Source organism: Triticum urartu, chromosome 3 (genome assembly GCF_003073215.2).
Source record: "Triticum urartu cultivar G1812 chromosome 3, Tu2.1, whole genome shotgun sequence".
Lineage (NCBI taxonomy): Eukaryota > Viridiplantae > Streptophyta > Magnoliopsida > Poales > Poaceae > Triticum > Triticum urartu.
The window spans coordinates 707,647,753-707,719,841 of NC_053024.1; the positions used below are offsets into that span (position 1 = coordinate 707,647,753).

The 72,089-nt window shown below is 46.0% G+C and overlaps 2 protein-coding genes and 1 long non-coding RNA gene across 10 annotated transcripts; 1 reads left to right on the plus strand and 2 right to left on the minus strand.

Annotated features, from left to right (window-relative positions):
* Positions 1-14,731: 14,731 nt before the first annotated feature.
* Positions 14,732-18,105, minus strand: LOC125546092 (adenine nucleotide transporter BT1, chloroplastic/mitochondrial-like). Of its 4 annotated transcripts, none has more exons than XM_048710234.1 (4): positions 17,862-18,105; positions 16,825-17,522; positions 15,578-15,739; positions 14,732-15,499 (listed from the first exon to the last, which is right to left on the minus strand). In XM_048710234.1, exons 1-4 carry the CDS (start codon positions 18,088-18,090, stop codon positions 15,032-15,034), a joined length of 1,557 nt encoding a protein of 518 aa, XP_048566191.1. In that variant the 5' UTR covers positions 18,091-18,105; the 3' UTR covers positions 14,732-15,031. The 4 variants fall into 4 exon arrangements, with proteins under 4 accessions (XP_048566191.1, XP_048566193.1, XP_048566192.1 ...); XM_048710236.1 differs by having other exon boundaries at positions 16,825-17,517; positions 17,858-18,076; XM_048710235.1 differs by having other exon boundaries at positions 17,858-18,062.
* Positions 18,106-18,206: 101 nt separating this feature from the next.
* LOC125546093 lies at positions 18,207-41,142 on the plus strand. Of its 4 annotated transcripts, XR_007300436.1 has the most exons (5): positions 18,207-18,457; positions 19,736-20,007; positions 20,082-20,187; positions 21,064-21,166; positions 38,344-41,142. It is a non-coding gene; the product is annotated as an uncharacterized LOC125546093 (long non-coding RNA). The 4 variants fall into 4 exon arrangements; XR_007300435.1 differs by lacking the exon at positions 38,344-41,142 and having other exon boundaries at positions 21,064-25,393; XR_007300434.1 differs by lacking the exons at positions 21,064-21,166; positions 38,344-41,142 and having other exon boundaries at positions 18,207-18,463; positions 20,082-20,322.
* Positions 26,620-38,284, minus strand: LOC125546091. Of its 2 annotated transcripts, none has more exons than XM_048710232.1 (9): positions 34,794-38,284; positions 30,876-32,851; positions 29,905-30,109; positions 29,460-29,750; positions 28,501-29,372; positions 28,152-28,430; positions 27,995-28,073; positions 27,813-27,908; positions 26,620-27,727 (listed from the first exon to the last, which is right to left on the minus strand). In XM_048710232.1, the coding sequence occupies exons 1-9, from the start codon at positions 35,916-35,918 to the stop codon at positions 27,611-27,613; spliced, it is 5,040 nt and encodes a 1,679-aa protein (XP_048566189.1). In that variant the 5' UTR covers positions 35,919-38,284; the 3' UTR covers positions 26,620-27,610. The 2 variants fall into 2 exon arrangements, with proteins under 2 accessions (XP_048566189.1, XP_048566188.1); XM_048710231.1 differs by having other exon boundaries at positions 29,821-30,109.
* Positions 41,143-72,089: the final 30,947 nt, after the last annotated feature.

Genomic DNA, 72,089 nt, shown 5'->3' on the forward strand with positions numbered 1-72,089 from the left:
TGACCGTTAGTGATTTCGGTGGGACCGACTGGAACAACTCGGTGGGACCGATGTGCTAGGGTTAGGGAAAATCCAAAACTCGGTTTGACCGATTACTCAAACTCGGTGGGACCGATTTGGGTAATAAGTGAAACAGAGAGTTGGCCAAGCAAACTCGGTGGGACCGATTGCATATCTCGGTGGGACCGAAGATATTGCAACAGGTAACAGAGAGTTTGCAAGCCCATCTCAGTGGGACCGAGATCCTTATCGGTAGGACCGAATTGCTAGGGTTTGGCAGTGGCAAATGAAAAATGAAACTCGGTGGCGCCGGATAGAAAGAATCGGTAGGACCGAGTTTGGTTTAGGGTTTAGGTCATATGTGGAAGTGGGAAAGTAGCTGAGGATTTTGGAGCATATCATTAAGCACTTGAGCAAGAGGCTCATTAAACAACACCTCATCCCTCCTTGATAGTATTGGCTTTTCCTATGGACTCAATGTGATCTTGGATCACTAAAATGTAAAATGAAGAGTCTTGAGCTTTGAGCTTTAGCCAATCCTTTGTCCTTAGCATCTTAGAGAGCTTCCCACAACCTTTAGTCCATGCCACTCCATTGTTGAACTCATCTGAAATATACTAGATAAAAGTATTAGTCCAACAAGAGATATGTTGACATTAATTACCAAAACCACCTGGAGAGCACTTGTGCTTTCAATCTCCCCATTTTTGGTAATTGATGACAACATACATCAAAGCTTTAGATAAGGATATAAAGAACAACAAATAAAGCTTTGGAAGGACATGTAACAAGCATAGGCTCCCCCTACATGTATGCACTCATGTGAATATGAAGTATAGAGGCATGTGAGAGCATAACCATGACAGAGTGGGCAATGTGTTACATGTATCTTGGTCATATGCAACAAAGCAAAAGATTTGTTAAGAAAAATACCTTCATGCTCATGAGTTCTTCTTGCAAACAGTATGTACAAAAGCAAGAATTCCTCATACCCATGATTTTGATGCATATACTTACCTTGTAGTCTTTGGTTGGCTTAGGATGGAATGAACCTGCACAAACAAGGTTAGATAACACAAGTATACCTACCGACCAGAGCAAACAAAGGAACCACAAGAAAACCAAGACTGGGATGACATGTAGAGAGTAAGTACTAGGTACTACCTTGAATTCAACATGTCCCCAAGAGTAAAAGATATGCAAAGAATTTGACTGATTTCTTTCCCATAGGTGTCTTGCTCCCCCTGAATCTTATATGGGATATTGGGAGAAGATAGGGAACAGAAAATCAGAGCTGAAAGAAACAAAAGAACATGTCTTTCCCCCTAAAAAGACATGTGACATCTCTCCTCTTGATCATCAAGCATCTGGGATCCTTGAGTATTGTCTCTCCCCCTAGAGATCTCTTTCTCCTCCTTAATACTTTAACTGGGATATCTAGGATCCTTGAGACTTTCTCTCCCCCTTTAGTGTGTTTTCTCTCTCACAAGCTTTGAAGTGATCTCTCTCTCCCCGATGATAAGCTTTGATGTGATCTCTCTCTCCCCCTTTGACATCAATTTCCAAGAAGGTTCTTCTAGAATCCGTCCAAAAGGTTTGGTCCTTGAGACTCAGCATAAAGCAAACAATAAAAATTGGGATGCTTGTAGAGGACAAGATTCATTGAGTGGAGCTAGATCAGAAGAAATATAGATTATGTGACAAACTGTTTTTCCTGTTGCTGAATCGGTGGCACCGAGTGGTATGTTTCGGTGGTGCCGAAGGAGTTCGGTTGGACCGAAAATTACACCTCGGTGGAACCGAGTTCATTATAGAGAAAACACTTGTCAGCTCAGCTCACTAATAAAGTAAAATCTCGCAAAGATTTGCAATGAATTAAATGCAGAAAATGCAGAACAAAGAAGAAAAAACTGAAGGATCTAGATGAAGTAGAAGGAAACAAATAAACAAGCATGAGACAAATGCAATAACACAGAAAAAAGAAGACAAGAGAACTTCATCTAGAGTTGGGCGGTGACATAGTCACCTATGTTAGAGATATTGACTTGGGAGTCAAGTGAGAACACTTGATCATAGGTCATACTCATCGTTTAAGCTCAAAATGGGGTTGCCATTTTTCGTTTAAGCATCTTGATGTATTCACATCTTGTTGAGGTGCTTTGACTCATGTCTTGGAGTAAAGCTTCTCTAAGATGGAATAACATACCTTGGGTGGTGGTGTGGTTCTTGCTCATGTAGTTGAACTTGTGTGGGTGCTCAAGGTTGATGTAGCTCATCAAAAGTTGGGAGCACCACTTGGAGTTTGAGTTCATCTACCTACATGGGTTAGTTCTTGCAAGTAAGAGCACTTGTGTATCCAAAAATGACAAGCATGAAGCTCAACATAGAATTTGTCAAAGGATATGTTTGAATGGTTTTGTGCTTCCTTGTCTTCAACCACCATTGTGTAGAGACTTGGTGATGTAAAGATTGCTCAAGATGTGAGTGAGTCGCAATCCCATGGAATTAGTTTCAACCAAGCACCTACATGGGTTAGACAACATGCAAGGTACAAATATATCCAAGACATAAGATAGTCATCATAAGAGATATATCATGGATTAGTCATAAGCTCATGTCTTGCATGTATCCAATGGAGTTCCTACTCCACGTTTGAAGCATCAATGATGTTCAATTCTCCTCTCAACCTGCAAAACACTTTCTCATCAAGTGGTTTAGTGAATATATCCGCCAATTGCTTATCAGTGCGAACATGCTTAAGATTAATGTCACCCTTAGCAACATGATCTCGAATGAAATGATGCCGAACTTCAATATGCTTAGTTCGAGAATGTTGTACAGGATTATGACCAATTTTGATAGCACTTTCATTGTCACAAAGTAGTGGAACATGTTTCACATAGATTCCATAATCTTTAAGAGTTTGGGTCATCCAAAGTAATTGAGCACAACATGAACCAGCGGCAATGTATTCCGCTTCGGCGGTGGATAAGGATACCGAGTTTTGTTTCTTGGAGGACCAAGACACAAGAGATCTACCAAGAAATTGACAAGTACCCGAAGTGGACTTCCTATCAACCTTGTCTCCGGCATAATCTGAGTCGGAATAGCTAACAAGATCGAAAGAAGACCTCTTAGGATACCAAATGCCAAAGTTTGGTGTATGAATTAAGTATCTCACTATCCTTTTCACAGCCTTAAGATGACATTCTTTAGGAGCAGCTTGATATCGTGCACACATGCACACACTTAGCATAATATCGGGACGTGAAGCACATAGGTATAGTAATGAACCAATCATAGAACGATAAACCTTTTGGTCAACCGGTTCACCACCTTTGGTCAAATCATTATGTCAACTAGTGGGCATGGGTGTAGACATACCTTTGCACTCTTGCATATTGAACTTCTTGAATAAGTCCTTGGTGTACTTCATTTGAGAGACAAATGTACCTTCCTTAGTTTGCTTGATTTGCAAACCAAGGAAGAATTTGAGTTCACTCATCATAGACATCTCAAACTTCTCTGACATTAGCTTTCCAAACTTTTCACTGAAGAGAGGGTTAGTTGAACCAAATATGATATCATCAACATAAATTTGGCATACAAAAAGTTCTCCATTAACCCTTTTAGTAAAAGAGTAGAATCAATTTTACCGATTTCAAAACCACTTGCAATAAGGAACTTGGTCAAACATTTATACCATGCTCTAGGAGCTTGTTTAAGACCATAAAGAGCTTTGTGAAGTTTGTAAACATGGTTAGGTTTCTTAGGATTGACAAAGCCGGGAGGTTGTTTGACATAAACTTCCTCCTCTATTTCACCATTTAGAAAAGCACTTTTAATGTCCATTTGGTACAAGGTGATATTATGGTGATTAGCATAGGCAAGTAAGATGCGAATGGACTCAAGTCTAGCAACGGGAGCATATGTCTCACCATAGTCCATACCTTCGACTTGTGTGTACCCTTGGGCGACGAGACGTGCTTTGTTGCGGACCACTTGTCCATCTTCATCTTGCTTGTTGCGAAACACCCATTTGGTACCAATGATGTTGTGGTTGTTGTCGGGCTTCTCAACCAATGTCAAAACTTGGTTTCTTTCAAAGTTGTGTAGCTCTTCATGCATAGCGTTTATCCAATCCGGATCTTCCAATGCTTCTTCAACCTTCATAGGTTCAATGCTAGAGATAAATGAATAGTTTTCACAAAAGTTAGCTAAACGAGTTTTTGAGCGAGTGATTCTCCCGGTTTGTATATCATTTAGGATTTGCTCGACGGGATGATCTTTGGAAATTCTTGCTCGAACTCGTGAAAGCTTTTGCTTGGGTCTTCGTTGAACGTCTTCTTCATCTTGTTCTTCTTCTTGGCCTTCTTCATTGTTGACGTTGTCATTTTCTTGTCGTGGTGGAGAAGGAGGTTGTTGATGTTCGTCTTGATGTACTTCCTCGTCTTCTTCATCTTGGCGTGTCCCACTTGTGGATGCTTCCATGTCAATTCTTGGTTCACCTTGTTGTGAAGTAGAAGCTTCCACTTGGACGGATGACGTACTCTCCTTCACCTCCGTTGGACGAACTTTGCCAATGGACAAGTCTTGGATTGCTTCTGAAGGGTCTTTGTCTCCTACATCAATTGGCAATTGCTCTACTTGCGAGCCATTAGATTCATCAAACTTCACATCTACCGTCTCTTCAACCTTCCGGGTGAAGTTGTTGTAGACACGGTAAGTGTGAGAGTTTGAGCCATAACCGAGTAGGAAACCTTCATGAGACTTAGGAGCAAACTTTGAACGATGATGCTTATCAAGAATGTAGCACTTTGAGCCGAATACTCGAAAGTATCCAACTTGGGGTTTGTTACCGGTGAGGAGCTCGTATGCCGTCTTGCCGAGTAGCTTGTGAAGATACAAGCGATTTGTTGCGTGACAAGCTGTCTCAACCGCTTCTGCCCAAAAGTGCTTTGGCGTCTTGTATTCATCAAGCATCGTTCTTTCCATTTCGATGAGTGTCCGGTTCTTCCTCTCAACAACTCTGTTTTGTTGAGGTGTGTATGTAGCCGAGAACTCATGTGAAATCCCTTCCTCGTCAAGAAAGGTGTCCACATTTGCGTTCTTGAACTCTGTTCCGTTGTCACTCCGAACCTTCTTGATCTTCATGTCAAACTGATTTTGGGCTTTCCTAGCGAAGTTTTTGAAGATCTTCTGGACCTGCTACTTGTCATTGAGAAAGAACACCCACGTAAATCTTGAAAACTCATCAACTATAACTAGACCAAAAGAATTTCCACCGAGACTCTTGTAGGTGTTGGGACCAAAAAGATCCATATGGAGTAGCTCGAGTGGCCTCCTTGTGGTCATGATGTTCTTCACGGGATGCCTTCCTCCAACCTGTTTACCTGCTTGACAAGCACTGCAAAGTCTATCCTTATCAAATATGACGTCGTTAACTCCAAGGATATGATCTCCTTTAATAAGCTTGTCAAGGTTTCTCATGCCAACGTGACCTAGTCGTCTATGCCACAACCAACCTTTTGAGGATTTAGCAATAAAGCAAGTTTTAGGTTGTGCCTTTTTAGAGAAATCGACAATGTAAAGATCACCTCTACGCATACCGGTAAAGACCATTTTATGATTATCTCGACGAAATACTTGGCAATCTACTTCAGTAAATAGGACATTCAAACCGAAATCAGCAAGTCTAGATACTGAAAGTAAGTTGTAACCGAGAGATTCAACGAGCATGACATTTTGAATGGAACTATCATGTGAGATGGCCACCTTACCAAGGCCAACCACTTTACCCTTTGAATTATCACCAAAGGTGACATATTTTCGAGGGCCGTCATTTTCAGCAAGCTCACGGAACATCTCTTCATCTCCGGTCATATGATCAGTACATCCACTATCAAGAACCCATTCCTTTCCACCTGACGCATATCCCCGAAGATTTGCCGTAAGACCAAAATGTCTCATTGCATCATCAAGATCGAAGTCACTATCATAGTATCCATGTTCATCATGATCTTGTGACTCATCATTTCCTAGAGAGGGTAATTCATTAGATAAGTGATCATCAAAGTGGTCACTTTTATGAATTCTTATAGCTTCGGATATAATATCACTAATGATTCCATCATCTCCTTTAGCTCGCTTGAGATTGGCAAGCTCAAATAGACAATCACCAAAACTAGGATCACTAGAGTTCATCTTACTCAAGGCAATAGATTTATGGAGAATTTCATCCAAATTTTTCAAGGAATGATCGGGAAATCGTTCCTCAAGAAATTTACATATAGTATAGGCACAATTAAGAGTAGGAAAACTAGCAATCAAATTTTTGGGCAATCCTCTAATGATGAGCTCAACAGTTCTAAGATTGTGAATCATGTCAATATCTTCATCTAGGGTAGGATGAACAGGATCAATATGAGGTGCACAACGGCTAGCAATATACTTGTTCAAATGATATTGATTGAAGATTACAAGCATCTCATTTTTCCACTCATGAAAATATTCTCCATCAAGAATAGGCACTCTATGTCTAAGACTCCCTAAAGTAGACACATCCATCTTCCTCCAATGGTGATTAAACCAAGGCAAATGGAGACCAAAGCTCTGATACCACTTGTAGGATCTAGAAGAAGGAGTGTCTAGAGGGGGGTGATTAGACACTTAATGCTAAAGTTGCACTTTTTAAGGCCTTTTCGGTTTAAGTGGAGTTTGGGCACAAATTAACATACACAATACATATCAAGCAAGCATGCAAAGAGTAGATAGGCAGCGGAAAGTAAAGCATGCGACTTGCAAGAATGTAAAGGGAAGGGTTTGGAGGTTTCAAACGCAATTGGAGACACGGATGTTTTTCCCGTGGTTCGGATAGGTGGTGCTATCCTACATCCACGTTGATGGAGACTTCAACCCACGAAGGGTAACGGTTGCGCGAGTCCACGGAGGGCTCCACCCACGAAGGGTCCACGAAGAAGCAACCTTGTCTATCCCACCATGGCCATCGCCCACGAATGACTTGCCTCACTAGCGGTAGATCTTCACTAAGTAGCCGATCTCCTTGCCCTTACAAACTCCTTGGTTCAACTCCACAATCTTGTCGGAGGCTCCCAAGTGACACCTAGCCAATCTAGGAGACACCACTCTCCAAGAAGTAACAAATGGTGTGTTGATGATGAACTCCTTGCTCTTGTGCTTCAAATGATAGTCTCCCCAACACTCAACTCTCTCTCATAGGATTTGGATCTGGTGGAAAGAAGATTTGAGTGGAAAGCAACTTGGGGAAGGCTAGAGATCAAGATTCATATGGTAGTAATGGAATGTCTTGGTCTCAACACATGAGTAGGTGGTTCTTTCTCAGAACATATGAGTTGGAATGATGTATGTGTTCTGATGGCTCTCTCCACGAATGAAGAGGAGGTGGAGGGGTATATATAGCCTCCACACAAAATCCAACCGTTACACAGTTTTCCAATCTCGGTGGCACTGAATCAACAAACTCGGTCGGACCGACATTGTAAACCTAGTGACCGTTAGTGATTTCGGTGGGACCGACTGGAACAACTCGGTGGGACCGATGTGCTAGGGTTAGGGAAAATCCAAAACTCGGTTTGACCGATTACTCAAACTCGGTGGGACCGATTTGGGTAATAAGTGAAACAGAGAGTTGGCCAAGCAAACTCGGTGGGACCGATTGCATATCTCGGTGGGACCGAAGATATTGCAACAGGTAACAGAGAGTTTGCAAGCCCATCTCAGTGGGACCGAGATCCTTATCGGTAGGACCGAATTGCTAGGGTTTGGCAGTGGCAAATGACAAATGAAACTCGGTGGCGCCGGATAGAAAGAATCGGTAGGACCGAGTTTGGTTTAGGGTTTAGGTCATATGTGGAAGTGGGAAAGTAGCTGAGGATTTTGGAGCATATCATTAAGCACTTGAGCAAGAGGCTCATTAAACAACACCTCATCCCTCCTTGATAGTATTGGCTTTTCCTATGGACTCAATGTGATCTTGGATCACTAAAATGTAAAATGAAGAGTCTTGAGCTTTGAGCTTTAGCCAATCCTTTGTCCTTAGAATCTTGGAGAGCTTCCCACAACCTTTAGTCCATGCCACTCCATTGTTGAACTCATCTGAAATATACTAGATAAAAGTATTAGTCCAACAAGAGATATGTTGACATTAATTACCAAAACCACCTGGAGAGCACTTGTGCTTTCAAAGGTCGTCCCCTATGCTTTTGTCATAGGCTCTATACGGTATGCCATGCTGAGTACCGCACCTGATGTGTGCCTTGCCACATATCTGGCAAGAGGGTACAAAGGTAATCTAGGAGTAGATCACCAGATAGCGGTCTAAATTATCCTTAGAGGAATAAGGATATGTTTCTCGGTTATGGAGGTGATAAAGAGTTCGACATAAAGAGTTACGTCGATGCAAGCTTAACACCCATCCGGATAGCTCTGAGTAGAGATACCGGATACGTATAATGGAGCAACAATTTAGAATAGCTCCAAGTAGAACAGTTATTGGAATGGCTTCAAATGTAGCGTAGTAGTTGCATCTACAAGATGACATAGAAATTTGCGAAGTACATACGGATCTAAATGCTGCAGACCCGTTGACTGAAACCTCTCTCACAAGCATAACATGATCAAACCCAGAACTCTTGGGTGTTAGTCACATGGGGATGTGACCTTGAGTGTTAATCACATATCGATGTGAACTGGATTATTGACTCTAGTGCAAGTGGGAGTCTGTTGGAAATATGCCCTAGAGGCAATAATAAATTGGTTATTATTATATTTCCTTGTTCATGATAATCGTTTATTATCCATGCTAGAATTGTATCGATAGGAAACTCAGATACATGTGTGGATACATAGACAACACCATGTCCCTAGTAAGCCTCTAGTTGACTAGCTCGTTGATCAATAGATGGTTACGGTTTCCTGACCATGGACATTGGATGTCGTTGATAACGGGATCACATCATTAGGAGAATGATGTGATGGACAAGACCCAATCCTAAGCCTAGCACAAGATCATGTAGTTCGTATGCTAAAGCTTTTCTAATGTCAAGTATCATTTCCTTAGACCATGAGATTGTGCAACTCCCGGATACCGTAGGAGTGCTTTGGGTGTGCCAAACGTCACAACGTAACTGGATGGCTATAAAGGTACACTACAGGTATCTCCGAAAGTGTCTGTTGGGTTGGCACGAATCGAGACTGGGATTTGTCACTCCGTGTAAACGGAGAGGTATCTCTGGGGCCACTCGGTAGGACATCATCATAATGTGCACAATGTGACCAAGGAGTTGATCATGGGATGATGTGTTACGGAACGAGTAAAGAGACTTGCCGGTAACGAGATTGAACAAGGTATCGGGATACCGACGATCGAATCTCGGGAAAGTACAATACCGCTGGACAAAGGGAATTGTATACGGGATTGATTGAATCCTCGGCATCGTGGTTCATCCGATGAGATCATCGTGGAACATGTGGGAGCCAAGATGGGTATCCAGATCCCGCTGTTGGTTATTGGCCGGAGAGTTGTCTCGGTCATGTCTGCATGGTTCCCGAACCCGTAGGGTCTACACACTTAAGGTTCGGTGATGCTAGAGTTGTTATGGGAAATAGTATGTGGTTACCGAAGGTAGTTCGGAGTCCCGGATGAGATTCCGGATGTCACGAGGAGTTCCGGAATGGTCCGGCGGTGAAGATCAATATATTGGACTAAGGGTATTGGAGTCCGGAAGTGTTTCGGGGGTACCAGGCTATGGCCAGCATGACCGAAAGGTGTTTCGGGAGCCCCGGCAAGTGTTGGAGGGCCTCATGGGCCAAAGGGGAAGGGGCAAACCAGCCCACTAAGGGGTGGTGCGCCCCCACACCCTTTCCCATGTTACTTGGGGAGGTGGGGCGCCTCCACCTGGCTTGGGAGGCAAGCCTCTACCTGCTTGGCTTGGGGGGCAAGTCTCCCTAGGATTTTCCCTACGGAGATCCAATCTGCCTGGCCGCCGACCCTAGGGGAAACCCTAGGGCGCCTCCCCCTCTCCCCTTGACCCTATATATAGTGGAGGGGTGGGAGGGCAGCCGCACCTCTTCCCTGGCGCAGCCCTCCCTCCTCCTACACCTCCTCCTCCTCCATAGTGCTTGGCGAAGCCCTGCTGGAGAACCACGAGCTCTATCACCACCATGCCGTCATGCTGTCGGAGTTTTCCCGTCAACTTCTCCTCTTCCCTTGCTGGATCAAGAAGGAGGAGACGTCCCCGGGCTGTACGTGTGTTGAACGCGGAGGTGCCGTCCGTTCGGCACTAGGATCATCGGTGATTTGGATCACGACGAGTACGACTCCATCAACCCCGTTCACTTGAACGCTTCCTCTTAGCGATCTACAAGGGTATGTAGATGCACTCTCCTTCCCCTCGTTGCTAGATTACTCCATAGATTGATCTTGGTGATGCATAGAAAATTTTGAATTTCTGCTACGTTCCCCATCACGAGCCTCCTGCACGACGGCGGAGGAGGTGGTTCCCTCCCGCGCGGCTACAGCGCTGTGCTGCTCCCATCGTCCAACGCCTCCTTCTCGTTCTCTTGGCCTCGCGGTGGCGATCTCAGTGAGGCGGCGTGGGTGGTGTTGCGACCGCGGTGGCGCATGCTGGTGGACGGCGAGCTGGTTGGTTGGCTTCGATCCGGTTGGGCGGTGGGGTTTGGAGTTGGGAGAAATCCTTGCCGGATCTTCTGGCTCCGGTGCGGTGACGCCTGCGGGTGCCACCATTCCTTCCTGGAGGGTGCCGGTGGTCTTCATTCCCCTCTACCCTCCGTGTGCCGGGGGAAACCCTAGGATACGTCCGGGCAGCACCGTCGTCGGTGTCGTTTCCTTCCTAGAGGTGCTGCTTGGTACACGGAGGATCGGAGCCTAGGATCGTGGTGGGTAGATTTCGGAGGGCGCAGCGGTTGTAGGTCATTCGCGTCTGTCGAGCTGCCGGTGTTGGCATTGTTTCTTTTTCTTTGGCTTGTTGTGCTGCTCGCCCCAGCGTTTGCTCTGTAATCGGTGTGGGTGCTTTGGAATACAAAGCGGGGGGAAACCCTTTTTCGGTAATTGGTTTGACGTTGTGCTTCAAGATCCAAATTACGTCCTCAAGACAATATGAATCTAATTACATGACATGATTAGAGGATTTAATTCAGTATCATAGGGGAGCTGTCGATAAGCTGATTATAGTTTGATTTTCCTAGGAAAATAGGCCCATAGAATTTGACACTAGGCCCCGAATTTTGCCGGTCCGGCCCTGATGTACCCGTAAACTACCTTTATGATCACACAGTTGTGGGTGACATTTGGCAACCCCAAAACAATCATCTGGTACGAAGGTTCATGATACTCTCATGGTTTAAGGATGCGAGTAAATGTTAACACATAATGTGATAATATCGACAACATTGTGATGACGGGATCTCACAGTATATCAAAGTTGGGTCTATCTAACACCACCATCGTTATGTGTTCTCATTATTGTCGGTATCCTTAGTACTTTAACAATGCCCTATGACAGAAAAAACACGATCATCTGCAAAAGATGAGCTAGTCTTAGAGGTGTGACTAGCTAGGGATTTATCTATCATTTATGTTTTCATACATGCAACTGAGTTTTTCTCGGAATCTCATATTTAATAATCATTATAATTACAAACACATAGATATAATTTTTAATTACAAACATGAAGAAATAATGCTTTATTATTGCCTCTGGGCATATTTCAACACCTCCCCACCTTATGTTAGGGACAGGGAGCTCTAGCCCCCTCTCCCTTCACGACTAAAGTAAAATCATGTTACTTCAACTATGAAGTAAAATTATGTTACTTCAACTACATCCATCTCGATAGGTACATAGAACGTGGTCTGTACTTTGTAGTACAGCCTCACACATAGATCTGACACAAGTCTAGACTGGTCTTTGCTGTGATTATTTATACTAATATGTGTTCCACCGTGGCTTCTGATGACAGAGAAGACCAGAATAAGGAGTAGACTATTTTGTGCTATTATATTTGGTGGCAATTTATTCATCGTTTGTTGTTGCAAAGACCGTGTGGGCTAAGCAAAGTAATTTCAAGAAATGGTCATTATACTTATGGCTTTATCTACTTTCTTGTACCCGTCCATGTGTTTTCTTGGTAAGGATTGCATACAATGTTGGTCACATCAAGCGGTAATATGTTCTTAACTTCTTCTGCACTTTGTCGACATACCTTATTTTATTGTTGTATACATTGAGTTGCAAGGTGAAAACCAGCCAACGGTTCAACATTACCTCATAAAGAAATAGTCATGTGAGAGAACAGACGAGAGATAGAGGAAAGTTACTATGGTGTCTGCATAAAATGGATTCCAATCAATATGGCACCACCAACAATAGTTTGGTGACTTTTGATAAAAGTCTGGCAGAAGAATGACATCTCAAAGGCGTTCGCATTGTTCAAGCAGTTAAGATGCTTATTTGCCGGTTATGATGCAAACATAGGCTTTGTCGTTGTACGCAATTTCTTTTGGCATGAATTTATCCATGATAGCGATTCTGAAAGGGTATTCATATTGGCCAATTCAAATTTGGTACGTATTGTCGTTCGGCTTGGGGGTGGGGGCTGGGGGGCAAAAGACCCCTACCCTGCACATAGCTCTACTATTGCATACATTGTTGCTTCGGTGGTTCTATGGTGATTGTGGTTCAGCTCGGTCCAATAACGATAAGTTGTCCAATATAAATGTGGTATCTATTGAGCATACTAGAGTAATTACCATTGGAAATTTTCTATGCGATATGGCGCTAGTGATTTATCTTATAATACTACTTGAATCAACTCATATAAGAGGCATTGTTTGGAGAGTGAACGTCCTGCATGCAGCGGCATATGAACGCAGTTATCCGGCCACGTGTTTTTTTACAGGGATGCGTGCATTAACTTCGTGCAGCAATAGGGGTGAATATAGCTGACGAAGGGACCTTTCTCTCCTGCCCCTGACATGCCAGGTTGTTCAGGAGGAAAGTGAAGACTTTTGGATGCGCATGTGTTTTACTGCATGCACCGCTTTTTGGTTTCAACTTGACGACGTCCTTTTTTGGTCAGCCTTATAAATTTGCTGCCAGACAAAAGAATAATATGCCCATAATGGATCTTGTTCCGGCGAGCGCCATATAAAAGCTCTTTGGTAAAAAAAAAGGAAATAAGGCTCCAACAAAAATATTTAAGTCATATTAATTACCCTGTCATGAGATTAAAAAATGGCATTCTCACAATCTTTCCCGGCATGCATGTCAATCTAAGCCTCTTAATGTCACGTCACTATGGATTACTACTTGTAATTGTGACTGCCTGCCTGACTGTTACTCTGAGACACTAGGGATGATAGCAAAAAACACATTACTCCCTTCGTTCATTTTTGTAAGTCATTTCAGACAATTTAAAATGGGTTGTTTTATACATTGTCTGAAATGTCTTCAAGGTCTTATAAAAGCGAACAGAGGGAATATCTTATTTCTTACCACGTTGAGCCGGCCGGTACGGATGTGTGTGTGTATGATTGGATGACATGGGGTCTCTTGAATATAGCCGGTAAAAAATAGAAGTTGCAAAACACAGTACCGGTTTCCGTGTGAAACGGTCGACTGTGTTCTACCAGAAACTCTTTGTCACGTCTATTCGGTGCAGGTTGGGCCCATGCAGCTATACACTCAATTAACTCAGAGTAAAGTCCAGAAAATATCTATACTCTAAACAGTCTTTCTAATGATTCGAATCATCAATTCAGAGCGACACTTCCCGCATTGTTTGCCATGACATCTCCGGCTGCTCAAAAAATGCATCGGTGCTTTGGTACTCCACCCAACAAGAATTGTTGTCGTTGGCGTTTTTTCATTTTCTGGGTCCAAAAGAAATGATACCATTGTCTGTGAAACTTGTCATTCTAGAAGTCCCAAGGGACATCAATGTGACAGCAAGCAATGGTGCAACCTTTTCACTCCAAAGCCTACCAAGTTTTAGCATCTTTGTACTTGCAACGACATATGTATACCTGAGGTAATACTAGAATGACACATCCCCACAATCATTTTAAAGTTGGGACCCTCGCAAACTAACTCTCTCATTTCTGATCACAAGAATGTAACTGTTGGTTGAATCTATTGAAAAGAAAAATCCAGACTTGTATAGATGCATATAGATATACGAGTAAAATACATCGGAGCTCCTAAAAGTATTCCAAGTGTGTCACATAGGTCGTAAAAGTTTAAAATCGTTCACCGCTGGTCCTAAACGTTTGAAATCTACTGTTGTATTCCTGTAGTATTAAGGAGTAGTATTACAGGCGGTAGTATTTCAGTAGTATTAAGGAGTAGTATTTTGCGGGTGTAATCGACCCAAATCAGGCGAAAAGGAAAACTGAAATTGGTGATTTAAGCCAGGCTTAAAGGGAATTCAGCTAGAAAACGGCCATCGAGCCAGGCCTAAAACTAGAAGGCTGGAAATCGTTCTGAGTCAAAGATTGTGTTTCTGAATCCTGAAAAGAAATCAATCAGTTATACTCCCTCCGTCCCATATTGTCGCTCAAAAAACAATATAATCCCATATATTCAACCAGCCGCAGTGACATGAAATCCAGGATATCGAACTGCCTGTCGTAGTACTGCTATTTTCAGCAAAGATCGTGAACCGTTCTCTGTAAAGATTAACCAAGATCTGGTGATAAAAGGGAGAAACAGGGCTAGTAGCACAGAAGCAAAGTAGCATGACAAAACTGCTTCCGCCAGTCAGAATATTGTTTATGGATTTCAACTCGAACACAGAACTAATTTAGAGGCCAAAACTTCTTCATCTAACAGACGTGTCTCAAATACCTTTGACCTAAGCTTCTGATGAGTAGTTGATCATCCAATTTTCTTTTCTTGATAGAAAGAAAGACGAGGCTTAATCCTCCTGCCGCCTCTTCTTTAAGGACCCGACCCTGGCGGCGCACTTCGCTCTACTCCTCGGCTTCGACCAGAATCTTCTTGCAGGCCTCGTAGCACATGAACGAGATCCCCGCCGCGGGCATGAGCTTGATGCAGCTGGGCCCGAGCCCCTTGTACAGGCCGCCCATCCCTTCCTTCTCCATTATGCAGTAGAGGGCATGGAACACGTTCTTGTAGACCTGCCTTCCACCCACCGCCCCAGCCTGCATTTGCTTCCGAGCTACTTCGAGAGGGAAGGTGGCAGTGCTCGAGATGGCGCCCGCGGCCGAACCAATCAGGAGGGTTGCAAGGTTGCTGATCTCCTCCTGCTTGAATGTCTTCCTGTAGAGCTTCCTCAGGGTGTCGTAGGCATAGTAGTTGGTCGCGGCGTATGGCACCACTCCTATCAGACTCGGCGTCAGACCACGGTAAAGCTCCGAGGGGCCTTCCTCTCGTACAATCTTGACGAGGCAATGGAGAAAGTTGTCATATACGTCTTTCTGCAGAAACAAGTAGGCATGAGGTGAGGTACTCAGAAATATCACTCTTACACATTGTTGACAAAGAATTGTATCCACCTCTATAGTCAGACGTGTCTTGATCAGTTCCAAAGGATATGTGCACAGTGTTGAGCTGACACCTGCAAGTGCCCCCGCGACAAGTGATGGAGGGAAGGGGGTCTTAGAGGACTCATCACCCTTTGGAGTCAGGATTTTTTTGGCTGTATCAAAAGCAAATAGCTGCATTTGGATGCAAAGAGATCAATCAAATTAAAATATTGTTAGTATGTCTTAGAGGTAAACCACAAAGTGTTTGATCACTAATAACAAATCTTAGGTCCTCATTCTGAAATTCATAAGCAGAAAAGGACAACCAATTTGAGTGCAACATGCACCCACAAACAAATCAGTGTAACATAGAATTATGCAGTCTGATAACCATAACTACCCAGCGTACTTCTGTAGCAATAGTCAAACCAACTGTCTACAGTGAAATTTCATTAATGTTTTGTCATCTAGAGTATAATTTCAGAAGACAAGATATAAGAAAGCAAGCAGTGGTAGTCCAGCCAATCATTCAAACCAGGGAGTAGAAGTAGTGAAAAACTAAACAAATAAGGCTCTAAATACACACTAAAAGTGCCCAGAGTCTGACTTTGAGTGTCAGGACCACCATATACTAATACTAGAGGATAGGCCCTTGATCATTTGAAAGATAAAACTCAATTCTAATCAAATGTAGGAAACCATCAACTCACTGTTAGGCGAACCCAAACTCCTTTCCAGAAACTCTGTTTACAGATCGCATATACCGTTACACCTATTTCACTAATAACAGCCTGGGTGCTATATAACATTGACTAAAAAGTAATGGTGCCCCATTATGGTTATGGCCCTCCTCCCACATCAATTTTGCTGCATCTATCAGCAGACTGAAGGTTGTTGTAAGTGTGCCATACAATTAACATCAAATTGAAGTGATGAAAACTACACCCTACCACACGATCACAAATGAAAGTGAAGTTGACACCCTATAGTACACCGGTTAATGAGCAGAGAACCTCTATAGCATTAGCAATACAGCAGGCATTGGTCACATCACATGATACTCCCTCCGTTCCTAAATATTTGTCTTTCTAAAGATTTCAACAAATGACTACATACGAAGCAAAATGAGTGAATCTACACTCTAAAATATGTCTACATAGATCCGCATGTTGTAACCATTTGAAATGTCTAGAAAGACAAATATTTGGGAACGGGGGGAGTACATTTTAGCAACAAGGTCTACTGGGAATTGCCAAGTAGCATAAATGGAAAGTTACCTCAATCGCCTTGCTTGGAGCAACACGGATAACATTTACAAAATTCCCACGGAACAGCCCTGTCCAGCCCTCTGTCTTCATAATTGTCTGAAACACTTCTGTCATTGAATCCCCATTGCTCCCAACCATCAGGTGCGTCCTAATTGTCTCCAACGGCGCCACACAAGTCCTCGAGACCGCCCCCGCAATAGCCCCACTAACCAGCCGCCTCAAATGCGGGTTACCAATCTTAATTTTCAGTTTCAGCCCACGCTTCTTGGCCTTCTTCCTAATAACCTTACCATCCACCACCACCTCCTCCTCCACGGACCCATCCACGGCCCCAACAACCGGAAACCCGACTGCTGACGAGACAAACTTTATGCAATGATCAGCAAAAGGGATCTTGAACTCCTGCTCCGCCGGACTGGTTGACACTGCCGGAGCAGGCGTCGACACTTTCAGACCAACGCTAGCAAACAGCGCACCATGATGAGGGGAGGCAGAGTCATGCAAGCTTAAGGAGAAGGCCTTGTCTTCTTGCGAATCCCAGGGGAACCGGAGCTCCGGAAGAGCCCACCCATGTTTCTTCTCCGAGGCCAGCGTGCAGTTCTTGCTCTTGGCCGTCACAGCCATCATCGTTCCCGCCATGGGTGGGTGAACGTCTTGGCCGGCCTCAGAGTGCAAACGCACAATCAGAGGTGGACGGCCGCCCTGCACTGACGGTCGCAACAAAGAGCATATTCTTAGCCACTCACTCCAAAAAGTTCGACACCACCAACGCAAACTACCTAATAAACAACATCGAATCATGTAAACGACTTGAAGATGAACTGGGAAAATCATGCAGCAAGCACTCATCAACAAATGATCATCATTATATATATTCTCTCAATATCAAATCTACAGCAGGTACACTCGTCCAATAGAAAAATCAGGAAAGAACTTTTTTTTGAACAAACAGAGGATGCAAGAGGGAGGAGGGAGGGGGGATGAGGGAAGAACGAACGAGGGGGGAGGGAAGAGGGAGGAAGGACGAAGGAGTGGCGGCTACCTGCCTACGGACTGGTCGCCGGCGGCGGCGCTGCTGGCGGGAGCGGCTGCTCCAGGGAGGGAGGCGCTGCTGGTGGGGCTCTTGTGCCGGCAGCGGGGCGGCGGAGGCTTCGGCCCGGAAGTAGTGGCGGCGGGCCGGCGGTGGCTAGGAACCCTAGCTGTCGCGCTCGGGGAGGACTCTGGTCGGGAGCGCCTGTGCTCCCAAGGATAGGGTGCTCCGGCCGGCTGCACCATGAACGGCCAGACCGTTAGATCCATATTATAGGGACAGGATTCAACGCCCTTCGAAACTTGCAAAAACCACCCCATGGAAGTACAGAATAGCTGCTGTAACGTTTCCCCAAATGTGTGCTGCCCCCCAGTTTGGAACAAAACGAGCACAGAGCAGAGGCAGGGAGGGCTTAATTCGGGGCTCCGGTGGCGGGCCTCGCCGGCCGTGTGCTCCGGCGGCGAACTCGGGCGATCGATCTCGCCACGGTAATGACGTACGGCGCTCCGAGGTCCAGCGCTCCATCCCCGCGCCACCATTCCCCACCTCGGCGCCACGCCCGGCGACAGATCCGCATCCGCCGACGCCGGGCAGGAGAACTCCAGCCTTCAGGTTCAGGTGTCCTTTTGAATGTTACAGACTTATGTTTTTATTGTGTGTTTTGGTTCTAAACCGTCGCCCCCTTTACATTGATTGTGTGAGGTGAGATGTAGCTAGTCATATCTGTCTGTAAAATGCGGTGGTCTCTCTCTCAGCTGGCGTGGGAAAAAATAATCACTGAAAATTGTTATATTTTGCTTATGCTACATACATTCGAGCAATTAGTGGGTGTAGAATAATATCAGCAACCTATGGCCTGAGCAAAGTGATTTTAACTACCTGTTCAAGAACATCAATTAACACTTGCAGTATGTGCCGCACTGATTTGTGACAATTCCCTATCTGTTTGTTCAGTGTTTCCATCAAAACTAATACGATGCTAGTTTTGGTTTAGTGAACCAAATGTATTAGCTCGTTGGCCTTTCTTTTATTTTGGACAAGAGGCGGCGCCTTATATTCATTTATCAACCACATTTTACATTCAGGATTTGGCAATCCTAAACATCTTGGTTGCCTATCTTTGAAAGTATACGACACTCATCACCTGTATGTGCTAAGCTACAACATGACATATTTTTGCTCACCACCTTGTCTGATCTACTTACTTCTTGAAGCACAGTTGTGAGCCACAGAGTTAAGTTTCCGTGGTATGTGATGAATTTGTATATGCATGTTCGCTGTTGTAACAAAGAAATTTGCTAGCTGGTTTCTCATCACCCCAATGCCCAGGGGAAAGAAAAATATTTCTTGACGCTGCTGCCTTGGCTGGGATCAGATTATCCACCAGAAAAATGACCTGCTTGCATCTGAATTTGGAAATTGTTTCTGCAGCAACCTGAAGGGCCATATCTCCTGCTTGTAACGGGGAAGTGGCATGTTTGCCAGCTGCTGAAACAAAGATGTTTGTTTTTACTTCATTTTCTTCAACTTCTATATGTATTCAATGCCTGCTTTGGTTGATCCTGCCTTGGCCTTCCTTATTCAGGTGCAAAAAAGTGGCACTACATTCCTGCAGATTTAGCATTTTGGTGCTATGTGTCATCACATAATGCCATGATGCCATGCTAACTACATTCTGCTGTACTCACGAATATTTTTTATTAGCAGCATTATTGTAACTCTCTTTTTCTTAGTACATCTAAATGCCAATGCATTAGACATTTTCTTTGTTTGCTACTTTAGCATGGCATTGTTGCTTTTTTAGAGTTCATTGTGCTACAGCTCTCACAACAAGCTAACTCTTAGGTGCTCCTGCATGTAATATCTTGCACTTCTTTCTGCACCTACCAGGGAATGATGGGGTCAATGGCAAGTATTGCTCCAAGTGCCAGGTCAACTACAGCGATGGGACTTGAAGATCATGCCAACAACTTTTCCTCGCCGTCGACGGCCACCGCGTGCAAGGAGGGAGACGCGCTGAACTCTCCTCCCTGCCGGCACTCCCGCCGCCCGCCGCCATCTCTGCCTGGCTTCCCCTTCACAGTGGCTGCGCCGTTCGCTTCCTTCCCCAGAGGCCACGGCCTCCTCCTCACAGAACTGCCTCCTCTATGGATGATGATTTGGTATATGCCCTGCTCTTGCTCTGCTCTGAGATCATTACTATTTGCTTGGATGCTAATGGAATCGATTTTGTCAGGGCTATGTCAAGATTATTAGGACGAGAAGTAAGATGAGCTTGCTATTGTCAAGATGATTGGGGCTTTGCTAGGCACAAGTGCCTCTTGTTGGAATTTGTCCATCTGGTACGAGCTTAGTGATAAATTGGTGAATCATTGTATGCATTGCCTGGTGTTTAACAGAACATTGCACAACTCACTCTTAAAAGAGGATGTTATGTTAACCAAGCAATTGTCATATGTGAATCGAATTTTCTGATGAGTGATTAGTTATTTCTTGATATGTAGATATGTGGTGCTAGAAAAGGATGACTGCTCCTTAAATATATTGCTCAACTTTTGAATGATATGTATGTGGCATGCCGTTCTTCAAAAAGAAAAAAGAAAAAAAAGGAGTGTGGTATGCTCAAATGTTGGATAAGACGATTCTGGACTTGATGTCAATGTTGATTCTGGAATTTGACCCTTGTGTGGAGCCTGTACGTCCTATGTGTTTTTGTAGCTTGTTCAGCAAGTTCCCAAACAGCATTATACTACAAACTCATTTTCAGTCTTTGCCTACCTATAGTCCTGTGTGTGTTTCTTTGTTAATTGACAGTTGTACTGAACTATAGCAAAGCAGGCAATCATTTGTGTGAGTTGTACTGAACCGTGGCAAAGATGAACCCTTTGTCTTTTCTTAATGTTGCTTTATACATACACCATCTTAATCTTAAAGTTAAACTCATTAGTGCATGATTCTTTTTCTCTATTTTCAAAAGCGATTCAATTTTGCCTTTTCTCAAGTTTCTCAAGCAATTACGTTTGGTTAGTTGCATAATTGTGAAGCAACTATAACTACATTGGAGAACTCCTATGCTTCGTCACTTTTTTTTATCCAAAATGCCTGGTACTTTAACTCTGCTTTTCTACTTATAAACTGTATACTATACAACCCCTATGATTCTGACTATGGATGTTATGAACCACTCTCACTCTTGACTTCACTTCCTTTTTATGCAGTAGGAGAATCTCCGTTGTCACCGGATCCAACGAACCAAGGCCAGAATGTAGATTTTCACCTTGAAGAGCAGTCCGAGCATATCCGAGCAATGCCTTCAACAAGGTAACGATGTAAAAACATTGCCATTGGCAGGTATAACTAACACGGGTGATGGGTCAGACCTAGGCTTTCACCTTGGAGCTCGAGACCGGGTGCTTGAGTAACACCACCATCGACACCACTCATGTGTTGTCGCCACCACTTTTTAGCGATCCCAACAACTAGATGCGATGTGCGACCGCCACTAGTGCACAACCATCTCTCCGCCTCAAGTTGTCACCCATAGTTTGCATCTCCCAGCCGAAGCCAACCATTGGATCTAGAGAGAGGAACCCTCACAAAGATCTTTTGGTGGCCACCGCAGTCAGCAGCGTGTCCGCCGCCACAGGACGGAGTGGTCACCACAAGGACTAACACCGTTGGTGGAGCACACCGCCGTCGACTACCACCTTGTCTAAGGGAACCCTGCTCAGGCCCGTCCGCCACTGGGTCGACATGGCCAGAGCTGGACCATGAAAGACATATCACCATCGCTGACATGCGCTCGTGTGGAGCACAGCCGCTGCTAGAATAGAAGCGCCAGATCAGTGTTGTGCCTCCTGACCGAAGCATTGCGCCCACCCTGAGCATGTCCTCCGCCGCAGGCCGGAGTGGTCACCACAATGACCAACACCGTTGGTGGAGCACACCACCGTCGGCTACCACCTCGCCGGAGAGAACCCTGCACAGGCCCGTTCGCCCCTGGGTTGACATGGCCAGAGTTGGAGCATGGAATACATATCACCAGCGTTGACGTGCGCCTGTGCGGAGAGCAGCCGCTGCTAGGTCAAAAGTGCACAACCGCTAGATCGACGTCGTGCCTCTTGACCGAAGCACTACGCCCATCCCGAGCACGTCCGCCGTCACACCTCCACCACGCCGCCACACCGCAGCCTCGCATCTGTGCCACCGTCGGAAACCCGCGGTCGCGGCACCGCGCACCATGTTGAGGCTCACACCCACGCAAAGTCAGGACGTCCTGCGCCGCGAGCCAACCCCGCGAGAGGGATGAGAAGCCTTGCCGCCCCCGGCGCCGCACTCTGGCAGCACCCTTCGGCGACGGCGATGGAGAGGAGGGGATGGGAGGCGACCAAGTTTTGGCGGCGCTAGAGCTCCCCCGGGAGTGGCATGTGACCTATGTTTTTAAAGCGTCCCTAAGGCGACGCCTAGGCGTCGAAGCGCTCCCCCTCCGCTTTGGAAAATCGACCGCTTTGGGCGCCTAGGCGTCCAAAGCGCCCGCCTAGGCGCCAAAGCGCCCCCCCTCCCTAAGGCGGTAAGGTGTCGCCTTAAAAACATAGCATGTGACGATCTATTTTTTGCGGCTGCTTGCTGAACTTTCCTAAGGTTAGTTAAGTAGAACTAGAGCCACAAGTTGCAAGACTAAAAAAAATCTTACCACACCTTAAGAGTGTATGTCATGTAGGGCCATAATGTGGCAAAAGAATGTTTAAATAGCAGGTTATGGCATATAGCGGCGACCTTTAAGTAGAACTAGAGCCACAAGTTGCAAGACTAAAAAAATCTTACCACACCTTAAGAGTGTATGTCATGTAGGGGCATAATGTGACAAAGAATGTTTAAATCTCACCACCGCTATAGCTGGGCTATAGCGGTAAATTATACATGAAATCATTTAGCGGCAACATGCTCAAACAGCTATAGTGGAGCTATAGCGGGCTATTTAAAACTATGGGCAAAACACATCTTGCCTGAGGTGTGGCTTGAACCAAACAACCACCTAAGAGTATCTACAATCCTAGTTGCCTAATTTGGGGCCCTATGCTCCCGCGGACATGGTCGGGTGCGTCCGCGTCAGTGACCGGGCACGCCCCTTTTGTCCCTGTCCACAACCATAATCCCCATATGTCGGCACCCAAATCCATACATAACAATGCATAGGTACGTATATCATCATACAAAAGCATAAACAAAACACTCGGACATAGATAGGGGAATCTGACATAGATAAGTTCATACAACTCCATCCAAAAGGGCCGCTGGAGTTCATACTTAACTAAAATGCAAGATTAAAGAGTAATTAAACATAGAGAGGCGGCCGGAGTTCACCACTAACCTCGCCGATCGCTTCCCCTTGGGGTCTCGGGAGCGGCGGTTGTCCTCGGCGTTGGCGACGGGTGAAGCATCCTTGTCCGTCATGTCGCTATCCGAGGAGGAGCTCATGATCCCCGCCATGCGTCGGGCAGCGCGGTTCTGCTCCGCCGCGAGCCATGCGGCTCTCTCCGACACCACCGCCCTTTGCCTCGCCAACCTCTCAAACTTCTTCGCAAAGGTGTACGGACAACATAGATAGGGGAATCTGACATTTTTGTGATGCCGAGGGCAGGCGCCCATCTCTGCAAAGGTGTACGGACGACAGATTGGATAGCGGAGCGCCTCGACATCGTTGAAGGCGGGCGACAGCGGCCCGATGCAGATATGTAGGACCTACAACTGGAGCGGTTCGACACGGCCTGCGCCGCAATCTTCATTGTGCGGCTATATGCGTGCTCCTCGGTCCCCGGCTGTCGCTGTCGCAGCCACAGGTTCGGGATGCGGGCACTAGCACTCAACGCCGCCCAGGGAGGAGCAGGTGCTGGCGGTGTCAGGCGCCACTTGTCGCCCTACGACCGCGGGGCGCCCCAGAGCTGCTCCTGCCCATCCTAGCCGCTAGCGACACTGTGGACAAGGAGCTCCCGCCCCGGCCCATTTGTGAGCGGTGGAGGGTAATACGAACGAGCTTGGCCTAGTCGATCTCGTTGGAGCCGCTGTCGGATGCACTTTCGGCCATGGTGGAAGGGAGGGGAGAGGTTGGGGAGGGGACGGAGTGGAGCGGAGAGGTCGAGAGAGTGTGGTTTACAAGGGTTCTGTCGTTCAGCAGGGGTATTTGTGGGGACAGGGGTGTGAACGGACGCTGTTTGGGCGCGTCTGGGCCTTCCCATATCCACGCCACATATGAGCTGGGTATGGGGGTTGCCGAACAGCCTGGACATTTGAATGCGTTTGGGGAAGGTCGGTTGGGTGGCATATTTTGGTCTGGGAAGGCCTCCCAGGCGTTTGGGGGCGAGTAAATTGCTCAAAACCACTACATTTGTGGCTAGGGTACTACTAAACCACCGCTTTTGCCGAAAACCACAAAAAACCACCAATTCTATGACAAGTGAGTAACAAATCATACTAATTCTGAAATGAGCTGCGACTAAACACAAAACCGTCCGGTTGGACCCACATGTCCGATCGATGTGGCGAATCTATGTGGACAATGCACCGATGTGGCATATCTTCTTTAACGTAGACACCCCTGAATATTAGGCTGGTCATAGTGGAGAGTAACTTAGACTAGTGTCATGCATATGACACTAATCTATGCTACTAACTTCATAGTGGAGAGTAACGTAGACGTAGTGTCATAGGTGATTGTATTAATTAGCTTGTAGACTCATTTTGTCTTGAAAAGTGTTGTCTGATGGTAATATATTATATTACTCCAAATACCTCTCTCCTCATTAACTCCATGCCACATAAGCAAACTTATCTTGGGGTGTGTTATATTACTACCTAAGTTACTCCCACTATGACCAGCCTTAAACAAAAAACGCAATCAGGGCCCTCCCCCTCCCCGTGTACAATTGAGCGCACCCAGGCCCTTTCTTCGCCGGTGACAGGCGGCGCCGTTGGGATGGAGGCCGCCGACCAGCGCCGCGCACTCTGCCCTGGCCCTGCCATCCGCCATCGGGGGAGGCCGCGACCCTGCCAGCGAGCTGGGTGGCCGAGGGAGACAAAGTACGCCGGGACGCGTTCTGGGGACGACCCGAACGAGGACGCCAATGAGTGGGGCCATATCGTGTCGCCGCGACTGATGTGGGCCGAGGCCTGGGACCTGCTCCCTCGCCAATTGAAGCCCAGGGTGGACTACAACCGCGTGGTTATCGTCTCCAGCAGCGCAGCAGCACGGCGACATCAGGCCACTCCTTCGAGGACGTGCTTGACCCGGCGCGGGGCGGTTGAGCGCCGGCGAGTCCGGCCTATCCGTATCCACACAGATAGGAAGGGGGGGGGGGCGGGTGGAGCACCAGCAAGAACAACGGCAACAACCCCAGGCCACGAGCACCTTGCTCAATGATAACCCACAAGTATAGGGGATCGCAACAGTTTTCGATAAGTAAGAGTGTCGAACCCAACAAGGAGCTAAAGGTAGAATAAATATTCCCTCAAGTTCTATTGACCATCGATACAACTCTACGCACGCTTGACGTTCGCTTTACCTAGAACAAGTATGAAACTAAAAGTATTATGTAGGTGTTTTTGGATAGGTTTGCAAGGTAATAAAGAGCATGTAAATAAAAAGTAGGGGCTGTTTAGATAAGGACACATCTAAGTTAGTTTTAGTAAAGAGCTTTTTGTTACGAGAAAGTTATTTGTCCCTAGACAATCGATAACTAGACCGGTAATCATTATTGCAATTTTATTTGAGGGAGAGGCATAAGCTAACATACTTTTTCTACTTGAATCATATGTACTTATGATTGGAACTCTAGCAAGCATCCGCAACTACTAAAGATCATTAAGGTAAAACCCAACCATAGCATTAAAGTATCAAGTCCTCTTTATCCCATACGTAAACAACCTACTTACTCGGGTCTGTGCTTCTGTCACTCACGCCACCCACCATAAGAAAATCATGAACATATTGCAAACCCTACAGCGGGAATCCCTCACGCTTGCGCGACACGGAGAGCACCATAGGACAGCACCAATAATAAAACATGCAACTCAAACCAATCACGATCATCAAATAACCCATAGGACAAAACGGATCTACTCAAACATCATAGGATAGCCATACATCATTGGGAAATAATATATAGCGTTGAGCACCATGTTTAAGTAGAGATTACAGCGGGTAAGAGAGGGGTTACACCGCTGCATAGAGGGGGGAAGAGTTGGTGATGATGGCGGTGATGATGATGGCCTCGGCGGCGTTCCGGCGCCATCGGAAGCAAGGGGGAGAGAGCCCCCCTCCTTCTTCTTCTTCCTTGACCTTCTCCCTAGATGGGAGAAGGGTTTCCCCTCTGGTCCATGGTCTCCATAGCGTGGGAGGGGCGAGAGCCCCTCCGAGATTGGATCTGTCTCTCTGCCTCTCTCTGTTTCTACGTTCCCTTATTTTGCCCTTTCACCGTTTCTTATATTCCTGGAGATCCGTAACTCCGATTGGGCTGAAATTTTAACACGATCTCTATCCGGATATTAGCTTTCTTGCGGCGAAAGAAGGGCATCAACCGCCTTACGGGGTGGCCACGAGGGTTAGGGGCGCGCCCCCTGCCTCGTGCCTCCCTCGGGCACCGTCTCGCGTGGATTTTTCTTCCCAAAAATCATATATATTCAAAAAAAATCTCCATCAGTTTTTATCCCGCTTGGACTCCGTTTGATATGGATATTCTGCAAAACAAAAAACATGCAACAAACAGGAACTGGCACTGGGCACTGGATCAATATGTTAGTCCCAAAAATAGTATTAAAAGTTGCCAAAAGTATATGAAAGTTGTAGAATATTGGCATGGAACAATCAAAAATTATAGATACGACGGAGACGTATCACTCAACGACCTGGTCCTTCCCCACTCCCCTCCATGTATCGGAAGAAATCCTAGGATCAGTCCCGGCAGTAGCGCATTCCTTCTTCAAGGTGTTGCTTGGTACGCGGCAATTTGGAGGCTTAGGAGCGTGGTGGGAATTCTCCGGAGGGTGCAGTGGTTGCAGGACATCTTCGCTTTCGTCAATCCGCCGCTGTTGGCATTAGTTTCTCTTTTCTTTCTCTTGTTTTTTCTCTTGGGCTTGATTGTGCTGTTTACAACGGCAGTGGTCTCGCAGTTGTATGGTGTGGTTAATGTATTAGTATAGCGGGGGCGAAAGCTTGTTTCGAGAGAAAGCCAAGATAGAGAAAGAACTGAAGGAGTCCTGAAGATCAAGATGGTCCTGGGAAGTGGCATGGCTGGAATACTATGACTAAAAGGATTTGCTGTTGATGATTGGGTTGGGTTCATCTTGGCCTCCCCTTTCTGGGCTCTGTTGGTCCACCAATATTTAGCCGTAGCTGCTGCACTGAAAACCTCCGTCCAAATATGATATACTCCCTCCGTTCCTATATATAAGTCCTTTTAAAGATTTCAATATGAACTATATACAAAGCAAAATCAGTGAATATACACTCTAAAATACGTCTATATATATATATCCGTATATAGTTCATATTGAAATCTCTAAAAAGACTTATATTTAGGAATGGGGGGAGTAGTATTGTTGTTACAACTTACAAGCTCCTCCACAAAGTTGGGAGTACAAAACAAGCTCAGTTTTGCCAATGCAACTAGCTACTACATTAAGTGCAACCAAAGATACATGTCGGCTAAATATACCACACAAATCATGTCGGCTACATATACCCCACAAATCAAAGTCGCAACTGCAGCATCATTTTACTTGGACAAATTCCTCTCTAACTTCTGTATTTATGTAGTGAACAAGTTCGTGGCGGATTTTGGCAAGCTCGTGCATTCCCAATTTGCTTTTAGATATGTTATATATTATCTGCAGCATCACAAGGAAAGGAATTAGCTAGATAGGTTAATTGAAATTAGTAAGTTCAACAGGATTAGTGCAAAATTCTTCAAACCTCGCAATCTTTTGCTTCCGCCGCATTGAAGACGATTTGCATGTGGCGGCATGCGTAGAATCCACATAGCTGGGTACCCATTGGCTGCTGGTGGCACTGTCAAAAATAGAATTTGTTACTAGCTCGGGAGGCATTATTAACTGCAGAAGTACTATGAAACAGGGTGTAGTCTTTCCACTTACCATCACATTGAAGTCATGGCACAGCTGCGCTGAATGGCTGGTCCCTCCAGTTTGATGATTACAAACCTCCAAGAATGCACTAAATAAAATTTGAAACTTAACCTCATCTATTCCAGAAGCAAGAAATTAATTATATGGCGAGGACAAATGTGTTCACCTGTTTAGTACTTCCTCGAGTTCTTTGTATCTGTTGTCCCCCCTGATTGAATCAAGGTATATTACCTTGTTCAATTTTGGCAGAAGTACAACTGCAACCCAATGCGCACCATTGTTGTAGGGAAAAATGATGTACTCCTTGGTGCATTGAGCATTCAATGCATAGACCATATACCGGTGGGTTTGGTCTCGCATGGTATTGATTTGCCTTGATGATATCATGTGTGCATCGAGAAAACCCACTGGTGCTTTACTATCTTCTGCGACCTTAATCAAGTGTCTAAACAAAAGCATGGAGTTATAATATGGCATCAATTAATGATCATATACTATAACTGATGCATACTTACAATGTCCACAATCTCATGAGACCCGCTTCAAGGGCACCAAGGTTGTACAGCTCGAACAAGTCCTCGAATTGCACAGGAATTGCATAGTCTTCCTCGGAATGGTGAAAATGTTTATGTTCGAATTTTGCGGTGAAACTAGAAGACCGCTCATTTGCCTGATTTTTTGATTTCTCCATGTAATAATCATGGAAAATCAGACAAGCAGGTCCAAATTCTTTCTCCATTTCTTCATCTGACAGCTCGACCAATGGTTCGCCATTCTTGAATTTCCGGGTATTAGTAGCAACCAAGCTTATCTGCAGTGCAAAAAGAAGCTGCTCCTCGTTGAGCTCGTCAACAGTCTTGTTTTGGTTGGGTTTGACCATTTTCACTAGGGCTTTTTTCTTCTGGCTTGCTGGTGCTGCATGCTTTGTTGCCATTAGTGTTGCCGCTGGTGTTGTCACTAGTGTTTTGTACCTTGCTACCACTAGTGTTGACCCTGCTGCTGGCCGTCGCCAGCTTAGCACTGCTGCAACTGGTGTTGTTGCTACTGCTGCATGTGGTGGTGTCGCCACTGTCCTTGTTTTTGTTGTTTCTGGTCGTGGTCGTGGTGGCGGCTGCCCTCTTGTTGCTGCTGCAAATGATATTATTGTTGGTAATCGTTGCTGTGGCGGTGCTATTGTTGTTGCTTCTGCCAGTGCTGTTGGTAGGACTTGATCAAAGTCAGTGTCCTTCCTGGGCCATTGGACACATTTGATTTTGGCATCTCTTAGGTCAGTTTGCCATTCCGGAGGCTCACCAACAAATAGCTCACTTGCACCTTCCACGTCATCAATGGCAGTGAGCGTCTCCTCTGCTATGGGTAGATGTACCTTCCCCAAAGCTTTCGGCACCTTCGTTCCATGGGAAGCGCACGTGAGTAACTATTGCACAAAATAAGATGACAATTATTTGAAGTATTGTAGAGACATGTATATTACTTTGGTGTCGCTGACAAGATATGTGGCTGGGATTTCTGCTGAGATATTGCGGATAGAGGAACAACTAAAATGGATCTCCATTTTCTGCACATCCTCTCCGACAAACCTTCGCCGTTTAAGCTCCTTCTTGAAGATACTGACTTGATCCTTGCATTCTCCCCTTACCGTTTGAACACTGGTAACTTCCATGCCGTCATATTCTGCTCTGGATCTTCTGTGCCTGGCTTTAACTTGACCAGAATGCTCTGCATTTCCTAGGGCCTCGGTGAGTACATCATTCTTCTCATTCCCCTTGAAAGACATCATAGCTATGTCAGCTCATAGCAAGTCCAAACTATTTCTAAGCTGGTGCATAACTTACCAACTTGCTGCGCAATGTCTGCATGTCCCGCTTTTGTAATGCAATGGTAGATGGCGAGGTAGATGATTTACTACTCATACTCACCCAAAAACTGTTTCTGGCATGCTCTTCCGTCATGTCGAGCAATGGTAGCACTCCCCCCCTCATCCTTGCCTCGTCCTCCCCCCTAAATTCTTCAAGCTTACCATTGTGACATTGAGAGCTCCAACTATGAGGGTGCTTATTTTTTTTCTTATACTCCTTGTTCCGATTACTAATGCGGGGAACTTCCTTTGACCACTTAAAATTTCTACAAAAATCAAAAGTGAATCAAAACATAATAGTATATAACAACTACCACAACTTGGTAATTATATCAAACTTTTTATGGGGGATAATTATATCAATAAATTGATATGAATTTTAGCGATCAAAGCTATAGGTGATAATTATAGCTATAGATACACTGATAATTATATCAATGTATCACTTTAGCTATCAATATATTTCTCAAATTCATGAATATTGTTACCCTAACTTACCTTCTGGAACATAAAAATCATTACTAAAATTCACTCTTAAAACAATATTTATCTAGCAATTTCTCCTAAATGCTAAATGTATTCAACAAATTACACCAACTCACTACGCTAACTAGCAAAGTTATTACCCTGATAGAATCCTCCAATGATATGGCAGTCATCCCCACTTAGGTGAAGCCCATGTTCTAGAATTATTTTGTGTTTGGAAATGGCGCCACACTTTGTATTATCTATTATTGATTTCTGCCTATGTCTGTGTCTTAGGATTTTATTCAGGGAAACAGCAGGACTCTGCTGCATTTTTTTATTAATTTTAAAATAAAGGAATACAAAAGTGCCAGAGTTCCCGTGTGTTACAGTGTGCATTACCTGTTGTTTTAATGCTGCCTAAGTCCCTATTTGAGTTCTTTATTAAGTTCAACTGAGCTGATATGTGTGGTATGGGGGGGGGGGGGGATTATCGAAGAATGTTTACACAACAGATGAAATAATTTGTGTGCCATATGGAAGATAGGGAACACAAAGAGCAAATACCTTATTAATAACTCCAAAGAATCAGGCCCTCCATCTCTAGCCATTCTGCAATCCAAAACTTCAGACTTGGAGGGCAGGGAGCGAGGAATTAATTCAGCCCGCCTGTGTCGAACCAGTTTGTTCAATCTAAAACGCAGGACAGACTTCCCGAAATGACAAATCATAGGCTCAAAAAACTCTGCTATGAATGCGCGAGAGGTACGCCGAATGTGGGGATTGTGTTCCAATCGAGCAAACCATTCATCTTCACCCACTGTAAGAAGGGCGGGTCTGGCCGCATTGACAGGACGGTGAGTAGAAATGGCTGTCAGCTTACTACATGAAGAAACTGAAAGCCTGGCCAGCTTCTCAAAATCGCAAGGCAACACACAGATGGTAGATAACTCTGGAAGGTGAATTAAAGTGATACTTTTAAGTTGTGGAAAAATCACCCTGGGTGGATTACTTGCAATTTCTTCAGGCCACAGCTCTGATATATCAACCAGGAGTTCAAGTCGTGTGCAACCACGAATATCCAGAAGTTCGAGGAATTTAAGCTGCAGTACCCATGTAGCATGCTTTATTCTTCCACATTTGATAATATATACCTCTCGAAGGTGATTTCCTGTATTCCTCCATATTACTTTCTCCAGTGTACTGAGGTTTTCCAAACAGAGATGGTTGAGGTTTGGGAGTAGCACATCTTTACTAGGAGACTGCGTGGGATCCCATTCAGCGGCAACCTCCCGCAAACTGTCAGAGCTAGAAATGGCCAGCTCCTTTAGGCTGTCTAGATCGCCGAGCAGCTTCAAATTCATTACGTTGCAGTTTTTTGCCTGGGGCTGCTGGTGCTCACTGCAGAAAAATGGATTAAGCAAGCAAAGTGACTGTACACGCACCCTCTTCATCTTCTTTAGGATCTCGATATTAGCACTCTGTCCCTGCAGGCAAATCCCAAGAATTTGCAAGTTGTCTATTTCTGGGTCTGCCAATGCTAGTAGAAGAGGAGAAAAGGAAACAGCATCAGACTTTGGACGGTAAGGACGCTCCGAACTGTCACAGAAAAGGTCCACCACTTGAATGTTCTGAAGTCCTGAGAATAATCCTCTTGGTATTGCTCGAAGGTTCCAAGCTTGCCTTAGATGCAAATGCTTGAGCTTTGACAGCTTCCCGAGCTCCATCGGCAGCGCAAACATCCCACTTCCCACAATGTTGAGGTATTCTAGCTCGATCAACTCACATATCTCCTTTGGAAATTCCTCCAATCTAAATTGGGAACCCAAATCTAAAAAGGTCAAAGCTTTGAAATCAGAGATGCTTGGTAGTGAAGATAAGCAATCCTTCCGCTTTACCAGCATCTCGAGCTTGGGCCAATCTTTCTTGGCAGGCCATGCATGATTGGTAGACAATGTGTGCCAGTTCTTCTCGATGCCCTTCATCCGTGCTAGCTTCCTCTCACATATGGGCCACATGTTGCTATTCCCCATAGGCCGTTCTGTCTCCTCGATCCATACTTGCTTCAGCACGCTCCACCTCTCATCTCTCATCGGTGCTTGTTCCCTGCTGTCAGCTTCCAAAATCCACAGTGCCATGTCACGGATGACGTCGTGCATCTCAACCACCTTGCTTCCTTTCTTCTCCAAGAGCGACGCATCCAGCAGACAATGGATCATCTCTTCCCCTCCTTCAAAACCATCAGAAGCTTCTGAAAAACCAAGCCCAATACACCATTGGATAAGCTGCTCCTTAGGGATGCTCTCGTTTTGAGCCCACAAAGAGCACAATAGTAGACAGCCTCGCAGTCCATCATTTGCCAGATTGTCAAAACTGTATTTTAGACACTGGTATACCTCTTCATCTGTATCGAGGTTATTGTGGACCTTTGACTTCTTCAATCTGTTTATTGCATTCAGCCATAGCCCAGGATCTTCCTTCGCTGACATAGCTGAACCGACGACGCACAGAACTAGTGGTAAGCCACCACACTGCGCTGCCACCTGATACACATGTTTTTTGCAAGTTTGCACAAAATTGGTCATTCACGGGATATGTTGCTTACATCTAAGATTTTGATCGCTCTAAACAAACTATTCCCTCCGTTCCTAAATGCTCCCTCTGTACCGAAATACTTGTAGTTGGGGGAAACTAGTAGTATTTCGGTACAAAGGTAGTATAAGTCTCTAGAGATTTCAATATAGACTACATACGGAGTAGAATGAGTGAATCTACACTCTAAAATACGTCTATACATCCGTATGTAGTTTATATTAAAATCTCCAAAAGGACTTATATTTAAGAACGGAGGGAGTATTATTTTGATCTGGATCAGTAAACTATATTGAATTCAAGATAATATACGCATGAAGCTTTTTTTGAGAACCACTTATTCTTAAGGAAAGAATAGAAAGAAAAAAATCGGACAGAGAGGGTGTGCTAGAGTATGTCACAACGATGTTACTTCAAGGATGCAATTAATAAGTCTGCTCCATTCAGTCCCCCTCAAAAAATTTAAATGGGTAGTTCTGTCTTTTACTTTAATCGAAATTAAATGACGCTGGCCCACTCCTGATCGGTTGATCCAGATCCAAACCTGACTGAAGTGACCCGGTAGTCCTACGTCTTTAAAGTTTGAGAAAAGTATGTTTTTTGTCCCAAGTTCCCCAAAAATATAGACTTGGTATATCAAGATTTTTTTCGTAGACATTTTTGGTCCTTCAAGTCTCAAAACCGAATAAATTTGGTCCAAAATCATATTTTGACCATGATGACTGGTTTTAACCATGTTGACCGGTTTGACTAATGAATAGTAAATTCGAAAAAAATGAAAAACTACTATAAGTCTCTTAAATTTTGTGGCAACCAAGATGCTTGGGTGTGCTAGGTGTGTGAAAATTTGTGTGGTGTTTCGACATTTGTGGAGCTCGTGCGAAAAAAAAACAAAATTTTGCTCACAAAAAAGCCAAATTTTGTTTTTTTGCTAGAGCTCCTCGGATGTTATTTGACCATAAAAATTTACACGCACCTAGTGTACAACATCTGGGTTGTCACAAAATTTCAGATTTTTTTATTTGCTATTTTTTCGAATGTATTGTTCATCGGTCAAACCTGATCAAAGTGGTCGCATCCGCTTTAAAAGAAAATCCTACTTAAAATTTTAGAAATTCTAAAAACAAAAAATGATGTCGTATTGGTAACACCACATAAATTTAGATGCAAAAATTGAAACATAGTATGATAAACAAAATTGACAAATAAAATGGTCGATCTCAAAACCCAGTTTGCATTAGCTACTATCCGCGTCGTGAATTTTCTTTATATATATTATTGTGGATTTGGATCTAAAATTTTATACCATGGTAGATACATACTTATTTGTACTTGCGTCCTCACAAAACCTTGTCTTTTTAATGTTTTTAAAGGAATTTTTTTCGTGAATACGCAACATCCTCAGAAAACCTTGTCTTTTTAAATGTTTTTAAAGGAGGTTTTTTCGCGAATACGCAACAGTGCGTATCAAGGAGCCGCAGAGCGTCGGTGATGGGTTGCTCAGCCCGAGAAAGGGCCATATGCTAGTAATGAGTTGAGTCCTTATGACGCCCCCGTTTATGATCATGCACTAATCATATATGCATCATGCATGATGATGAACGGTGACTCACGTCAATATCACAACATAAGTTAAAAAGATGCTAGAAAAATATCACAACATATGCTAGTAAAATGAGGTTTTTACTAGTAGAAGTTAAAAAGATGCTACTACTTAATACTTAGTCAGGATGTAGTAGAAAAAAATCGATGCGAACCCATAAGTTTCAAACAATGGACGGTCTAGAAAGACATGTACAAATGATAAGAGTTGTAAAACTTAATCTAATTAACCTCAATTTAGAATAGCACAGCAGGTTGAATGTGGAACTAAGTTGAGTATAGTATCAATACCTCCTTAGCCAGGCTGGGAATCCGAGAGTGGGCTTGGATGGCGCGGTTCCCGACTTTATCCAGGAAGAGTAGCAACGCATCTTCTTTGTTCAAGCACCCTGCAGCTATGATGTTGTTTTCTTGGCATCTCATATTGGCGCATACGGTGTTTCTTCTTGATGTTACTATAACTTTACGATGCCGCCCCGGTTCCCCAGTAATTGGTGGGATGCCGATTGCTTGCAAGTCAAGGCGTTTCCATAGGTCATCCAGCAGCAACAAGAAGTTTTTGTCTCTCAGATGATTATAAATGGTGTCAGCAGAGTGTTGCATACTGGATTCGGAGGACAATGACGCTCCGACATTGTTTGCAATGCACTGTTGCACCTTATGGACATCGTACTGTTTGCCAACCTTCACAAAAACAATATGGTCGAAGGACTCCCAGCCAGAATCACGCACAAGCTCCAGAAGGGTGGTCTTGCCCACACCGCCCATGCCCCATACCCCGAAGGACCCAGGAGTTGTGTCTTCAACAAATCGGAGAGCCCGGACAAGCATATGTTCCATTGCCCTGATTCCCGATCCCCATCTGTGGACCGCTCTGTCAAGGGTCATGTTGGCACGTAGGGTCGCGTTGGAAACGGCCCGTGGATGGGTCGCCCAACGGATATTGCGACCGTGGGGAGCAGCATGCGCCTCCTTCCAGTATGCCTCCCCACGGGCGATAAGTACCTTGACTTTTTCAAGCTCCAGATCTGCTAGCTTGCCGACAGAGCATCTCTCCCGGTAGTTTTTGAGGTGCTTCCCAAGCCAGGCAAGGAGGCCCGCGAACTCAGTCCGACCACCAAGGTCATGGGTCAGCAGCGCATCCCTCCTGCCCATGATAACTTGTGCCGCCTGCTGCGATGCTTGAATGCACGACATCCAGCCTTGCACGTCTGCAGACGAGGGTCTGGGACGATCGCGCTGGTGGTCCGCCGTCAAGCCGAGCAGCCGCTGGATCCCCTCCAGGAGGTCGTCCACGCGCCTGGGGACGTCGAATGGGTGCCCCAAATGCTGCGCGACGGGATCCCAGCACTTGGTGATGAAAAGCACAAGCAACGTTGCGATAATACCAGGAACGATGGTCCAGGCGGATACCATCTTCTCGCTCACCCTTCCTCCGCCACTTTCTCTCTTTCTGTGGGTACGCTTCTATGTGTTGTGGTACTACTGCTAGAACTTGCAGGGCCAAGTTTTGGGGACAAATGAGCTTACATGATGTTGAGATGTACTATAGAACTTCAACGGAGGAAATTTCCTAGGAAGCTTCCTAACGTGATGTTGAGATGCCTATATTAAACGGCAGTATGAATCACCAACCGCCGGTAGGTCACCTTCCCCATAATATATAATAAGCTCCCACATGGCACCTAACGTGAAATGAGTTGAGAGTATATACCAATACAAAAGTAGTGAACTGCCACGCAATATGCGACTCAAGCCACCATGTTCGGTTTGGTAGATTTTAAACTATTCATATTGTTCTCGTACTCCCTTCAATTCATGATGTAGTGCTTACCCGTTTTTCAAGATCCATAAAGTAGATCAATAATACATAAATCAAGTTATTGAAAAATTATACCATTGAAACTTCTTTTGAATATGAATTCAATTGTATCATTTTTATGACACATAACCCGCATTCTACCGGTTAAATTTGCGGTCAAAATTTAATCTTAAAAAACATGTGTGCACTATACTCCCTCCGTCACAGTTTAGAAGGCACAGTTAAATTTGCGTGCGTTTTCATAATAGACAAGGTTTAGGGTGCATTGCATTTATTTCTAGTAGCTAATTAGTACTTTGATATACTATTTCTATATGCATGCGTAGTGTGAATTCTATTTTTTTTAGCCCATCTCACAATCAATAGATAACCATCTAGGTCTCAGAGAATTTCCAAACGCGCCTTTTAAATCGTGACGGAGGGAGTATTATGGAATGGATGGATTATTTATTACTAACAGAAAAGTCAAACAAGCCACCACATTCATTTGCATATTATGCTAAAAACATACTCCCTTCATTCCAAAATATAATGCGCCCGTGCTTTCCGAGATCCAACTTTGACTATAAATTCAACCAACGAGACCGACTGCCGCGGGAGTAAAAATTATATAATTGAAAACTTCTTTTGAATACTAATTCACTGGCATAATTGTTGCTCCCATCACAATCGGTCTTATTGGTTAAATTTATGATCGAAGTTGAAGCACGGGAATAGAAAAAGCATCTATTATATAATTAAAACAATAGGAAAACAAGCCATCACGTTAATAGAATTAATTACTATCAGGTTTTCAATGAATAGAATTAATTACCCTATACCATAATAATACTTTGGAGATTATATAATGAACATAACAATAACCAATAAATCTAGACGCGCAAATGCGCAGGTCACATTGCTAGTTATATTTTAAAACAGAGGGAGTATGTAAATCTTCGGCTGGTGACCGGCATCTTCGGAGAGTGATGCACCTAACGACGTCCCCGCTTTTAGCAGCGGAAAATGACAACAGAGGCCGAGCATCAAGTAGGCCGGAATCTGCGCCACCGCACCACCATGGGATCCGCGCTGCTGGTCTATCTGCCCTGTATTTGTTTTTTCTTTTGGCGACATGCAGGTGTGTTTAGGGCTGGAGAGCTTGCTGCATGCCCATGTACAGTGGCAGTGCGGACATGTTCATTCATGCGTGGCTGGTCACTAGTTCCATGAGGCCAATTTCATCGCGCGACTCTGTCCTATCCGCCTTCGTCTGTTTGGGATAAAAAAAACAAATGAGACGACCCAGTGCGTGGCTGCAAACAGACTTTTGTCCGCTTTCAACCCATCCGCGGCCCAAGTTTGCGTCGCTTTTAGGGTGAAACGGACACCACGCGGACGCGCGGGTCGTCTGTGCGTGTCCTCCCCTGGCCCGCCCGTCGGTGGCACAACGCATGCCTTTTTCTATCTGCCCCCTCCCTCCCTCCGGCCGCACCCCCTCCACTCTTCCCCTTGCCGCCGCCGTTGCCATTGCAGCCGCGCAGTTCGGACATGAGCTCACCCAACCCCTTCCCCTCGGCGCCGCCGAGCTACTCAACCACGGCCACCTGATTTGCGCACCCGCCGGCCGGTTTTGGGGCGGATCCGGTCGGTCTTGAGCTCGGCCGGCTGTGGGAGGTCGGGCCGCGCCATGGACTGGCCGGGCACCTCGCCGGAAGGCCCTGGCAGGGCCGCAAGGCCACATGCAGGCAGTGGCTCCTCCTCTAGCCGCTCGGATCTGCACCGTCGGTGGTCCGTCGGCAGATACACGAATGGCGGCCGGCCGGGCTCGGTGCTTGCCCAAAAGCTCGCCGGCGCACCGTTGCCACTCATTAAGTGCGACCACTGTCCAAGGATGGTCGTGCGCCGCGTGTCTACAACGCCGGAACATCCCGGATGGGTGTTCATCAAGTGCTTAAACGATGGGGTATGCGCTTTTTTTAGTTTCGGTTTGTGCTCTAGATTTGACTAGTTGTGCTAACTTCAAATTTTGTTGTGTAGAATGGATGCAAGTTTTGGTATTGGGAAGAAGAGTACATCGATATATTGATAGAGCGAAATTTAGTACATGTTCGTGCACTTTTAGCTAGCATAGACGCTGTAAATGAGACAAGTGCACTTGTTGCTAGATTAGAGGCTAGACATGAGACTAGGTGTGAGGAGGAAGCAACATCTACATCTGGCTTGAAGAAGAAAGGAGGATGCCAGATCGAGCCTCCTCCTCCTACACAGATCAACAACGAGTGCATCGAGAAGGCCCTAACCCAACTCAAGGGAGCAGTTATGGAAGTTGGGTATCTTTTAAAATGTATTCTTGTGGTTCTTGTTTTCTTTGGTCTTACTTTACTAGTCAAAATGTGATGATGTATTTTTCATGTACCAAAAATGAATGATGAAATAAAGTTAAGGACTTGCAAAGAAATAATACGCGGACAGGATGCAGTCGGGATGCGTCTGCGCGCTGGGCGCACGGCCACCACATCCTAGGACACGCCCGGACACAACCCCAAATCCCTACCCAAACAGACAGAATTCAAACAAAACAGACATCCGTTTGGGGTCGCACGGTGAAGTTGGCATGAGAAACGTGGAGCAATGCTGGCCAGCGCACGCCTAACTTTTTTTTTACAATTAGACATTCTTGATTAAGCTTATCCACATGGTTTTGAACTATGCTTCTTCAATAACAAAACGTGTCATGGTTAGTTTGTTTTGTTCTAAAACGTTTATCATTCATCTGTTAATGAGTTTTTCCGGTTTGACACGCTAGAAAATCCAGCCAGTCGGTGTTTTGAGCCTAACTAATCCTATTTACAGGACAGACACTTGTATTTACGAGTGATAGGTTGCACTTAAGGCCACGTGTTGTTATATAATCTCGGGTCCGCTAACATCAGTGTTTCCGTTCCAGCTGCGTTATTAGGCCCAACCGAAGAGCAACACCGACTTATGAGACGTTTTGGGCTCTTTCACCCTAAAAGACTAGCCTGTTAGAAGGGGACACCCCCGCCCTTATAAATCGCGTTATGTCTCCCCCCACAACCTATGTGAGACTAAATCCAACAATCTCCCCCTCACACATCGATCATCCATGGGCCTGCTAACACCAACATTTCCAGCCCACCAACCATGACCGACCACCCGTGAGTCCACCGAGAAGTATTCTGGACACCTGGGCTCTGATATCAATTGTTACGTAATCTCGGCTCTGCTAACCGAAGAGCAGCACCGACTTATGAGAGGCCTTGCGCCCTCTCCCCCAAAAGACTAGCCTGTTAGGAGGGGCCTGCCCTTATAAGTCGTGTTATGTCCCCTCCCTCACCCACAACCGACGTGGGACTAAATGCAACAGTCACCAATTTGAATCTGGTACGCGTCAACACTGGTTCAGCACCCCTGCACATTTTGTTTGACCACATGTCTCACCATTAGTGTCTTGGTCTGTCGCTGTGTCCCGTGTTTACCGCACGCCTCGCCGCTATCACCGCATTGAGCCTCTGCTGTCCTGATCGAGTCTTCGGGGTCGCGCACGCACACCACTCAACCCCCACTGCAGAGAACCACTGTTCATCACCAACCAATGCCAAGCACTACTGTGACGCCTGGATAATTAAGCTACAGTAACCCTTTATGATTAAGCTAATCATGTTGCTAAACAATGCTCGATCACATTGGAATAAGATCTCTTTTCAAATTCCAGCTCCAATTGAAATTCAAGTATGAGGTGAAAATAAAAGTTGTCCCAATCCAGGAACTAAAAAGTTCATAATTTTGAAAATATTCCATTGTGAATTATGTTCAGGGGACCAACATCATCTAAAGTCCCTAGACGACTCTAACATCTTGAATACAAAGCCAACAACCCCCCTTTTGACTCTTTTAATGCAATGCAAAATTCAAATGAGATTATATTGTTCCCAAACTTTTTGTAGCGGTGCAGTAAATTGCATCATAATTGTTTGGCTTGGTTGGACATTTTTCACAAATGTTTTGGCAGCCAAACAATTTGCAAACAGAAAGAAATAGCCAAAAATAAAAATAAAAAAATAAAAAGAAAAGGAGAAGGGCCTATTCTACTGGGCACTTTGGCCCAACTAGCCAAATGATCGGCCCAGCCCACCTCCCCTCTTCTTGAACCTGCTACAGGGAGACCAGGGGATCGTGGCGCCCATCCGCACAGGCCATGCCATGCGTGGCGGCCATCCCCTGCCCTCCCCAATTACTACAAGGGCAACCCCAAGCCCCCTCTCTTCCCAGGTCGAACCCTAGCCGCCACTTCTTCCTCCCTCCCGCCGTTGCTTGATCCCCCGCACAGTCGAGCGCCATCAACGTCGGGCCACCATCATTCCCGTGGCCGCAGCCCATCTCTCGAAGCCCCCACCCTGCCCAGGAGCTCCACGGGAGTCATCTTCATCGACTCAACTTCTGGATCGGAGCTGGGAGGTTGCAGCTCGTCGTCTTCGCCTCCGTCTTCTTCGTCGGATTTTCGATGGATGCCGCTGTCGATTTGCCATCATCCGCCCCTCCCCAAGCCCACTATCATGCCCTACTCGTTCGCGGTGAGGCCTCGACCGATTCCCCTGCTTATCCCCTTTGATCCGTCGCCGTAAACCGTCATCCGCTACCTCCAGTGACCGCGCCCGGAGTTAGCTCCTGTGTGCGCGCTCCCGTGCCTCTCGCTGCGTCTGGCCGCACACGCCGCACCCAGGGCGCGCCCACCTGCAGCCACCTCCGCCCGCGCCCATGCATGGCCTCGCTGCCGCCTGCTGCTGCTCCTCTCTGCTGCCGTTGCTGTTGAACTGCTACTGCGCCCGCTGCTTGCTAGCTGCTGTTGCTTTGACGCTGCTGCTATTTCTGGCCGCTGCATGCTGCGCTGAGCTGCTCATGCTGCTGCGTTGCTCACTGCCTGCTGCTACTAGTGCAACATTCAGTTATTGTAGCAGTAGCTAGCTTTGTACTGCTGCTGCTTACTGACTAGCCCTTTTTGCATCAACAAAATAGACAGCGAATCACTTCGAAAATAAATAAAAATGATGGGACTAGTTTGTACACTTGACCAACTCCATTTCATCTCACTAGAACAAGTCCATTAGGTGCATGGATTAATTGCTACAACAATGATAAAAGTGCATCTTCTGTTAACAGAGAAAACTGAAGAAATAGATTACTAACTAAGCTAGTTTGGGGCTGTATTTGGACTAGCTACATGCACTGTTCATGCCATCAGATGGCATAGATTGGTAGTACTCTCAGAGTAGGGTAAATCATCTATAGGAATCATCCCCATTAGAGATATGAATAACCCATTATAGCCCTCACAAGTTGGCTAGTCAATAAACAGATTCTAAAACTGTAGAATTTCAGAAATTCTAGAAAACTATTAAAACTTTGAAAAATCATAGAAATTAAACCGTAGCTCGGATCGAAAAACTTTCTACATGAAAGTTGCTCAGAAAAATATGACGAATTCGAATACGCTCTCCGTTCGTCCGCCACACGTCCCTATCATAGCGAACATGCAACCGTACCCTCCTGTTTCATCTGCCCAAAAAATGCAAACTTCGGGAAAACTTCCCGGATGTTTCCCCCCCTTCACCGGTATCGTGTAGCCTTGTGTCAGAACACCCCTAGCGCTGCTTATTGTCCCGCCATGCACTTGTTTGCTCTGTATTTATTGTTTATTCCCCCTCTTCTCTCCGGTAGACCCCGATCGAGACCGCTGCTGATGTCCCTATGATCGACTACGTCATCGACGACCCTTCTTCCCTTTCAGCGGAGCTTCCAGGTAAGCCGCCCTTTGATCATCCCGATATCGCCCATTCCATTTTCTCATGCTTGCATTAGATTTTGCTACTGTAATTGATTGCTCCTATTCTTATGCATAGACTGCTTTTGTAACCTGCCGTTGTACCTTACCTGCTTATTCTAAATTGCTTAGAATAGGTTGGTTAGTGATCTATCAGTGACCCCCACCTTGTCCTTGTTGCCCCTGCTTCATCATCGATGTCTCGATCAACGTGATCGACGACCAGAGCCTGACACCTCACATCACATCACGCCCCTTTGTTGCTCGACTCTGTAGAGATACTATCAAGTGCTGAGGGTGATACCTCGTAACGCACTCCTGTAGAGTAGCTATTTGGTCGTGGTTAACGAGGGTGGTTCCTCCTTCACCATTCCCGATATGGCTCTGTCGTGCAACACCTCAAGTTTGAACCTTGAGTGTGGTTCCTCATATGTTCACCTTGATGATTACACCGAGTGGAATCCTCCGAGGGTGATTCCTCCGGTTTTTCCCTTGATGTTTGGACACACGGTTACCTTGACTTTACTTAAGACCATTGTTGAAGTAGGGTCGGCCCTGAGGGGTACCCACGAGTTGATGTGAAAGTCGGGCGGGCCCGTTGAGCACTCGCGAGTTTTCTACGTGCCACGGCTGGGCATTCCGAGCCCTTGCCGTAAGTCCATGAGACGGGGCGACAGGGTAACATTATCGTGAGTCTCTGCTCGTCTCCGCGAGCCCCCAATGCACTAACAGGTTTGGGTATTTTTTTCTGAGTTGGCCTCTGGCCTTTACACACTAACCACCACGCGAGAATAGTTATGGGCCTCGACATCGCAGTATCAATCGAAGCTTTGTCAGATGTCCAGTTCAGCATGGCGGCACGGTCGGATCGTGCTGGCCATCCGAGGGGGTGCTGGTATCCACCCTGCGCGCAATGACCCGGAGTGCAACGGGCGATGGGCCCAAGACCCTGGGGCACTTAGGATGTAGACCGGCGGGGACCTCTCTGCTGAGCCTAGGTAGGGTTGCGACGTGTTGATCTTCCGAGGCCGGGCATGACCCAAGAAAGTGTGTCCGGTCAGAGTGATCGAGCGTGTTGGGTAACGTGGTGCACCCCTGCAGGGAAGTTATCTATTCGAATACCGTGTCCATGGTAATGGACGTTCAGACTTGTATCCTGATCTATTACAACTAGAACTGGTTACTTGAGACATGAGATGGATATGTGGCTCCGAGATTGCTTTCTCGCAGGGAGTCGAGGAAGGATCTCTGGGCATTAATACTACAACATTCCTGTTAATTATAGACTGCTATTCTTTACTCTTCTACATGCTGCAAGATGCTTGGAGCTGCTTGAAGATGCTAGTCTTCGATAGGCTAGGCCTTCCCCTTTATTCTGGCATTCTGCAGTTCAGTCCACATATACGACCCTTCCATTTGATACCAATGCATACTTAGTATAGATCTGATGCTTGCGAGTACTTTGGATGAGTACTCATGGTTGCTTTGCTACCCCTTTCCCCCCTTCTTCCTTCTTTTCGGTTGATGCAACCAGATGGCGGAGGCCAGGAGCTAGATGCCACCGCCGACGGATACTACTACATGGAGACCGCTGACGACCAGGAGTAGTTAGGAGGTCCCAGGCAGGAGGCCTTGCCTCTTCGATCGTTGTTGCTTTTGTGTTTGCCTTCTTAAGGCATCATTGTTTAACTTATGTCTGTACTCAGATATTGTTGCTTCTACTGACTCTTGTGTATCGAGCTATGTATTCGAGCCCTCGAGACCCCTGGCTTGTAATATAAAGCTTGTATTACTTCAATTTGTGTCTAGAGTTGTGTTGTGATATCTTCTCGTGAGTCCCTGATCTTTATCGTACACATTTGCGTGTATGATTAGTGTATGATTGAATCGGGGGCGTCACAAGTTGGTATTAGAGCTGACTGCCTGTAGGAGCCCCCCTTTCCAACTCCTTGGCCGAAGTTGAGTCTAGTCTTTGAAAACTATTTTACTAACATGGCTGTGTGGCTTACGGGCCCACGTTGACATTGGGTGGTATTAGGATCTTTTACTCCTCGTCTATACTCTGGGATTTTGATCTTCGGGTTAAATGGTTTTTCTAACTCTAACTCTAGATTCTCATAAATACTTTCTCCCGAAGATCCCCTCACTCCAGATGATTGCATAGTGACAAGTGACAGTAAATTTCAGCACGTAATATAAATGTTTCCTTACCAAATTCCAGTCACCAAAGGTGCTTCACTCCCTGGCAACGGCGCCAGAAAAGGGTCTTGATGACCCACAAGTATAGGGGGTCTATCGTAGTCCTTTCAATAAGTAAGAGTGTCGAACCCAACGAGGAGCAGAAGGAAATGACAAGCGGTTTTCAGCAAAGTATTCTTTGCAAGCACTGAAATTATCAATAACAGATAGTTGTGTGATAAGATAATTCGTAACGGGTAACAAGTAACATAAGTAAGTAAGGTGCAGAAAGGTGTCCCAATCCCTTTTGTTGCAAAGGACAAGCCTGGACGAACTCTTATATAATGCAAAACGCTCCTGAGAACACATGGGAATTACTGTCAAGTTAGTTTTCATCATACTCATATGATCCGCGTTTGTTACTTTGATAATTTGATATGTGGGTGGACCGGTGCTTGGGTGATGTCTTTACTTGGACAAGCCTCCCACTTATGATTAACCCCTCTCTCAAGCATCCGTAAATACGAAAGAAGAATTAAGATAAATCTAACCATAGCATGAAACATGTGGATCCAAATCAGCCCCTTATGAAGCAACGCTTAAACTAGGGTTTAAACTTCTGTCACTCTGGCAACCTATCATCTACTTATTACTTCCCAACGCCTTCCCCTAGGCCCAAACCATGGTGAAGTGTCATGTAGTCGACGTTCACATAACACCACTAGAGGAGAGATAACATACATCTCATCAAAATATCGAACGAATACCAAATTCACATGATTACTTATAACAAGACTTCTCTCATGTCCTCAGAAACAAACGTAACTACTCACCAAGCATATTCATGTTCATAATCAGAGGAGTAATAACTCTCATTAATGATCTTGAAAGTGCAACTAATCCCTGGGTGGTTTTGGTAATTCCTAACAACATATAGCTCATTGAACTAATACTCTTTCAAGATGAACATTGAGCAAGCCCCGACACTAGTCCCTGATACGTCTCCGTCGTATCTATAATTTTTTATTGTTCCATGCCAATATTATACAACTTTCATATACTTTTGGCAACTTTTTATACTATTTTGGGACTGACATATTGATCCATTGCCCAGTGCCAGTTCCTGTTTGTTGCATGTTTTATGTTTCGCAGAATATCCATATCAAACAGAATCCAAACGGGATAAAAATGGACGGAGCTTATTTTTGGAATATTTGGAAAATTCCGGAATAAAAATCCACGCGAGACGGTGCCCGAGGTGGCCACGAGGCAGGGGGGCACGCCCCTGACCCTCGTGGGCCACCCATAAGGCGGTTGATGCCCTTCTTCGGCCGCAAGAAAGCTAATTTTTGGTAAAAAAAATCACGGCAAAGGTTTCAGGCCAATCGGAGTTACGGATCTCCATATATATACGAAACGGTGAAAGGGCAGCAGAACAGAACGCAGAAACAGAGGGAGACAGAGAGACAGATCCAATCTCGGAGGGGCTCTCGCCCCTCCCATACCATGGAGGCCAAGGACCAGAGGGGAAACCCTTCTCCCATGTAGGGAGGAGGTCAAAGAAGAAGAAGACGAAGGGGCCCTGAGGGAGTCCTGGATTAGGGGGTCTCCGGACAGTCGGACTATATCCTTTGGCCGGACTGTTGGACTATGAAGATACAAGATTGAAGACTTCGCCCCGTGTCTGGATGGGACTCTACTTGGCGTGGAAGGCAAGCTAGGCAATACGGATATGTATATCTCCTCCTTTGTAACCGACCTTGTGTAACCCTAGCCCCCGCCGGTGTCTATATAAACCGGAGGGTTTTAGTCCGTAGGACAACATACAATCATACCATAGGCTTGCTTCTAGCGTTTAGCCTCTCTCATCTCATGGTAGATCAACTCTTGTACTACTCATATTATCAAGAACAATCAAGCAGGAAGTAGGGTATTACCTCCATCAAGAGGGCCCGAACCTGGGTAAACATTGTGTCCCCTGCCTCCTGTTACCATCCGCCTTAGACACACAGTTCGGGACCCCCTACCCGAGATCCGCCAGTTTTGACACCGACATTGGTGCTTTCATTGAGAGTTCCACCGTGTCGTCGCCATAAGGCTCGATGGCTCCTTCGATCATCTCTAGCGATGCGGTCCAGGGTGAGGCTTTCCTCCCCGGACAGATCTTCATATTCGGCGGCTTTGCACGGAGGGCCAATTCGCTTGGCCATCTGGAGCAGATTGAGAGCTACGCCCCTGGCCATCAGGTCAGATTTGGAAACTTGAACTACACAGCCGATATCCGCGGAGACTTGATCTTCGACGGGTTCGAGTCCATGCCGGATGCGTCGCGTAGTCGCGACAAGCATGACGTAACTCTGGTGTCGGATAGTGTTTGGGAGATCGCATCCGCAGCTACTCCGGCCTTTAACCCGGAGTGAGTCGTGCCATCCGAGCGCGGAGGGATGGACCCCGCCGTGGAGGCCGCACTCTCAGTGGCGATAGAGCCGGATACTGATTTCACCCCTTACGAGAGCCGTGTCGCCAAACCACTGGATTCATCTCCGGCCACGGACTCCGAGCCGCTCACATCCGTTCCAGTCGAATCCGACTGGGCGCCGATCATGGAGTTCACCTCCGTGGATATCTTTCAGCACTCGCTCTTCGGAGATGTGCTAAATTCATTAAGGTCTCTCTCCCTGTCAGGAGAACCTTGGCCGAACTATGTCCGGCTAGAATGGGATGCGGACGACGAAGAAATTCGCTGCCCACCCACCACCCACTTAGTAGCCACTGTCGACGACTTAACCGACATGCTCGACTTCGGCTCCGAAGACTTCGACGGTATCGACGACGAAGCCGGAGACGAACAGGATCCACCGCCCTCGGGGCACTGGACCGCCACCTCCTCATATGATATATACATGGTGGACACCCCCAAAGAAGCCAATGGCGACGAGAAAGCAGAGGATGACCCCTCCAAGAAGCAACCCAAGCGCTGATGTCAGCGGCGCCGCTCTAATTCCCGCCACAGCAGAAGCAGTGATACCGGCACAGGAGATAATAACACTCCGGATAGTGCCGAAGACAACAACAATCCCCTCCAGCGCGATGTAGAGCCGAAGGATGAACAAGCTAGCCCCCCAGAGCGGGAAGCAGATGGAGAACCGGAGGAGGACAATTACATGCCTCTCTCCGAAGACGAGGCGAGCCTCGGCGACGACGAGCTTATCGTGCCTGAGGACCCCGTCGAGCAAGAGCGCTTCAAGCGCCGGCTTATGGCCACGGCAAGTAGCCTAAAGAAGAAACAACAACCGCTTCAAGCTGATCAAGATTTGCCAGCAGACAGGTGGATCGAAGTCCTTGCGGCCGAGGAGAATGAACTCGAGCGCCCGTCCAAGGGTTACCCAAAACGCAGGTTGCTACCTCACCTCGAGGAGGAAGCATTGAAACCTCATTCACCAGTGTACAATGCGGCTGACCGGCCACTACGCGGCCGAGTCAGTAAGGCGTTTCAGCCTAAAGTTCAGCCCGCACCCCGTCGCCACTCAGTCAAAAATACTAAGGCCCGGGGCAACACAGAGGACCTGCGAGACATATTGGACAGTAAGGCAAAAATCACAAAGTCAATATACGGGACACGGGCACGTGCACCCACACGAGACGATGATCGTCACATCGGATACACCAAGAGTAAATTCGGCCGGGCCGAATACAGCAGACAAGACTCATACGAACTGCGTCGGGATATAGCCCGACACAGAGGTGCCGCACACCCCCTATGCTTCACTGATGAAGTTATGAATCATGAATTCCCGGAGGGTTTCAAACCCGTAAATATCGAATCATATGATGGCACAACAGATCCCGCTGTATGGATCGAGGATTTCCTCCTCCACATCCACATGGCTCGTGGTGATGATCTACATGCCATCAAGTACCTCCCACTAAAACTCAAAGGACCAGCTCGGCATTGGCTGAATAGCTTGCCAGCAGATTCCGCCGGCAGTTGGGAGGATCTGGAAGATGCATTTCTCGACAACTTCCAGGGCACTTATGTGCGGCCACCGGATGCTGATGACTTGAGCCACATAACCCAGCAGCCAGGAGAATCGGCCAGACAATTCTGGACTCGGTTCCTGACAAAGAAAAACCAAATTGTAGACTGTACGGATGCAGAGGCCCTAGCGGCATTCAAGCATAACATCCGCGACGCGTGGCTTGCCCGCCACCTCGGCCAGGAGAAGCCGAAGTCTATGGCAACCCTCACGACACTCATGACCCGCTTTTGCGCGGGCGAGGACAGCTGGCTGGCTCGTAGCAACAACACATCAAGGAATCCGGATACCTTGGATACCAAAGATGTTAACGGTATGCAACGTCATAACAGACCAAAGCGCCGCAATAACGGTGATAACACCGAAGACACGGTAGTAAATGCCGGATTCATAGGCTCTAGATCCGGTCAGCAGAAAAAGCCATTTAAAAGAAATACTACGGCTCCGTCCAGTCTAGATCGCATACTGGATCGCTCGTGTCAAATCCACGGCACCCTGACAAGCCAGCCAATCACACCAACAGAGAATGCCGGGTGTTCAAGCAGGCCGCCAAGTTAAATGCCGAAAACAAGGACAATGGGCTGCATAGCAATGACGAGGAGGAGCCCCGGCCGCCGAACCCAGGAGGACAGAAGGGGTTTCCACCACAAGTAAAGACAGTGAACATGATATACGCAACCCACATTCCCAAGAGGGAGCGCAAGCATGCACAAAGGGACGTCTACGCGATGGAGCCCGTCGCCCCGAAGTTCAATCCATGGTCCGCTTGTGTGATCACCTTCAATCGCAGGGACCACCCCACTAGCATCCGTCATGGCGGATCCGCCGCACTGGTCCTAGACCCCACCACTGACGGATTTCACCTCACTCGAGTCCTTATGGACGGCGGCGGCAGCCTGAACCTGCTTTATCAGGATACAGTGCGAAAAATGGACATCGACCCCTCAAGGATCAAACCCAGCAAAACCACCTTTAAAGGCGTCATTCCAGGTGTAGAGGCCCATTGCACAGGCTCAATCACACTGGAAGTGGTCTTCGGATCACCGGATAACTTCCGAAGCGAAGAGTTAATCTTCGACATCGTCCCATTTCGCAGTTGCTATCATGCACTGCTCGGACGGACATCATTTGCAAAATTCAATGCAGTGTCGCATTACGCATACCTCAAGCTCAAGATGCCAGGACCCCGCGGAGTCATAACAGTAAATGGAAACACAGAACGCTCGCTCCGTACAGAAGAGAACACTGCGGCCCTGGCGGCAGAGGCACAAAGCAGCCTGTTCAGGCAGACCACTCATTCGGCGTTACAGCCCTCGGACACCTTCAAGCGAGTCCGGAACAATCTGCAACAGGACCGCCTGGCACGATCAACGCTTGCCTAGCAATCCGTCCCCCGTCCCAGTCCCAGTGCAGCGATGAAATTCGTGCCGCACGTACATAACTACGCATTGAAAATACCATGGACATAAGCGGGGGCACAATCAGGACACGCCCCGTATTGTGGCTTAACCACACCAGGGGCTATACACCTTTTACATTCCTTTTCTCTTTCAGGGCCTAACTCTTCGGAAGCCCTTTCCAGTAGTCCGATTGCCGGACACACTTCGTAAGCAACAACCAAGGCGGCAGGAAGCTAAGATGAACATGGGAACCGCTAGGTGGTCTCTAGTAATACTTGATATACCCGTTTTTCTATTTATGCATAGCTTGCCTTGGGATAGGACATTTCAAATGGTCCTACTTTATGCTTATTGCACTACTTGTACAAGTACGCTTCGACGTATTATTAAAATAACAATGCATATTATTAATATGTCATTGCATTATTTAAGTTTCTCTCTTTCTCTTATATGTCCATTCAAGACATTTCGCACCTGCACGCTCGGGTTCGGTCAGTACGCCAGGGGCTCTCGTTTACCCCGTAATACGGCGCAAGAAGTCCGAACACTTTCGATAGTGCGGCACCCTGAACTTATAGCATTATATGCATCAGCTCCGAATCATGTCTTGGGTCAAATGTTGGGTCGCCCGGTTCCCATGCTTTGGTACCTTACGTTCCGCTATATCGGCTAAGGTAGCGGTGGGAGAACTACTGCGATTGCGTCCCGGTTCTTCCGGACGAGCGCCTCAGTAGAGAAAGCCAAAAACTGACTCTCATGATAAGGCGAGAGACTGGTTGCTGTTCGAGAGCTCTCAAGTCCTTAAAGACTTTTTCCGCTTTGGGCGAGGAGTCGGCCTTGTCCGGCTTAGGCGTGTATAGCGCCCCAAATTCGGCCCTCCGAATACCAGGGGCTTCGCCAAAATTTAAAATCATAGACTTCTATGGCTAAGTGAGAGTGATAAAGCATTATAGTCCGATTGCCTGGTTCGTTGCGCTGAACACCTCCCTTGGAGGACCCAAAATTAGGGTAAAGAGTGTTCAGATTTATCCCGAACACCCCAGTACTAGTTACATGGGGGCAGAAGCCGACGACTGGCCAACTCTTAGATTTTATAAACGGCCGCACAGAAGGTAATATTTTAAATTAAGAAAGCGTCGCATGGCGCAAATGAACTCGTTTTCATATTTCAGGATCACATGAACATGTTCATTCAAAAATTACATCCTTGGCACACTCATCTGCCACTAGGCGAGAACCCTCCAGGAGACCCTCATAATAATTCTCGGGGCGGCGATGCTCCTTGCCCTCCGGCGGCCCCTCCTTCACCAGCTTCATGGCGTCCAGCTTCGCCTAGTGCACCTTTGCCCGGGCAAAATCCCTGCGTGCACCTTCGATGCAGACGGACCGCTTGATGACCTCAAGCCGTGGGCAGGCTTCCACCAGCCGCCTCACCAGACCGAAGTAGCTGCCGGACAGGGGCTCGCTAGGCCACATCTGGACTATAAGGCCCCTCATGGCCTGTTCGGCCGCCTTGTGAAGTTCGACCAACTGCTTCAGCTGGTCGCTCAAGGACACGGGGTGTTCGGTCCCAGTATACTGAGACCAGAACAACTTCTCCGTTGGGCTCCCATCCCCAGCCCGGTAAAATTCCGCGGCATCCAGCACACTGCGGGGAAGATCTGCAAACGCTCTCGGAGAGCTCCAAACTCGGGTAAGAAAAAGGAAATTCTCCTTCACATGCTTGCTTTGCATATTGAATGCCCTACCCGCTGCTATCTTCTTCGCCGCATCAATCTCCCGGAGGGCCTTGTGGGCTTCGGCCTTGGCGTTCCGGACGCTTTCAAGCGCCTGCGCGAGCTCGGACTCTCGCGTCTTGGAGTCAAGCTCCAAGGACTCGTGTTTTTTGGCGAGAGCCTCGAGCTCTTGCTGCACCTCGCCTACTTGGGCTTCTTGTTTCTCCCATTCAATGCGTTCTTTGGCCGCTTTGTCTTCGGCCTCGGACAACGCCTTCCTCAGGGTCGCCACCTCGGTCGTGGCCCCTGACAAATCCATGATGATCCTATTACTTTATACCCAAACTTCTCTTTAACTATATAGACAGGGGTATTTCTTACCTTTGCTCTCTTCGAGCTGCCTCTTGGTAAGGCCGAGCTCGTCTTCGGACCGCTTCAGGTCCTGCTTCAGCGCAGCGACCTCCGCAGTACATGCGACAGCGGCCAGCAGTGAAGCCTGCAAATACACATAGACATACTCTAATTAGACTCCCGAGTTATCATTTGATCCTCTATTCGAATTTTCTTCGTGAACGCCGAACAGAGCATCAGGAGCTACTATCTATGTGGTAATATTTTCTTATATTTTGATTGCTTACCTCAAAGCCTGTTAGGAGGCTGGCATAAGCTTCGGTCAGTCCGTTTTTGGCAGACTGAACCTTCTCGACCACCGCACTCATGACAGTGTGGTGCTCTTCTTCAATGGAAGCACTTCCAGCAGGTTGTCCGGTGCCTCTGGTTGGACAGAGGACACCGGCACGGATGGTTGGCCCCCCTTGATGGGGGACCGCCTGTCGGAGTCCGGCGCCATCGAAGGTTCCGTCGCAGTGTCCGGCTGGGGGCCGAACTCGAAGCCCGTAGGAGCCGCGCTCCCTTGGTACTCAGGGTCCGGGAGGTCGCCGTGAGGCGCCCCCAGGATCACCTCCCCTTGGCTCGGTGCCTGTTTAGACAACACCTCGGCGTTGTCCGTAGGGCGAGGGGTGGAAGCGGTCGGAAGAGAATCACTATTCATATCCGACGAGCTCAACGAGCCGCTCGACAAAGGTACGTCGAAATGAGCTTGGGACGGACTACATAATCATGTTCGGCATGAGGAAAGGTAGTACAATAAAACATATTATGAAGTACTATGGTGTCCGGGCACTTACGACTTCGCCAGGGGCTTGTCCCTGGGCAGCCACTCGTCGCCGCTGTCGACGACCGTCGTGGCACGGTCCGAAAGGAGGGTCCTTCCCTTCTTGGACCCTTCGGCCTCCCCGGATGGGTCAGCCTTCCTTTTCTTGTCTCCCCCGGCTGGGGGGGGACTCTTCTCCTCCTCCTTGTTTCCAGGGGAGGTGTGTGCATCGGAGTCATCGTCCGATGATACGACCGTTCGCCGGAGACCCTCTCGGGTCCCCGCGGTCTTCTTCTTGGTCTTCTGTGCCAACACCTCGTAAGGTGCCGGAGTCATCATCTTCGTTAGAAGAGCGTCTGCAGGATCTTCGGGCAGCGGGGCTGGGCTATCGAGCTTCTCCGCCGTCTTTATCCAGTCCTGTTAATGACATGGGAGCTTAGATCCTACACATAACTAAAACTGGGCAAATAAATACCCCAAGAAATATAAATGCTTACCAGACCGGCATGGCGCTTTGCGCTGAGTCCGTGGTCTTCTGTGAGAGGGGGAGGGATCTCGGCGCTCTTGAACAGCGCCTTCCAGACGTCCTTGTGCATCGCGTCGTAGAGCTCTCGCAGCGTCTGGTGCTTGGCCGAGTCGAACTCCCACAAATTGAATGCCCGTCGTTGGCATGGAAGGATCCGGCGGACGAGCATAACCTGGACCACGTTGACAAGTTTAATTTTCTTGTTCATCATGTTCTGGACACAGGTCTGGAGTCCGGTTAGCTCTGCCGAAGAACCCCAGGACAGGCACTTCTCTTTCTAGGAGGTGAGCCGCGTGGGGATTCCGGATCGAAATTTGGGGGCCGCCACCCAGTTGGTGTCGCGCGGCTCGGTGATGTAGAACCACCCTGATTGCCACCCCTTTATGGTCTCCACATAGGAGCCTTCGAGCCAGGTGATGTTTGACATCTTGCCCACCATGGCTCCTCCACACTCGGCTTGCTGGCCACCCACCACCTTCGGTTTGACATTGAAGGTTTTCAGCCATAGGCCGAAGTGGGGCCTGATGCAGAGGAAGGCCTCGCAGACGACGATAAACGCCAAGATGTTGAGGATGAAGTTGGGGGCTAGATCATGAAAATCCAGCCCGTAGTAGAACATGAGCCCTTGGACAAACGGGTGGAGAGGAAATCCTAGTCCGCGGATGAAATGGGTAAGAAAAACCACCCTCTCATGGGGTTCGGGCGTGGGGACGATCTGCCCCGCATTCGGCAGCCGGTGCGCGATGTTCACAGCCAAGTATCCGGCTTCCCGTAACTCTTTGATGTTCTCCTCCGTGACGGAGGAGACCATCCACTTGCCTCCTGCTCCGGACATACTTGGAGTGGTTTGAGAAGAAGAACGCAAGCTTGGGCGCTAGAGCTCGAGTGTGCGGGAATGGGTAGGCGAGGAAGAAGAAGGCGTGGGTGAAAGAAAGTAAATATTTGTCCCTTTATAGGGGCGGAGGAGGCGATGAGTCTCCCCACTTGCCTGACAAAACCGCTTATTCCCCAGGCGCCGCAATTGATGGCGCAGTTGGGTTACCCACGTCCGTATTGATGAGAATCCCGTAATAAGGGGAACACATTCTCTGCTTTGACAAGACGTATCAAGAAAACCACCTCGCGATATGTGCGGAGCTGGTTGAGAAAAGCGGTTCGAATAATGACTGGGCCATGAAGTGATGTCATACTATCACAATGTGTTGGCAGATTAGATTTGTGGAAATATTATTCTCTCTACGGTGGTATGTGGAATTTATTTTGCAGGGCCGGACACTATCCTTGTATTCAAACTCTTCCGTGGTGTATACGGAGGAGGAACCCGCCTTACAATGCTGAAGACAATACTGCGCGTCGGACTCATCGTCATTGAAGCCTGGTTCAGGGGCTACTGAGGGAGTCCTGGATTAGGGGGTCTCCGGACAGCCGGACTATATCCTTTGGTCGGACTGTTGGACTAGATACAAGATTGAAGACTTCGTCCCGTGTCCGGATGGGACTCTACTTGGCGTGGATGGCAAGCTAGGCAATACGGATATGTATATATCCTCCGTTGTAACCGACCTTGTGTAACCCTTGTTGGGGAACGTAGTAATTTCAAAAAAATTCCTACGCACACGCAAGATCATGGTGATGCATAGCAACGAGAGGGGAGAGTGTGATCTACGTACCCTTGTAGACCGACAGCGGAAGCGTTAGCATAACGCGGTTGATGTAGTCGTACGTCTTCACGGCCCGACCGATCAAGCACCGAAACTACGGCACCTCCGAGTTTTAGCACACGTTCAGCTCGATGACGATCCCCGGACTCCGATCCAGCAAAGTGTCGGGGAAGAGTTCCGTCAGCACGACGGCGTGGTGACGATCTTGATGTACTACCGTCGCAGGGCTTCGCCTAAGCACCGCTACAATATTATCGAGGATTATGGTGGAAGGGGGCACCGCACACGGCTAAGAATATGATCACGTTGATCAACTTGTCTCTATGGGGTGCCCCCTGCCCCCGTATATAAAGGAGTGGAGGAGGGCCGACCCTCTCTATGGCGCGCCCTAGGGGATTCCTACTCCCACCGGGAGTAGGATTCCCCCTTTCCTAGTCCAACTAGGAGTCCTTCCATGTAGTAGGAGTAGGAGTCAAGGCAAGGGAAAAGAGAAGAGAAGGAAGGAGGGGGCGCAGCCCTTCCCCCTAGTCCAATTCGGACTAGGCCTTGGGGGGGCGGCCAACCTCTCCTATCTCTTTCCCCTAAAGCCCAATAAGGCCCATATACTCCCCGGCGAATTCCCGTAACTCTCCGGTACTTCGAAAAATACTCGAATCACTCGGAACCTTTCCGATGTCCGAATATAGTCGTCCAATATATCGATTTTTACGTCTCGACCATTTCGAGACTCCTCGTCATGTCTCCGATCTCATCCGGGACTCCGAACTCCTTCGGTACATCAAAACTCATAAACTCATAATATAACTATCATCGAAACCTTAAGCGTGTGGACCCTACGGGTTCGAGAACAATGTAGACATGACCGAGACACGTCTCCGATCAATAACCAATAGTGGAACCTGGATGCTCATATTGGCTCCTACATATTCTACAAAGATCTTTATCAGTCAGACCGCATAACAACATAAGTTGTTCCCTTTGTCATCGGTATTTTACTTGCCCGAGATTCGATCGTCGGTATCTCAATACCTAGTTCAATCTCGTTACCGGCAAGTCTCTTTACTCGTTTCGTAATACATCATCTCGCAACTAACTCATTAGTTGCAATGCTTGCAAGGCTTATGTGATGTGCATTACCGAGAGGGCCCAGAGATACCTCTCCGACAATCGGAGTGACAAATCCTAATCTCGAAATACGCCAACCCAACATGTACCTTTGGAGACACATGTAGAGCTCCTTTATAATCACCCAGTTACGTTGTGACGTTTGGTAGCACACAAAGTGTTCCTCCGGCAAACGGGAGTTGCATAATCTCATAGTCATAGGAACATGTATAAGTCATGAAGAAAGCAATAGCAACATACTAAACGATCGGGTGCTAAGCTAATGGAATGGGTCATGTCAATCACATCATTCTTCTAATGATGTGATCCTGTTAATCAAATAACAACTCTTTTGTTCATGGTTAGGAAACATAACCATCTTTGATTAACGAGCTAGTCAAGTAGAGGCATACTAGTGACACTCTGTTTGTCTATGTATTCACACATGTATTATGTTTCCGGTTAATACAATTCTAGCATGAATAATAAACATTTATCATGATATAAGGAAATAAATAATAACTTTATTATTGCCTCTAGGGCATATTTCCTTCAGTCTCCCACTTGCACTAGAGTCAATAATCTAGTTCACATCGCCATGTGATTCAACACTAATAGTTCACATCACCAAATTAACACCCAAAGAGTACTAAGGTGTGATCATGTTTTGCTTGTGAGATAATTTTAGTCAACGGGTCTGTCACATACAGATCCATAAGTATTTTGCGAATTCTATGTCTACAATGCTTTGCACGGAGCTACTCTAGCTAATTGCTCCCACTTTCAATATGTATCTAGATCGAGACTTAGAGTCATCCAGATCTGTGTCAAAACTTGCATCGACGTAACTTTTTACGACGAACCTTTTTGTCACCTCCATAATTGAGAAATATTTCCTTATTCCACTAAGGATAATTTTGACCGCTGTCCAGTGATCTACTCTTAGATCACTATTGTACTCCTTAACACAGTGTAGGGTATACAATAGATCTGGTACACAGCATGGCATACTTTATAGAACCTATGGCTGAGGCATAGGGAATGACTTTCATTCTCTTTCTATCTTCTGCCGTGGTCGGGTTTTGAGTCTTACTCAATTTCACACCTTGTAACACAGCCAAGAACTCTTTCTTTGACGCTTCCAATTTTTTGAACTACTTCAAAATATTGTCAAGGTATGTACTCATTGAAAAAAAAACTTATCAAGCGTCTTGATCTATCTCTATAGATCTTGATGCTTAATATGTAAGCAGCTTCACCGAGGTCTTCCTTTGAAAAACTTCTTTCAAAACACTCCTTTATGCTTTGCAGAATAATTCTACATTATTTCCGATCAACAATATGTCATTCACATATACTTATCAGAAATGTTGTAGTGCTCACACTCACTTTCTTGTAAATATAGGCTTCACCGCAAGTCTATATAAAACTATATGCTTTGATCATCTCATCAAAGCGCATATTCCAACTCCGAGATGCTTGCACCAGTCCATAGATGGATCGTTGGAGCTTGCACATTTTGTTAGCACCTTTAGGATTGACAAAACCTTCTGGTTGTATCATATACAACTCTTCTTTAATAAATCCATTAAGGAATGCAGTTTTGTTTATCCATTTGCCGGATTTCATAAAATGCGGCAATTGCTAACATGATTCGTATAGACTTAAGCATAGATACGAGTGAGAAACTCTCATCGTAGTCAACACCTTGAACTTGTCGAAAACCTTTTTGCGACAATTCTAGCTTTGTAGATTGTAACACTACTATCAGCGTCCGTCTTCCTCTTGAAGATCCATTTAATCTCAATGGCTCGCCGATCATTGGGCAAGTCAATCAAAGTCCATACTTTTTTTCATACATGGATCTCATCTCAGATTTCATGGCCTCAAGCCATTTCGCGGAATCTGGGCTCATCATCGCTTCCTCATAGTTCGTAGGCTCGTCATGGTCAAGTAACATGACCTCCAGAACTGGATTACCGTACCACTCTGGTGCGGATCTCACTCTGGTTTTACCTACGAGGTTCGGTAGTAACTTGATCTGAAGTTACATGATCATTATCATTAGCTTCCTCACTAATCGGTCTAGTAGTCACAGGAACAGATTTCTGTGATGAACTACTTTCCAATAAGGGAGCAGGTACAGTTACCTCATCAAGTTCTACTTTCCTCCCACTCACTTCTTTCGAGAGAAATTCCTTCTCTAGAAAGGATCCATTCAAAGCAACGAATATCTTGCCTTCGGATCTGTGATAGAAGGTGTACCCAACATTTTCTTTTGGGTATCCTATGAAGACGCACTTCTCCGATTTGGGTTTGAGCTTATCAGGTTGAAACCTTTTCACATAAGCATTGCAACCTCAAACTTTAAGAAACGACAGCTTAGGTTTCTTGCCAAACCATAGTTCATACGGTGTCGTTTCAACGGATTTAGATGGTGCCCTATTTAACGTGAATGCAGCTGTCTCTAATGCATAACCCCAAAACGATAGTGATAGATCGATAAGATACATCATAGATCGCACCATATCTAATAAAGTACGGTTATGACGTTCGGACACACCATTACATTGTGGTGTTCCAGGTGACGTGAGTAGTGAAACTATTTCACATTGTTTTTAACTGAAGGCCAAACTCGTAACTCAAATACTCTTCTCTACGATCAGACCATAGAAACTTTATTTTCTTGTTACGATGATTTTTCACTTCACTCTGAAATTCTTTGAACTTTTCAAATGTTTCAGACTTATGTTTCATCAAGTAGATATACTCATATCTGCTCAAATCATCTGTGAAGATCAGAAAATAATGATACCTGTCGCGAGCCTCAATATTCATCGGACCACATACATCAGTATGTATGATTTCCAACAAATCTGTTGCTCGCTCCATTGTTCCGAAGAACAGAGTCTTAGTCATCTTGCCCATGAGGCATGGTTCGCAAGCATCAACTGATTCATAATCAAGTGATTCCAAAAGACCATCAGCATGGAGTTTCTTCATGCGCTTTACACCAATATGACCTAAATGGCAGTGCCACAAATAAGTTGCACTGTCATTATTAACTTTGCATCTTTTGGTTTCAATATTATGATTATGTGTATCACTACGATCGAGATCCAACAAACTATTTTCATTGGGTGTGTAACCATATAAGGTTTTATTCATGTAAACAGAACAACAATTTATTCTTTTACTTAAATGAATAACCGTATTACAATAAACATGATCAAATCATATTCATGCTCAACGCAAACACCAAATAACACTTATTTAGGTTCAACACTAATCCCGAAATTATAGGGAGTGTGCGATGATGATCATATCAATCTTGGAACCACTTCCAACACACATCGTCACTTCACCCTTAACTAGTCTCTGTTTATTCTGCAACTCCCATTTCGAGTTACTAATCTTAGCAACTAAACTAGTATCAAATACTGAGGGGTTTCTATAAACACTAGTAAAGTACACATCGATAACATGTATATCAAATATACTTATGTTCACTTTGCCATCCTTCTTATCCGCCAATCACTTGGGGTAGTTCCGCTTCCAGTGACCAATCCCTTTGCAGTAGAAGCACTTAGTCTCAGGCTTAGGACCATACTTGGGCTTCTTCACTTGAGCAGCAACTTGCTTGCTGTTCTTCTTGAAGTTCCCCTTCTTCCCTCTGCCCTTTTCTTGGAACTAGTGGTCTTGTCTACCATCAACACTTGATGTTTTTCTCGATTTCTACCTTCATCAATTTCAGCATTACGAAGAGCTTGGGAATCGTTTCCGTTATCCCTTGCATATTATAGTTCATTACGAAGTTCTACTAACTTGGTGATGGTGACTAGAGAATTCTGTCAATCACTATTTTATCTGGAAGATTAACTCCCACTTGATTCAAGCGATTGTAGTACCCAGACAATCTGAGCACATGCTCACTGCTTGAGCGATTCTCCTCCATCTTTTAGCTATAGAACTTGTTGGAGACTTCATATCTCTCAACTCGGGTATTTGCTTGAAATATTAACTTCAACTCCTGGAACATCTCATATGGTCCATGACGTTCAAAACGTCTTTGAAGTCCCAATTCTAAGCCGTTAAGCATGGTGCACTAAACTATCAAGAAGTCATCATATTGAGCTAGCCAAACGTTCATAACGTTTGCATCTGCTCCTGCAATAGTTCTGTCACCTAGCAGTGCATCAAGGACATAATTCTTCTGTGCAGCAATGAGGATAAACCTCAGATCACGGATCCAATCTGCATCATTGCTACTAACATCTTTCAACACAATTTTCTCTAGGAACATATCAAAATAAACACAGGGAAGCAACAACGCGAGCTATTGATCTACAACATGATTTGCAAAATACTACCTGGACTAAGTTCATGATAAATTTAAATTCAATTTAATCATATTATTTAAGAACTCCCACTTAGATAGACATCCCTCTAATCCTCTAAGTGATCACGTGATCCAAATCAACTAAACCATGTCCGATCATCACGTGAGATGGAGTAGTTTCATTGGTGAACATCACTATGTTGATCATATCTACTATATGATTCACGCTCGACCTTTCGGTCTCCGTGTTCCGAGGCCATATCTGTATATGCTTGGCTCGTCAAGTATAACCTGAGTATTCCGCGTGTGCAACTGTTTTGCACGCGTTGTATTTGAACGTAGAGCCTATCACACCCGATCATCACGTGGTGTCTCAGCACGAAGAACTTAAGCAACGGTGCATACTCAGGGAGAACACTTCTTGATAATTGGTGAGAGATCATCTTAAAATGCTACCGGCAATCAAAGCAAGATAACATGCATAAAAGATAAACATCACATGCAATCAATATAAGTGATATGATATGGCCATCATCATCTTGTGCTTGTGATCTCCATCTTCGAAGCACCGTCGTGATCACCATCGTCACCGGCGTGCCACCTTGATCACCATCGTAGCATCGTTGTCGCCTTGCCAATCTTATGCTTCCACGACTATCGCTACCGCTTAGTGATAAAGTAAAGCATTACAGTGCAATTGCATTGCATACAATAAAGCGACAACCATATGGCTCCTGCCAGTTGCCGATAACTTGGTTACAAAACATGATCATCTCATACAATAAAATTTAGCATCATGTCTTGACCATATCACATCACAACATGCCCTGCAAAAACAAGTTAGACGTCCTCTACTTTGTTGTTGCAAGTTTTACGTGGCTGCTACGGGCTTAAGCAAGAACCAATCTTACCTACGCATCAAAACCACAACGATAGTTTGTCAAGTTGGTGCTGTTTTAACCTTCGCAAGGACTGGGCGTAGCCACACTCGGTTCAACTAAAGTTGGAGAAACTGTCACCCGCTAGCCACCTTTGTGCAAAGCACGTCGGGAGAACCGGTCTCGCGTAAGCGTACGCGTAATGTCGGTTCGGGCCGCTTCGTCCAACAATACCGCCGAACCAAAGTATGATATGCTGGTAAGCAGTATTACTTATATCGCCCACAACTCACTTGTGTTCTACTCATGCATATAACATCAACACATAAAACCTAGGCTCGGATGCCACTGTTGGGGAACGTAGTAATTTCAAAAAAAAATTCCTACGCACATGCAAGATCATGGTGATGCATAGCAACGAGAGGGGAGAGTGTGATCTACGTACCCTTGTAGACCGACAGCGGAAGCGTTAGCATAACGCGGTTGATGTAGTACCGATCAAGCACCGTTACTCCGGCACCTCCGAGTTCTTGGCACATGTTCAGCTCGATGACGATCCCCGGACTCCGATCCAGCAAAGTGTCGGGGAAGAGTTCCGTCAGCACGACGGCGTGGTGACGATCTTGATGTACTACCGTCGCAGGGCTTCGCCTAAGCACCACTACAATATTACCGAGGATTATGGTAGAAGGGGGCACCGCACACGGCTAAGAATATGATCACGTTGATCAACTTGTCTCTATGGGGTGCCCCCTGCCCCCGTATATAAAGGAGTGGAGGAGGGCCGGCCCTCTCTATGGCGCGCCCTAGGGGATTCCTACTCCCACCGGGAGTAGGATTCCCCCTTTCCTAGTCCAACTAGGAGTCCTTCCATGTAGTAGGAGTAGGAGTCAAGGCAAGGGAAAAGAGAAGAGAAGGAAGGAGGGGGCGCAGCCCTTCCCCCTAGTCCAATTCGGACTAGGCCTTGGGGGGGGGGGCGCCCAACCTCTCCTATCTCTTTCCCCTAAAGCCCAATAAGGCCCATATACTCCCCGGCGAATTCCCGTAACTCTCCGGTACTCCGAAAAATACTCGAATCACTCGGAACCTTTCCGATGTCCGAATATAGTCGTCCAATATATTGATTTTTACGTCTCGGCCATTTTGAGACTCCTCATCATGTCCCCGATCTCATCCGGGACTCCGAACTCCTTCGGTACATCAAAACTCATAAACTCATAATATAACTATCATCGAAACCTTAAGCGTGCGGACCCTACGGGTTCGAGAACAATGTAGACATGACCGAGACACGTCTCCGGTCAATAACCAATAGCGGAACCTGGATGCTCATATTGGCTCCTACATATTCTACGAAGATCTTTATCGGTCAGACCGCATAACAACATACGTTGTTCCCTTTGTCATCGGTATTTTACTTGCCCGAGATTCGATCGTAGGTATCTCAATACCTACTTCAATCTCGTTACCGGCAAGTCTCTTTACTCGTTTCGTAATACATCATCTCGCAACTAACTCATTAGTTGCAATGCTTGCAAGGCTTATGTGATGTGCATTACTGAGAGGGCCCAGAGATACCTCTCCGACAATCGGAGTGACAAATCCTAATCTCGAAATACGCCAACCCAACATGTACCTTTGGAGACACATGTAGAGCTCCTTTATAATCACCCAGTTACGTTGTGACGTTTGGTAGCACACAAAGTGTTCCTCCGGCAAACGGGAGTTGCATAATCTCATAGTCATAGGAACATGTATAAGTCATGAAGAAAGCAATAGCAACATACTAAACGATCGGCGTGGTAAGCTAATGGAATGGGTCATGTCAATCACATCATTCTTCTAATGATGTGATCCCGTTAATCAAATAACAACTCTTTTGTTCATGGTTAGGAAACATAACCATCTTTGATTAACGAGCTAGTCAAGTAGAGGCATACTAGTGACACTCTGTTTGTCTATGTATTCACACATGTATTATGTTTCCGGTTAATACAATTCTAGCATGAATAATAAACATTTATCATGATATAAGGAAATAAATAATAACTTTATTATTGCCTCTAGGGCATATTTCCTTCAACCCTAGCCCCCTTCGGTGTCTATATAAACCGAAAGGTTTTAGTCGGTAGGACAACATACAATCATACCATAGGCTAGCTTCTAGGGTTTAGCCTCTCTGATCTCGTGGTAGATCAACTCTTGTACTACTCATATTGTCAAGAACAATCAAGTAGGAAGTAGGGTATTACCTCCATCAAGAGGGCCCGAACCTGGGTAAACATCGTGTCCCTTGCCTCCTGTTACCATCCGCCTTAGACGCACAGTTCAGTACCCCCTACCCGAGATCCGCCGGTTTTGACACCGACAGGTCCCCTCTCCCCTTCTCTTCCGGTGGCGCCGGAACGCTGCCGTGGCCATCATCATCATCACTGCGATCTACTCCAACACCTCCGCCATCTTCACCAACATCTCCGTCACCTTCCCCCCTCTATCTACAGCGGTCCACTCTCCCGCAACCCGTTGTACCCTCTACTTGAACATGGTGCTTTATGCTTCATATTATTATCCAATGATGTGTTGCCATCCTATGATGTCTGAGTAGATTTTCGTTGTCCTATCGGTGGTTGATGAATTGCTATGATTGATTTCATTTGCTTGGGGTTATGTTGCTGTCCTTTGGTGCCCATCATATGAGAGCGCGCGTGGATCACACCATAGGGTTAGTTGTATGTTGATAGGACTATGTATTGGAGGGCAAGAGTGACAGAAGCTTCAACCTAGCATAGAAATTGATGCATACGGGATTGAAGGGGGACCAATATATCTTAATGCTATGGTTGGGTTTTACCTTAATGAACGTTAGTAGTTGCGGATGCTTGCTAATAGTTCCAATCATAAGTGCATAGAATTCCAAGTCAGGGATGACATGCTAGCAGTGGCCTCTCCCACATAATACTTGCTATCGGTCTAGTAAAGTAGTCAATTTCTTAGGGGCAATTTCACAACTCCTACCACCACTTTTCCACACTCGCTATATTTACTTTATTGCTTCTTTACTTACAAACAGCCCCTACCTTTTATTTACTTGCTCTTTATTATCTTGCAAACCTATCCAACAACACCTACAAAGTACTTCTAGTTTCATAATTGTTCTAGGTAAAGCGAACATCAAGCGTGCGTAGAGTTGTATCGGTGTTCGATAAAACTTGAGGGAATATTTGTTCTTCCTTTAGCTCCTCGTTGAGTTCGACACTCTTACTTATCGAAAACTGTTGCGATCCCCTATACTTGTGGGTTATCAGTCCCCGACCTTGGTCAAGATGAGCTCAGACGCCACCACACCCGCGGACTCCGGCGTTGCTCCGACCAACAGCACAACGACAACCCAGGCGCCAACTTGGACCGACAGCACAGCGGTGCAACACTATAGAAAGGCACAAACGCGATGGCAAGCACCACCACGGACTAGGTCGGCCCTCTACCTGTGTGCCGCCGACTGCCATCCTCCACCTCACTCCAGATCCATGCTGCATGCTTGCCAGAAGACTACCGCAGTGCCGGACCGACCGCTGCCAACCAAGGCACCAGCCCCGCCCCACCGCCGCCCGAGAAGTCCTGAGCCGCACCACCCGTGCCCCTGGCTGGACCACTCCAGCTACAAATGCCACCGGACTAGCACACCGTGGCACGTCTCCACATCAACCTTCTCCAGCAGCCTAGGCCACCGGCGACAGCCGGCCCACGCCGCCAGCAGGCAGCCCGCTGGAGGAGCCCCCGATCTAGATTTGATCGAGCAGTCCACCACCGCCTCCCTGCGCACGTATGCCCCACCTGAAATGCAGCTATCCACGCCTCCGCACCAGGAGCCACCGCCCGACGAAGCCGCGCCACGACGACCCGCACAGCCGCCCCACCTAGCTGCGCGCCTCCGCCCGATGTGGCCGTCCCGCGCCAGCCCATGCCGCGGGGAAGGGAAATGGGGCCCCGCCGCCACCGACGCCAGCGGCGATGGGGGAGGGGAAGGGGGCGGATGAGGGTTGGAGGCGGCGGTGCGAGCTATCGCCCCCCCCCCCCCCCCCCCCCCCCCCGGGGGGGGGGGGGGGGGGGGGGGGGGGGGGGGGGGGGGGGGGGGGGGGGGGGGGGGGGGGGGGGGGGGCCCCCCCCCCCCCCCCCCCCCCCGCGCTCGCTGGAGTGGGCTGGGCGAGACGAAGGGGTTTTCTTTTTTCTTCAAACCACAGAGATCAATAGTTTCCTCTAGGATCCACATTTTTCTGTGGTTGGTTGCTTATTATAAAATCATGACCAGAGATAACTTGTGAAGGAAATATGCCCTAGAGGCAATAATAAAGTTATTATTTGTTTCCTTATTTCATGATAAATGTTTATTATTCATGTTAGAATTGTATTAACCGGAAACATAATACATGTGTGAATACATAGAAAAACAAAGTGTCACTAGTATGCCTCTACTTGACTAGCTCGTTGAATCAAAGATGGTTAAGTTTCCTAGCCATAGACATGAGTTCTCATTTGATTAACGGGATCACATCATTAGAGAATGATGTGATTGACCTGACCCATTCTGTTAGCTTAGCACTTGATCGTTTAGTATGTTGCTATTGCTTTCTTCATGACTTATACATGTTCCTATGACTATGAGATTATGCAACTCCCGTTTACCGGAGGAACACTTTGTGTGCTATCAAACGTCACAACATAACTGGGTGATTATAAAGGTGCTCTACAGGTGTCTCCGAAGGTACTTGTTGAGTTGGCGTATTTCGAGATTAGGATTTCTCACTCGGATCGTCGGAGAGGTATCTCTGGGCCCACTCGGTAGTACACATCACTATAAGCCTTGCAAGCATTGTAACTAATCAGTTAGTTGCGGGATGATGTATTACGGAACGAGTAAAGAGACTTGCCGGTAACGAGATTGAACTAGGTATTGAGATACCGACGATCGAATCTCGGGCAAGTAACATACCGATGACAAAGGGAACAACGTATGTTGTTATGAGGTTTGACCGATAAAGATCTTCGTAGAATATATATAGGAGCCAATATGAGCATCCAGGTTCTGCTATTGGTTATTGGCTGGAGACGTGTCTCGGTCATGTCTACATAGTTCTCGAACCCGTAGGGTCCGCACGCTTAAAGTTTCGGTGACGATTGTATTATGAGTTTATGTGATTTGATGTACCGAAGGTAGTTCGGAGTCCCGGATGAGATCGGGGACATGATGAGGAGTCTCGAAATGCTCGAGACGTAAAGATCGATATATTGGACAACTATATTCGGACATCAGAAAGGTTCCGAGTGATTCGGGTATTTTCGGAGTACCGGGGAGTTACGGGAATTCACCGGGAGATGTATTGGGCCTTATTGGGCCATACAGGAATAGAGGAGAGAGGCCAAAAGGAAGGAGGCGCTCCCCTGTGGTTCGAATTGGACAAGGGGTGCAACCCCCTTTTCCTTCTCCCTCTCCCCCTCTTTCCTTCTCTCCTACTCCGGAAAGGAAAGGGGAATCCTACTAGGACTTGGAAGTCCTAGTAGGACTCCCCACACATGGCGCGCGCCCTCTAGGCCGGCCTCTCCCTCCCTCCTTTATATACGGGGGTAGGGGGCACCTCTAGAGACAACAATTGATCTCTTGATCTCTTAGCCGTGTGCGGTGCCCCCTCCACCATATTCCACCTCGATCATATCGTAGCGGTGCTTAGGCGAAGCCCTGCGTCGGTAGCAACATCATGACCGTCATCACGCCGTCGTGTTGACGGAACTCTCCCGTGAAGCTCTACTGGATCGGAGTTCGCGGGATGTCATCGAGCTGAACGTGTGCTGAACTCGAAGGTGCCGTACGTTCGGTACTTGGATCGGTCGGATCATGAAGACGTGCGACTACATCAACCGCGTTGTGCTAACGCTTCCACTTTCGGTCTACGAGGGTACGTGGACAACACTCTCCCCTTTCGTTGCTATGCATCACCATGATCTTGTGTGTGCGTAGGATTTTTTTGAAATTACTACGTTCCCCAACAGTGGTATCAGAGCCAGGTTTTATGCGTTGATGTTACTTGCACGAGTAGAGTACAAGTGAATTGTGAGCGATACAAGTTATACTGCTTACCAGCATGTCATACTTTGGTTCGGTGGTATTGTTGGATGAAGCGGCCGAACCGACATTACGCGTACGCTTACGCGAGACTGGTTCTACCAACGTGCTTTGCACACAGGTGGCTGGCGGGTGTTAGTTTCTCCAACTTTAGTTGAACCGAGTGTGGCTACGCCCAGTCTTTGAGAAGGTTAAAACAGCACTAACTTGACGAACTATCGTTGTGGTTTTGATGCGTAGGTAAGAACGGTTTTTGCTCAGTGCTACCTCTTGAGCACTGCGTTGGATTTCCCGAAGAGGAGAGGATGATGCAGCAAAGTAGCGTAAGTATTTCCCTCAGTTTTTGAGAACCAAGATATCAATCCAGTAGGAGGCTACGCGCGAGTCCCTCGTACCTACACAAAAATAATAGCTCAACGCAACCAACGTGCTTAGGGGTTGTTAATCCCTTCACGGTCACTTACGAAAGTGAGATCTGATAGAGATGATAGATAATATTTTTTGGTATTTTTGGTATAGAGATGCAAAGTGAAAAGTAAAAGGCAAAGTAAAAAAGCAAAGCAATAATAAAGTGATTGGAGATTGATATGATGAAAATAGACCCGGGGGTCATAGGTTTCACTAGTGGCTTCTCTCAAGAGCATAAGTATTCTACGGTGGGTGAACAAATTATTGTTGAGCAATTGACAGAATTGAGCATAGTTATGAGAATATCTAGGTATGATCATGTATATAGGCATCACGTCCGAGACAAGTAGACCGACTCCTGCCTGCATCTACTACTATTATTCCACTCATCGACCGCTATCCAGCATGCATCTAGAGTATTAAGTTAAAAACAGAGTAACGCCTTAAGCAAGATGACATGATGTAGAGGGATAGTTTCATGCAATATGATAAAAAAAACCATCTTGTTATCCTTGATGGCAACAATACAATACGTGCCTTGCTACCCCTTCTGTCACTGGGAAAGGACACCGCAAGATTGAACCCAAAGCTAAGCACTTCTCCCATTGCAAGAAAAACCAATCTAGTAGGCCAAACCAAACTGATAATTCGAAGAGACTTGCAAAGATAACCAATCATACATAAAAGAATTCAGAGAAGATTCAAATATTATTCATAGATAGACTTGATAATAAACCCACAATTCATCGGTCTCAACAAACACACCGCAAAAAGAAGATTACATCGAATAGATCTCCACGAGAGAGGGGGAGAACATTGTATTGAGATCCAAAAAGAGAGAAGAAGCCATCTAGCTACTAACTATGGACCCGAAGGTCTGAGGTAAACTACTCACACTTCATCGGAGGGGATTTGATGATGATGTAGAAGCCCTTCGTGATCGATTCCCCTTCCGGCGGAGCTCTGAAACAGGCCCCAAGATGGGATCTCGTGGATACAGAAAGTTGCGGCGGTGGAATTAGGTTTTTGGCCCCGTCCCTGATCGTTTGGGGGTACCTAGGTATATATAGGAGGAAGGAGTACGTCGGTGGAGCTTCAAGGGGCCCACAAGGCAGGGGGGCGCCCTCCACCCTCGTGACCGCCTCGTGGCTTTCTTGACGGAGGGTCCAAGTCTCCTGGGTCTTATCTGATGAGAAAATCACGTTCCCGAAGGTTTCATTCCGTTTGGACTCCGTTTGATATTCTGTTCCTTCGAAACACTGAAATAGGCAAAAAAATAGCAATTCTGGGCTGGGCCTCCGGTTAATAGGTTAGTCCCAAAAATAATATAAAAGTGGAAAATAAAGCCCAATATAGTCCAATACAGTAGATAATATAGCATGGAGCAATCAAAAATTATAGATACGTTGTAGACGTATCAGGCATCCCCAAGCTTAATTCCTGCTCGTCCTCGAGTAGGTAAATGATAAAAATAGAATTTTTGATGCGGAGTGCTACTTGGCATAATTTTAATGTAATTCTTCTTAATTGTGGTATGAATATTCAGATCCGAAAGATTCAAGACAAAAGTTCATATTGACATAAAAATAATAATACTTCAAGCAGACTAACTAAGCAATTATGTCTTCTCAAAATAACATGGCCAAAGAAAGTTCATCCCTACAAAATCATATAGTTTAGTCATGTTTCATTTTCGTCACACAAGAATGCTCTCATCATGCACAACCCCGATGACAAGCCAAGCAATTGTTTCATACTTTAGTAATCTCAAACCTATAAACTCGCAATATATGAGCGCGAGCCATGGACATAGCACTATGGGTGGAATAGAATATAATGAGGGGGGTTATGTGGAGAAGGCAAAAAAGGAGAAAGTCTCACATCAACGAGGCTAAGCAATGGGCTATGGAGATGCCCACCGATTGATGTTAATGCAAGGAGTAGGGATTGCCATGCAACGGATGCACTAGAGCTATAAATGTATGAAAGCTCAAGAAAAGAAACTAGTGGGTGTGCATCCAACTTGCTTGCTCACGAAGACCTAGGGCACTTGAGGAGGCCCATTGTTGGAATATACAAGCCAAGTTCTATAATGAAAAATTCCCACTAGTATATGAAAGTGATAACATGAGAGACTCTCTACTATGAAGATCATGGTGCTACTTTGAAGCACAAGTGTGGTAAAAGGATAGTAACATTGTCCCTTCTCTCTTTTTCTCTCATCTTTTGGGCCTTTTCCCTTTTTTATGGCCTTTCTCTTTCTTTATTTTTTATTTATTTATTCCTCACTTGGGACAATGCTCTAATAATGATGATCATCACACTTCTATTTATTTACAACTCAATGATTACAACTCGATACTAGAACAAAGATGACTCTATATGAATGCCTCCGGCGGTGTACCGGGATATGCAATGAACCAAGAGTGACATGTATGAAAGAATTATGAATGATGGCTTTGCCACAAATACTATGTCAACTACATGATCATGCTAAGCAATATGACAATGATGAATGTGTCATGATGAACGGAATGATGGAAAGTTGCATGGCAATATATCTCGGAATGGCTATGGAAATGCCATAATAGGTAGGTATGGTGGCTGTTTTGAGGAAGATATAAGGAGGTTTATGTGTGAAAGAGCGTATCATATCACGGGGTTTGGATGCACCGGCGAAGTTTGCGCCAACTCTCAATGTGAGAAAGGGCAATGCACGGTACCACAGAGGCTAGCAAGGATGGAAGGGTGAGAGTGCGTATAATCCATGGACTCAACATTAGTCATAAAGAACTCACATACTTATTGCAAAAATCTACAAGTCATCAAAAACTTTGGTACTACGCGCATGCTCCTAGGGGGATAGATTGGTAGGAAAATACCATCGCTCGTCCCCGACCGCCACTCATAAGGAAGACAATCAAATAACACCTCATGTTTCAAATTTGTTGCATAACGTTTACCATACGTGCATGCTACGGGACTTGAAAACTTCAACACAAGTATTTCTCAATTTCACAACTACTCAACTAGCACGACTTTGATATTATTACCTCCATATCTCAAAACAATCATCAAGCATCAAACTTTTCTTAGTATTCAACACACTCATAAGAAAGTTTTATTATTAATCTTCAATACCAAGTATATTAGGATTTTAAGCAAATTACCATGCTATTAAGACTCTCAGAATAATCTAAGTGAAGCATGAGAGATCAATAGTTTCTATAAAACAAATCCACCACCGTGCTCTAAAAGATATAAGTGAAGCACTAGAGCAAAACTATAAAGCTCAAAAGATATAAGTGAAGCACATAGAGTATTCTAACAAATTCCAAATTGTGAATGGCTCTCTCAAAAGGTGTGTACATCAAGGATGATTGTGGTAGACTAAAAAGCAAAGACTCAAATCATAAAAGACGCTCCAAGCAAAACACATATCATGTGGTGAATAAAAATATAGCTCCAAGTAAAGTTACCGATAGAAGTAGACGAAAGAGGGGATGCCTTCCGGGGCATCCCCAAGCTTTGGATTTTAGGTGTCCTTATATTATCTTGGGGGTGCCATGGGAATCCCCAAGCTTAGGATCTTGCCACTCCTTGTTCCATAATCCATCAAATCTTTACCCAAAACTTGAAAACTTCACAACACAAAACTTAAAGTAAAAAAATCTCGTGAGCTCCGTTAGCGAAAGAAAACAAAAGACCACTTCAAGGTACTGTAATGAACTCATTATTTATTTATATTGGTGTTAAACCTACTGTATTCCAACTTCTCTATGGTTTATAAACTATTTTACTAGCCATAGATTCATCAAAATAAGCAAACAACACACGAAAAACAGAATCTGTCAAAAACAGAACAGTCTGTAGTAATCTGTAGCTAGCGCAAGATATGGAACCCCAAAAATTCTAAAATAAATTTATGGACGTGAGGAATTTATCTATTAATTATATTCAAAAATAATTAACTAAATACCACTTTCCAAATAAAAATGACAGCAGTTCTCGTGAGCGCTAAAGTTTCTGTTTTTTACAGCAAGTTCAACAAGACTTTCTCCAAGTCTTCCCAACGGTTCTACTTGGCACAAACACTAATTAAACACAAAAAACACAACCAAAACAGAGGGTAGATAAATTATTTATTAATAAACAGGAGCAAAATTCAAGTAATAAAAATAAAATTGGGTTGCCTCCCAACAAGCGCTATCGTTTAACGCCCCTAGCTAGGCATAACAAGCAAGAATAGATCTAGGTATTGCCATCTTTGGTTGGTAATCCATAAGTGGCTCTCATGATAGATTCATATGGTAATTTCATTTTCTATCTAGGGAAGTGTTCCATGCCCTTTTTTAATGGAAATTGAAATCCAATATTCCCTTCCTTCGTATGAATAATTGCACCAACCGTTCTAAGGAAAGGTC

Excerpts from the sequence above, each read along its gene's own strand:
- LOC125546092 (XM_048710234.1), bottom strand. The coding sequence starts at position 18,090 with ATGGTGCAGCCGGCCGGAGCACCCTATCCTTGGGAGCACAGGCGCTCC. Across the intron at positions 17,523-17,861 it reads CGCCGGCGACCAGTCCGTAG|TGCAGGGCGGCCGTCCACCT; the intron begins GCAGGTAGCCGC and ends TGCGACCGTCAG. Across the intron at positions 15,500-15,577 it reads AGACACGTCTGACTATAGAG|AAAGACGTATATGACAACTT; the intron begins GTGGATACAATT and ends TTGTTTCTGCAG.
- LOC125546091 (XM_048710231.1), bottom strand. The coding sequence starts at position 35,918 with ATGGTATCCGCCTGGACCATCGTTCCTGGTATTATCGCAACGTTGCTT. Across the intron at positions 30,110-30,875 it reads TCTTTGGAGTTATTAATAAG|AAATTTTAAGTGGTCAAAGG; the intron begins GTATTTGCTCTT and ends TGATTTTTGTAG. Across the intron at positions 28,074-28,151 it reads CTCGAGGAAGTACTAAACAG|TGCATTCTTGGAGGTTTGTA; the intron begins GTGAACACATTT and ends AATTTTATTTAG.